The following is a 72,089-nucleotide window of genomic DNA, read 5'->3' as shown; positions in this document are numbered from 1 at the left end:
CACGTGCGAGAGGCTCCACAGCAAGCTTTCGCAGCTCGCGGCAGCAGAAAGGGGAGGGTTCAAAGCTGGACTCTGCCAGGCAGGAAGTCCCTAAAAATCCTCTCCAGCCCCTCCTTCCGCAGGGCGTGGGAGTGAAAGGCCAGATCCCTCGGGAGGGGGTGGGGTAAAGGGAGGGAGGGAGGCTGGGGCGGGAGTGGACGGGGGAGGGGCTGCGGAAAGGCGCGGGGGTTGGGAGGGTTGTCCTTTATCATCTTGGCCTCGCAGGAGGAGCCTCATCTAGTCAGTCACGCAGAAGTTTCTCTTTCGCTCTCGGCGCCACACACACAGATTGGCTTCCTGCGCGCCGGCCGGGGGGCGAAGGAGCGGGGCGACTGGAGTCCCAGAAGGGCTGCCCCGCGTTTGCAGACACCCTAGATCCCCTCCCCCACCTCACACAAAGCCCCCGCTCCGGGTCCAGGATACTTTACCTGCCCGCCGCTCCCGGCCCCTCGGTCACCGCATCCCCCGCTGGCTGCGCCTGGTGTGCGTCCCGCTCCCCTGGACGCGCAAAGTGGCTGCCCCCGACCGGCTAAATCCCCCCCCTCTCTCACCAAGTTGGGGGGAAGACAGGGGAAACGGGGTAAGTGGGAGCGAAGGCTGGGTCAAAGGGAACTCACTGATAAAATTTGAAAAATAAAATAAAAGCAGCTGGCAGGGGCCGGCCCCGGCCTGGGGCAGAAAAGGCCGGTCACCTCGGGCGGGAGGGAGGGGTTCGGGGAGCGGCCACCGGGCCCCGGCCCCCGGCCCCCGGCGGCGGCAGCAGCTGCACACACAGAAGCCCATTGTCAACAGCCCCCGGCGCGCAGCCCCGCGGACTCGGCCCCGCGGCCAAACGCGTCAGCGGCCCCGTCAGCCCGGCCGGGCTCCGTGACGCGCGCGCAGCCCGCTCTATAAATAACCCTCCGCCGGGTGGCTCGGGCGGCTTTCCAGTGACGCCGCGGCAAGGCGCGGGTGGAGGAGGGCAAAGGAAACAATAAAACCGCCCGCCGGCCGCCCCAGTCTCCCTGCGTACTCCCGCGGCCGCTCTGACCCGGCCCCGCCCGCCCGCCCCGCGCGGAGCCGCACGCGAGTGGGATGCACCGAGGCTAGCGGGCGTCCTCCTGTCCTGGTGGGACACCCAAGAGTCGGGGCTGAGCGGGGATTACTACCACCCTGGAGAACGGGAGGGCAGGGGGCTTGGCCACGAGTTGGGGAGAGGGTGGAATCTGTACTTAAGGGTGACTTAGACCTCTATCTGCTTCCTATGCTCTCCCACGCGCCTTCTACTACAGGCTGTCTTGGGGCGGGGGGTGGCAGTAAATCTTCAATTCAAAACAAAAAACTTGCATCTTAACTGTCCTGATGGAGCATATTTCAAAGTGTATGCGTGTGTTTGCATCTCATGGCGTTCAGCTGTATCTGGACCCTCTCTTTCCTTTCCTCAAACGCCACCTGATTTGTCTAGGTTTTTGCGGGCCAGAAACACGTTGCTCCCTTAATTCGGGCAGTTGTGCAAAGGGCGCCCCCGTGGATACGGGTTCCAGAACTCATGCTGTCACTCCCAGACCATTTTGCAAGTCTCTGTTCGCCTTAGTGTGGCCTTGAACATTAGCACATTAGCATTTCCCGAAAGTCTACACATTTTCAACGGGTTCTAGACTTTCATCAAGGTTGCTATTTAAAAGGGGCTGTCTCAGTAGGTAAATTTTTTAATGGGGGCTTGCTGTTCTAGCTTCCATCCTTCAGCAGTTCTGCCCCACACGCTGACAATTTTGCCCCGTAAGGTGCCCATATACAACCAGAGGTAGCTGTCTTGGGACCGTCAGTTAATAGACGATCAAGATAATCTCTCCTCCTGAGCAAAATGTCCCAGATATACAAACTCCAAATTTTCTGGGTTGCTGATACGTACTTTGCCGGTGCAAGCAGAGTTTCGAAGTGATCTGGCATAGATAGAGTGCGTTAACGGCCTGGTGAAATGGTTCACGGAGACAAAATGGTGTAGGAAAGGATTCAGTACTAGGCTGGGAGTTGGAAGACTACAGAATTTGGGTTTTAATTATATTCATTGTTCCTCTCTGTGCCACCTTGCCGAAATCACAGCCTCTCTGCCTCAGTTTCCTCATTTGCAAATGAAGGACTGATGATTTCTAAGTTCCTTTGAACACTAACATCCTAGGATGCCATAGGACATAATTGTGTTTGGGTATGAAATTACTAAATAAGCACCCAGTGTCTCATGGGAAAAGGATAACCAAATGTAGAATGACTCAGATCCCAACAAATTACTACTTTGTAAAATTTACCAAAAGAAAATATATTAGGGCTAATTCAGAAAAAAATGAATTTCAACGGTACCATTAAAGCTATATGCTTCATCTACATGACAGCAGATAATAATGACAGTCTGCTGGTGTCTTAGGCCCTTTCCAACACCATGTTCTTTTATTCGAGTGAATGAATTATGTGGTAGCAAAATGTACTAGGACCACTTTCTCCAATTTTGCCTCCATTCTGGCTTGTATGGTCTTTAGGAGAAATTTTTTTGTTGAAAGACAGTAAAGGTTTGCCAGCGAGTGGTATTTGTGGGACAGGTAAGAGTCTTCTTTTGATTGAACCTCACCAGAGAGTCAGAATCTGCTATAGTCTTCTGTCTCCAGGTTGGTAAAGGCTGAAAACATAAAAGTGGCAGAAACACATTTAGAGCCAAAACATTTGCTTCGCATAGACACTATCAAAGTGTGATCACAACTAAAAGTTAACCAGTATTTTCCCGGTTCCAAAAGCACATCTGTCTCCCCTTTCCATAAAATGTTTGGTACCTTTAACTTAATTTCATCGTCAAGTTCCTTCTCTGCAGCTTAAAAAGAGATATTTTTCTTCCACTGCTACTTTCCTGACACTTCCAGCTTCTCACATGGTTTTAAATCAAAACTCTTTGTCTTACTTTTTATCCCTTTTTAACATGGTCAGTTTCAATCACCATTATCCTTACCTTTAAAAGTTTAACAGAATGAAAATTACAGTATACATGCTAAAATTGAAACATTCCCAATTTTAGGGGGCAGAAATAAAGCTTGGCTCAAAGACCAGTAGAAATCTAGTGAAGAGACCAATTTCTTAAAAACAACAAAAAAACCCATCATGCTAAAATTTGTGAAATAACAGACTGAAAATATGGAAAATGTTTTATTTCGGGCTCTTTGATAGCATAATGCTTATTACAATTTTTCAAACATAGTGAAGGTTTTAGAATGTGGACATTTCTCAATATTTTCAGTTTCTGTCTACCTGAGGTTAAATCCTTTAAAAAGACTCCTCTACAGTAACAGTATTGAGAAATTTATTAAAGAAACTACTGTGCACTCTTGCCTTATTACTCAGTTAATCCTGATCTATATTTAGAGAGTGATGCCAGCCAGGTTGAGGTTTCAAAGGAATGAGCACAAATATTTGCCATGTCCTGTGTAGTATAGTTTTGGTGATAAAAAATTCATTTTGGAAAATATCATTGAAGTTAGAGTATAAGCAAATCTCAACCTTCAAATGAATAAATAGAAGGTTAACAAGAAAAGTGATGAGGCAGGCTGTGTTCTTACTAAAATTTAAAAGAAAATTTAAAGGAAAATAAATTCAGCAAAATTAACAAGGCTCCCAACATCAGTTCAAAATATGGAGATATGAGCTCTGTCTGGAAAAATTCAAGCCATTGTTAATATAACAAGAGCTGCTTGCTCCGCATCAATGTAACCTGGCAGGCAAGGAGAGTGGACTGGAATGCACATGTGTGAACAATGACGACTTCACTGTACTTGTCAGTGGGGGCAGTAGACACCATTGAGTGAGCATGTGTATTGTGTGGCTGTTGCATTCGAAGTGACTGAGTAGAGCAACAAATCTGTATCAGATTTTGTGTTAAGCTTGAACATTCCTACGTGGAAACTATTGGGATGATTCAGAAGGCTGCAGCTATTGGGCAACTGGTGATTGGCAGTTTCATCATGACATTATGCTTGCTCATGCATCACATTTTGTGCAGAGTTTTCTGGCAAAATGTTGAATCACCAAGGTTGACTCAGCCCCAATACAGCCCATATTTGGCACCCTGTGATTTCTGGCTTTTCCCAAAATTAAAATCACTTTTGAAAGGGAAGAGATTTCAGCCCTGGCTGATGTGGTGCAGTGGATTGAGCGCTGGCCTGCAAACCAAAGGGTGACTGATTCAATTTCCACTCAGGGCACAAGCCTGGGTTGTGGGCCAGGTCCCCAGTAGGGGGTGCTTGAGAGGCAACCACACATTGATGTGTCCTCTTTCTCCTTTCCCCTCTCTAAAAATAAATCAATAAAATCTTTTAAAAAAGAAATGGAAGAGATATCAAACCACTGATTCAGGAAAATGGGGCAGCTGATGGCAGTTGGGAGAACTGTGTGAGGTCCCAACATGTCTCTGAAGGCATCATTATCCTATATACAATGTTTCTTGTATCTTCTTCAATAAATGTCTCTATTTTTCCATAGTATCTGGCTGGATACTTTCTGGACAGACCTTGGTACGTACCTAACTGTTCCTTCCGATAAGATTGTCTTGATTTTAATGGTTCATCCCCCAAACTGCACATACGAATAACTCACTGATGGGATCTATTGCAAACAACTTTGATCTTGAAATATAAATTATAACATTAAACCAGGACGTGTTAATAGTGATTTTTAAAAGATTTTCTTCATTTATTTTTAGAGAGGGAAGGGAGGGAGAAAGAGAGAGAGAGAAACATCAATGTGCGGTTGCTGGGGGTTATGGCCTGCAACCCAGGCATGAACCCTGGCTGGGAATCGAACCTGAGACACTTTGGTTCGCAGCCCGCGCTCAATCCACTGAGCTACGCCAGCCAGGGATTTTTTTTGTTTGTTTGTTTTTTAAATTTAAGTTAATAGTGAATTTTAAAAAATTCTTTGTGAGGTTTCAAAGTCCTAGGCCTATTTGCCCTCTGATCTGTTCCTGGTTCTTCTTTCCCCTTCTCTGGTCTTTCACAAGGAGCTGATTCTGCAAGTAGCATTTCCTTATATGCCTTAGGAGCTGGCTGCCAGCTGGTTGTGACTCATGCAAAGAAACAGTGGGAGAGTAGAGAGCTGGAGGGTGGGAAGTGCAGTGTATTCCCCGCTCTTTGCCCCCACACTTCTGCCAAATGCCCAACAACTTCTGACCCTGCACTCCGGTAACTTTGTCTTTTCCCTTTATTTCTTCAGTTTAGTGGCTTTATCTTCTTGAAAATCACTGTTTCTCAGGCTTTCGGTTACCTGCTTTACAAATTACAATGCATGAATTAAATTCTCCTTGTGTTGAATACTTAGAGCTGTTTCTGTTTTCCTAGTTGGAGCCTGACTCCATGCATCTTATTGAAAGACATTATTGGATGATATACATGGAAAACTCTATTGTTTCTTTATTTCCTTTTGCTAGACATTCTTTTTAAAAATGTGTATTTACAGAGACATATGGAGATGTGCTCAGCATCACTAGCCATCAGAGAGATGCAAATTAAAACCACAGTGAGATATCACTTCACACCCGTGACAATGGCCATCATAAACAAATCAATAAACAACAAGTGTTGGAGAGGATGTGAAGTAAAGGGAACCCTAGTGCACTCACTGTTGGTGGGAATGCAGACCAGTGCAGCCACTGTGGAAAACAGTATGGAATTGCCTCAGAAAACTAAAAATTTAACTGCCTTTTGGCCAGCAATTCCATTGCTGGGATTATACCCTAAGAACCCTGAAACACCAATTGAAAAGAACCTATGCACCCCAATGTTCATAGCAGTACAATTCACAATAGCCAAAGGCTGGAAGCAAATTAAGTGCCCATCAGTAAATGCATGGACCAAAAAAAGCGGTACATTTACACAATGGAATACTACACAGCAGAAAGAAAGAAGGAGCTCCTACCCTTTGTGACAGTGCAGATAGAACGGGAGAGGATTATGCTAAGTGAAATAAGCCAGGTGGTGAAATACAAATACCATATGATCTCACCTATAAGTGGAACCTAATCCACAAAACAAACAGGCAAGCAGAATATAACCAGAGACATTGAAATTAAGAACAAACAGACAGTAACCAGAAGGGAAATGGGAGGGGATAATGGTGGGGGGGAGAAGAGAGAAGGGTTTGTAGGAACATCTACAAAGGACACATGGACAAAACCAAAGGGGGGTAGGATTGAGGGTAGGAGGGGGATGGCTGGAGTCGGGGGAGGGGAATGGAGACAACTACTTGAACAACAATTAAAAAATGTGTATTTAAAAATGTTAATAAAGAGTTCAGTCCCCGGAAAATTGAAAGAAACTCAACATATTTTCCATAGATATAATATTCAAAACTGTAAACCAAAAATATTATACGCTTTACTGTTCATTAGCCAGAATAGAGCTCATACTTAGCAGAGACTGATACATAAATTCCTTGCTAAAAGTAAGGGGGCAGAGATACAATGTCAAGGCTTAATTTTCATCACACACTGTCTGCAAGGCCCACTCATTTACCAGCTTATTGCCAGTGGTTTCTCTTCTTCTTCATATCTTAGAAAAGAGAAGAAAAAAATTTTAAATATTTGTATATTACTAATTTGGAAGAGTGTGTATGTGAATTCTTGGTATAATATTTTGAAATCTAAATTGTGCCTACACTGTTTTTCCCTTTGCATTATTTGCTATTGCTTCTCTACTCCCTCCCCATGCCAATAAGCAAGTCTCCTGCTAGATTTATTTATTATCTCAAGAAGAGATCAAAAGAAGGGGTAGGGGCAAACAAAAGTGTTCTGTGAGTATATCTGGCTTTGTTTTTATTTTCATTTTTTGACAATTTTATTTGTTTATTGTATTTTTCCAATACCATTTAACCCCCTTATACTCCCCTCCCGCTGTAATCACCACACTGTTGTCCGTGTCCCTGAGTCCTTTTTCCTTTCTGCTCTATCTGTCCACCTCCTAACTGTCCCCACAGCTGTTACCCTGCTCTCTATCTTTGAGTCTGTCTCTATTTTGTTTATTCAGTTTGTTCATTAGATTCCACATATACGTGAAATTACATGATATTTGTCTTTCTCTGACTGGCTTATTTCCTTTAACATAATGTTCTTCAGGTCCATCCATGCGGTTGCAAAGGGTAAAATTTTCTTTTCTATGGCTGAGTACTATCCCATTATGTTAATGCCTCATAGTTGTTTTATCCACTCATCTATTGATGGACACTGGCTTTGTTTTATGAAGTCCTAAATTCTTGGAGGGAAGGGTTACAGGACATAGCCTAAGTATTTGAAGAATCTTCAGAGGTTAAAAAAAAAGGATTTTCCCTGAAAGTGGAAAGAGGATCCCCACTGGATACATAGAAGGGGAGAGAGAAACAGAGAATGAACAAGGTGCTGGGACCTGATACTGGAGAACAGACCCAGAGTAGACTTGGCAAAGGAGTCCTGTTTGGTCTTGGTTCTTGCATCCAGATGTGTCATGAAAGATGAATCATCACATAAATACTACCTAGACTTTACTCATTTGTATCAGGAACTGCACTAGTTCTTCCTTCCATTGACCAATCAGCACCCCAGGTAGCCACAGTGATTGGTCAGGACTTTTGTGGGAGCCACCAGGAAGCATCTCTTCCATATTTTCTTCTCTGCACTTGAGCAAAGAAAGATATAAATGCCAACACAGGCAAGAGTGTGCTAGAGAGTATAGCCACTACAGAACAAGAGGATCCATAGGATGAGAAAAGAGAAATTGGGTATTGAAGATATTTGAGCCTGCATCAAGCTGTTCTTGGAAATAGACCTATCACTTGGCTCTCAAATTTTCTGAGTAAAGCAGTTCTCTTTTAAAGTCATTTGTGATTTGCCTTGGCTGGTGGGGCTCAGTGGGTTGAGTGCCAATCTGTAAATTGATAGGTCACTGGTTCAGTTTCTGGTCTGAGCATACAAGAGGATACCCATCCATGTTTCTCTTGCACATCAATGTTTCACTCGCTCTCTTTCTCCCTTCCCCTCTCTCTAAAAAATAACAAAAAAATAAAATCTTTTTAAAAAGTCAATTGGGACTGAATTTTCTCTCATTTGCATTAGAAAGAGTCCTAACTGATACACTTGTACCTAATATCTGTTCAAGGTCTTTGTGTTAGGGCATAATAAGTGCAAAATTTACATGATGACTCATGGATGCATACATATAGGATATAGGATTTATTATGCTACTGATACTGGACAGGTGAGAGGATTTACATGATCACATATGAAGTGGCCTGTTAAAACCAAATGGGAGAGCCTATTTTTGGTTAAACCTCCAGGGAGGATGAGACTTTTCTTGCCATGGAGATATTATATCCTTCTATCACTACAAGAGAAAATTCAGCAATCAAAGCTGGAGAGAAATTTGGCTTCCCTTCTCTCTTTTAAGTTTAAGACATTCTTTCTTTTCCCCTTAAGCATTTTTTTCTTATGTATGTCTGTTTGTTTCCCAGACCTACAAAGTATACATAATATTATGTGTACTATGTATGTCTGGTATTTTACTATAGACAAGAACCAAAACATTAGCTCAAATAGCAAATAAATTCAGAATCTCAAAAGAACCAAGCTAATTATAACTGGAAAAATAGCCCTCCACCCACTTTACACACACATTCACATCTATACTCTTTAATAATTCCATGATTTCAACATCTTGTGTTGGAAGGGAGTTGCTGTCACTTGAAAAGGTTACTGCAATGCATCCTGTTTCTTATAAACCTATAGAAATCTGGGCATGGTTAGAAGCAGGAGAATGAACAAATTGGGAATCAACATAGCTCTGCATAAAAATGTACCCAGTTATCTTTATTTGGGCTAGACTCAGTGCAGATTATGTTGTATTTGGGTAAATATTTCTATTCCTTAATGTGAATGTCCTTGATAATTATTATTTGCTCTTGTGAGGTATGTATGTATAGAATTCAATGGATAATCAAGAAGAATAAGGTGGTAAATCTTCACTGCTACCAATAGGCAAAAATTGAAATGCAAACTAACAGGGACTGTGCAGTTAGAGATCTTCTGTAGTATTATTTTAGACGACCTAACTCAGACTTTGGGAAAGGTATTACTACAAAGAATATCTCATGGGTTGCACTAACAGGGAAAGGGGGATGGATGCTCCATAAGATCATACTGTGGCGAATAGGGCATAAAATATTGAAGATATATGTACTGCAGAGGTATGAAGAAAGGTGCTTTCCAAGAAGAAAGTAAGTAATGGTCAATCCTGAGGCAGGACTTAAGACAAGGAAGCAAGGCTAAGAATTGAGTCTGTTTCTTAATGATCTCTGTATGAATATTAGGTTTTTTGTTGTTCTTTTCCTTTGAACTGTATAGTTTCTTTAGTGAACAGTTTTTTTGTCTTTCCTGTATGCTAAAATTCCCTTCATTTGTTTCTAACCTTCAGTTGTTATGAACACTTGCACAGACTTCTGTGGTGGGGGTATGGGACAATCAAGGAAAAGTACAACATAGAGAACTGTAGCCTGCATATCATAGCTCTCCAAGGCTAGTGTTGTGGTCCTGGGGCAAGATAGAAAGAAGCTAGAAAAAGTCCTTAGCAAGTGGAATGCAGAAACTGAGACAGACACGCTGATTCAAATTGGCCCCATCCAGCACCCTGAATCATCTGCCTCCTTCTCCCCTGCATGACCATCCCCTTAAGCATGAAGTCCTCAGGACAATGAGGTTCTGATCAGCATTGAACATCTTAGGAATGAAGCCTCCAGTTTCCTGACCTCAGAGACAAAGTTTTGGTCAAACTAGAGATAACAACTAAGCCTCAGCTGTGTTTCAGCTCCAGGCCCAGAAAAGCAGCAAAACCAGATGAAACAATGCCATGGCTGGCAGGGCTAGATGCAGTGACAAATGATTCCCTGCCCTAGCACTGACGGATTAGTAGAGACCATATCCCTGAAAGGAAACACCTGGAAAGCTGATGAATATTCTATTGAGATCTTCTTCTAAAATTCCCACCTTTAGGAAAGAGGTAAAAACCCTTTAGATAAAGAACCCAGTACATGGGCAATCCAGCTCTCTCTCTCTGTCTCTCTCTGTCTCTCTCTCTCCCCCTTTCTTTCTCTCCCCCTTTCTTTCTTTCCCTCCCTCCTTCCCTCTCTCCCTCCCTCCCTCCCTCTATCCCTCCCTCCAGAGCACACCTGCACCTTCCCACCCTTTCTTTCCTAAGGCATGTATCTTTGCTTCCTTTCCCCAAAGTTCCTCTGTAACTTGGTTCCTGAGTCCATACAGCCCAGCTGGCTCACTTCTGTCTCTGCAACTTTCTTTCTAAAAAGTTAAACAAACTTTTTGCACTAGAGTTTTGGCTCTCAATTCTTTCTTTGCTGAACTCAAGGACCAACATCTAACACCACTGCTCACAGTCCCAGCTTCCAGCAAATATCAGGGAAATGAGTGGTGGCCGGAGAAGAAGCATGGAAGAGAGCAAAGACCCTGAGAGGTCTGTGGACAAGCAGACAACCTGGAGGCAGACAAGAGAGTGGGGGGATGAGGAGTGAAACCTTTTCTAAGAGTATCAGAGCCACCTGTCAATTGTACCTTTGAGCCCTGAATCCTTGTATCCCCACTTTCCTCCCTCTAAAAAACCTGGCTATTTCTTCCCCCTTCCTAAAACTCTCATCATTTTTTCCCCTGGATTTTCGGCAACGGCCATCTATGTTGTCTCCTTTCACCAGTGGCTTTCTTGCTGTGTTCCAGTTCTACACCACACCATCAACATGGCTGTCTTTCTAAAGACTGTTGGCTGTGAACCTCCCCTGCCAATACTTCCAGTAAAACACTTCTTTCTGCTGATTATTGTTTTTAGGATTTCTACTGAAAGTTGCACCTTTCACTTAGGTATTTAGGTATTTAAATAAGTGCCATTAAAGTTATTTGCCATGCTAATAGAATTCCATTTCAAGATTTACCCATTTAAAGATTTCCCAAGTTTTCAGTATTCAGACAGATGCCACCACAGTACAGACAGCAATGTCCTCAAAAATCTGTCAAATTTAGGAAAGTAGATGTTCCTACACAGTGATCAAAAGGCTTATGGAATGTGTTTCTCTAATAAATCTGTAATTCCATCAAATATCTCTCATCCTAAATGAATCTAGATGCAGAGAGATGGCAATATGGAATATGATAGACAGCATGGTGGGTTTGTGAACATAAATTTTGGATACAAATGGACTAACATTGGGGCAAGGCTCTTCCCCTCTGCACCTCATCTTTATCATGTTGTGTCAGGGGCTTTCCCACTTAATTTCCTGAAATTAAACATTATATAGCATTTTCAAAAATCTTCTATGAAGTTAAGTTTATGCCCAAATTTGTAATATGCATAATAGCTTATGAACACATTGAAGAGAAAGGAAGAACTAGAAACTATGCACCTCTATCCATCCCAGTAAGTCACACCATTGAAAAGGGACCTCAACACATCTTTGAAACCCATTACCCTCTCTATTTTCACATCTCTGGTGTACCTTGATTGGATAGTATAGAGCTGATATATAGGGTCTTATCCTCTTGTGTGTCAGGGAAGAACATCACTGATATCTTCGTAACTGTCATTAATATAAGATTTCTCCTATATCAACAAGGATGTTATAATACTATTCAACTTTGGTATTTAGTTTACATGTCTTAAATTCAAAAGCTCTTCACCCACTGCTACCCACATACGCTGAAAACTGTTCTGATCCCAGCAGGAGTAACAGATTTTATTTCTTAAGCATTGCAGAAGTACAACCAGAATGTTATTATTAGATGAAAGAGCGCATACTGGCTTTGCGATAAAGAAGAAAGAATCAAGATGAAAATAATCTAGGCTATTTTAAAATGCCCCACATTTTCAATATTGTAATTCAATTTAGTGTTCAAAGGTAACTTATTCAAATGGCTCAAAATTCAAAAAAAGTACCATATAGTATATAGAGAATAATTTCTGTCATTTTCTTGTTCTCCTGCCATTCAGTTCTTTCCATGCTCAACCATTGTTATAAAATATTTGTGATTTCTCCCAGAGATAGTTTATGCACATATAAGCAAATATAAGCACAAATGTATGTTTGAAGATGTATATTTTTTATTTTTCCTTAACAATTTACTTTGGAGATAGTTTGTATCAGTACACAGGAATTTCAAATTGCTTTTTTCCTGGTTGCATATTATTCCATTGAAAGAGTATTCATAATTCATTTCACCAGTATCAAGGGAATGGACATTTAACTTGTTTCCAATCTTTTACTAACACAGATATCCCCATACCTACAGATACTTCTTTAGTATAAACTGCCAGAAGTTGAATTATTTGGTTAAAACTGTGTTACAAATTTTTAAGGAATGTATTCATTTTGAAGGAATTTATTCATTTTTTAAATTGTGATAAAAGTTCAAAAGGAAAAAAGGATACATTTTAAAAAGTATGTTTTCCTCATGCTTCTTTGCCTAACCACACACTTCCTTTTCCCATTTTTAAGGCTGGATAATATTCCATTGTATGTATTGTATATACCAAATTTTGTTTATTCCTTCTTCTGTCAGTGGATGTTTGCTGTGTTTTCATATTTTTGTTATTGTGAGTAATGCTACTATAAACATTGGTGTATCATGCTTTTAATTTATACTGTTACATATTTTATTTTTCAAGAGTTCTCTGAATGTTCCATTTGTATAGTATTTTCTGTTTTCAAGGCTATAAAATCTTAAGACTCTGACGATGTAAACTAGAAATATATATGTAGGTATATTTGTATGACTATATGTAATGTATATAAATTTATTTTTTCCTGCATCATGGTACCCATTTCCTCCAAGTTCAATTTGATTGTTTGTTTATTTTGGTCTCTCTTTTCCATGTGAAAAGTTTTTTCAGATGTTTTATAATCCTTGATTTCTGCTCTTGATCAAGAATGAAAAACTGGAGCCACCGTGGCTCTCTAACGCCAGCACCTCCTCCAGCTCGGCTGAGCTCCAGCTGAAGGAGAAGGGGGGTAAGTAAAGAGGTCCCTATAACATGGCTCGTACAAAGCAGACTGCTCGCAAATGGACCGGTGGTAAAACACCGAGGAAGCAACTAGCTACCAAAGCCGCTCCCAAGAGTGTGCCCTCTCTTGGAGGGGTGAAGAAACCTCATCGTTACAGGCCTGGTACTGTGGCACTTTGTGAAATTAGACGTTATCAGAAGTCCACTAAACTTCTGATTCGCAAACTTCCCTTCCAGCGTCTGGTGCGAGAAATTGGTCAGGACTTCAAAACAGATCTGCGCTTCCAGAGTGCAGCTATTGGTGCTTTGCAGGAGTCAAGTGAAGCCTATCTGGTTGGACTTTTTGAAGATACCAACCTGTGTGCTATGCATGCCAAACATGTAACAGTTATGACGAAAGACATCCAGCTAGCACGACGCATACGTGGAGAACGTGGTTAAGAATCCACTATGATGGGAAACATTTCATTCTTTAAAAAAAAATTCTCTTCTTCCTGTTATTGGTAGTTCTCAACGTTAGATTTTTTTCCCATGGGGTCAAAAAGGTCCCTTAGTATATGATTGCAAGTGGAAAATAGGGGACAGAAATCAAGTATTGGCCGTTTTTCCACTTTCATTTGTGTGTGAAATTTTTTAATGTAAATGTAGGGACATAAAGCATTAATGCAAGTCAAGGTGTTTCAGTGAACAAGTTTCAAGCAGTTCAACTTTATAACAATATAAATAAACCTGTTAAATTTTTCTGGACAATGCCAGCATTTGGATTTTTTTTAAACAAGTAAATTTCTTATTGATGGCAAAAGAAAAAGAAAAACTGAAAGCCAATTGGGCACTCTGAAAGTCTGATGCATTTGGGGCTCCCTGACTTTGAGCTTTGTTGCAGGGTGATCGGGAAGGGTGTTTGTTGGGTGTCCCTCCTTGCTGGGAGTACATTTAGGTCTTTCCAGTTGGGATGGTCAGGTTACCAGAAAAAAAGACCACCTACATCCTTCCTGAAAGGCTGAGATCCAGCTGCCAGTGTCCTGGGAACAAGGGTAGGAAATGTTTTGAGGAGGTGTTCTCAATAGAATGTTCAGATCTTCAACTGTGCCAGGCCTCTCTCAGTCCAAAATAAAACCACAGGCCTAGTGCATGGTGGGGAGATCCATTTTCCCGATGGGATGGAGTTGGGAAGGAGATGAAAGGAGGTAATTCCTTTTCTTTCAGCTTTCACCAAATCCTTTTTTAGCACTGACTTTCTCTCCTGCACTTTCAGTTCCAGAATTACTCAGTGCTACCATTTCTTGAACCTCTTGAGGACTCTGTTGTATTAATGGGGATGATTCTCAACTTTCTCCATGATCAGCTCAGTTTCCACTAAGGTCTGCTAAGTCAGTCTGGTTTCACCTACCTATTTTTTCAATTTTTAAAAGTATGTTGAGATTTAATTCCTCTCTTCTTCCCCATCTGTTCCTGTCTTAAAAAATTTTTTAAAAAGTCTTTGTTTTCACCGGGTTTCCTGAAGTGGTGACAGTTGATGTCTGGGTGTATTCAGTTTTTACCTTACTTCCACATTGACACAGCATATTTAATGGAAAGAAGGATAAGGATCTCCTTGATTCACCAAAATTCCAATAGCTTTAAGGATTTAGAATTTGGTTTTATGCCATTATAATAACGTTGTTTTGTTGAAATTCTTTTATTTCCTCATTTTGAGGTAATATTTAGAAATTGATTTATCTCTCCACAACTAAAGCATTAAAATTGAGCTTAAATCATAAGAATGCCCATTCTGAAAAGGCTGTTGACGTGTCAGCAAATAAATATATTTTTAGAAGTACAATTTGCCTGTAGACACATTATTAAAAGGAATACTCATTGAAAAATTATATTGACTTATGGTGGATTTTAAGTTATACGTGATTTGTTATTTGGTCCCCACTTGCCAAAAAAGTGCTCTTTTTGAAGAAGTTTCACATATCTTTTCAAGGTCATTGTGATTGGTCAAAGTACTATTACAGTAATTGAGGTGAATTTGCAAGAAAAAAAATAAACTTAAAAATAAAAATGGCACCGGTTTATTACTCAGATATATCTGTTCCCTCTGCTTCATTTTAGTCATAGCTGTTTAATTTCCTGAAACAAAAAACAAACAGATTTTCACTAATGTCAGTACTGCAGAGCTAGCATAGGACAGAAGAGCCAGCTGTACTCGAGTTCATCTTATGCATCATCAACAAAATTGGCAGCTAAGTTCTGATTTCAGAGCCTTTATGGTTAATGATGATGTACAAGCTGTGCTTGATTTTCAGATACAAGACTGATCTTTGCTGACAGAAAAAAATCTATTTTTGATTTGTAAATTGAGCAAATCTGAGGCAAAATTCAAATGCAGATCATGAAGATATCATTTTTAGACTCACATTTCTAACCCTAAAACTATTTCAGGTTATTATTATTGTAAACATCATTATCCTTATAATTATTAGCATTATGATGATAGTAGCTAAGTATTTAACTGAAATTGCAGTTGTTTTTTGAATGAGTCATATATCAACAAGTCTTATATTTAAAAATATATCGATAAAAAGGAACAACAAAATTAATTAGCAGTCAATTCTGTTAGCATCCCTGTCCTGGGTATGATGCAAATTAGAATCATATGTTGCAAGCAAGCATGGATAAAAGTCTTCTGATGTTATGTAAAGAATGGTGGAACAAACAGGTGTGAAAAGGGGGAAAAATGCTTCCTTAATTATAAGCTCTTTGACAACAGGAATTGTTTTTCAGTCATTGCTTAGTGTACTATTGGAAATTTTTTTAGAAGCAGCAAAAATTACCTTGTGTAAAATTATGTAGCTATGAAATACCGTCTTAGATATTCTTCCATTTTGTCCCATTTAGGAACCCCCACCACACATACTCAGTTCTTTGATGCTACCTGCTTTCTGGAGGTAGTATTCCCTATTCCTTTCCCCAGCTTTGTCTTGCCCTTTTCTTATTCCATACCTATCACTCCTTAACCTTATGAAAACTTATCTGTCCTTTGTCCCATTGCTTTAATATTTCATAAAGACATACATATTAAGAACTTGAAAATATTTACTTTTTAAAAATGTTATCTTTCTAGGAGTGCAAATTTGCATTTTTAAAAGGAACTCTTAAAGACCTATTGCAAGCAGTTTGAAATGTCACATTTTTTGAGACTCCTGGTCAAGATGGCAGTGTAGGTAAATAAGGCTCTCCTCCTCCAACTACATCATAACTGCACCTAAACTATAGAACAATCATCATTCAGAACTACCAGAAATTGAGCTGAATAGAAGTCCTACAGCTACAGAATTAAAGAAGAAACCATGTCAAAAATGGTGGGAAGGGTGGAGATGTGGAATGGGATGGTCCCACACCTATGTGTGGGGGATAAAAATCAAGAGGGATATCTGAGCTTTGTAGGACCCCCCTCTGAGGCACAGGATTCCAGCCCCACACAAGGACCCCTTGCCCAGGGTTCCAGGGCCAGAAAGAGAAGTCTCCATAACTTCTGGTAGTAAAAACCAGGAGGGATTGAGGCTGAGGAAGACAAACTTCTGGAGTCCCAGGAAGTTCCTCTGTAAGGGCCCATACATGGACTTACTTGTACTCACTCCCTCTCAGCTCCAGCACTGGAGCAGTAGATTGAAAGGCACTAGAGACATATGGAAGGGACTGAATTGTCTGGCATCAGGGTGAGGGTTGGAAGGGTAGTTTTCTCCCAACAGAAGTGCTGGAAGAGTCCATTGTTTCTCTCCCGAGACCTACCACCCACACACACACAACAGAGCCAGCAGGTGGGTGCCATATCTGAGACTCCATCAATGTGGCTTGTGCTGTTTGCCCCACCCTGGTGATTCCCAAAGCCCTACCCATCCAACTTTCAGGTCCATCCAAGCTGTTTCCAGTGACTTTTCCATATAAATGGCTTGTCTTGGCCCATGCATCACATTTTCCTGAATTCTCTCAAATAAGCAGCATCTGGTCTCAGTGAGCCCTGTAAGTCTTGCTAAGAGGCCCCAGGCCTGGAAGTAGCAGTAGCCAGCCTTGGTTCATAGTTTGGCCTTGCCTGGGCACCTCTAAGCAAAGTACAAGTAGCAGCTATCTGAAGATTGCTTTGTAACTTACGCCAGATGGCCCCATGCAGGACAGAAGCTGACTTTGGCCTGCCCCTCCCATGAGGCCCCAGAGCCAGTGTACCCAGTGGATGGCTTCAGGCCACATCCAAGAACTACCACCCAATGACCTCCACAAACAACACATTCAAGGGGTGGACTCAGTGATCACTAAAGCTCTGCTGGAAGAAGTCCTTCTCTGGAGTGGGCCCCTGCACAGCTGATTCTCCTACGTGGTTGGAGGATGGTGATCAGTCATCACAGCCAGTGGTTGCAGCTCATCAGCCTGGATGAATCCCTTCCACTGATGTGCCAACAGTGATCCAGGGTCAATTACAAAAGGAGGGTGTACAGCCCACATAGCGGGTGCATCTCTCAGCTTGGATAATAGCAGAGGCTGTGCCATTGGACTCTGCAAGAGTCCAATGTAGTGGCACACCTACTACATGAGGCACACCTACTACATGAGGATACTCTACCAAGCCTGAGAGACATAAAAGCTCTACTTAATACATAGGAAAAAACACAGGGAGGCTGCAAAAATGAGGAGATAAACATGTCATTGATTAAAATATGTATTTGTAATAAGGAGGAAATAGTTTAAATACAGAAAAAAAGGATTTTCATACCAATGGACTTTAATTGAATCAAACCATTTTTTCTGTATTTTTTTTCAGTAAGATCAAACAAAGCATTCTCTTAAAAGACAGGTCCATCTTTTTGTCATCATATAACAGAAACCTCACAAGTTATAAGTGATAAACCAGTATCCCAGGTCCTAATTCACTATCAAGAAGCACATTAAATGCCTTCAGATTACTAGCAAAATAAACAAATTACTCTCCTGGGGTCTTAGATAATTAATGCCTCCCTATAAAATGCTACCTGGTTTATTATCATGGAATAATTTAAACACTTGGGGAATATTTTAATAATACCAACAAAACAACAATAGCACCAATGAAGTCCAGTTCTGTAGGGTAAATTAGAGCTGTGAGGTAAAAATCTTTTAGAAATGAGGGTGAAAACCTCTTGTTCGGGATTCATTAAAAATGAGCATCTAAGAGACCATTTCTGGGTACAGAGTTTACTTAGAATTTGCAATGAACTCAACCCAGGGATCTTTTAAAATTATTTCTATATATTGAGCTCAAGTTGCTCACATAATGAGTGACTGGTGAATGACTCTAAATGAGCCTGATATAAGACACCAAGGCCTCAAATACACAATTTGATGTTTACCAAAATCTAAAAGGCTGCTTGATTGGAAAGTGTTGAATCTTTTTTAAACATTGGAGATACCTGATGTGACTGAATCTTGGGATGTATACATGAGTAGAGTAAGAAAACCTTGCCCATTCCCATATTTACCAGTGCTTGTGTCTTCTTTCTTTAGAATCTCAGTGTGTTTCCATTTATATGAAGTATTCTCCCCACCTCCCTGCCACCATTTCTTCTTGAATTGGAGTCAACTCAATGAGATCAACAACACTGAGCATCCTGGAAAAGAGGTAGTCCCAAGCCTGTAGGCCCGGGGAAATGAGAGCCATTTGCATTCTGTATTACATTGCAGACACTCAAAGGCAGATGTTCTCACCAAAATGATTCTCCTTGCCCCATCACAGTAGTTTTATATCAAGGTCTTCTCTCATTCCTGGCTGCCACATCTGGGAGCTGCAGGAGCCAATAGACACTTGGGAGCATGACATCTTCTGTGGTAAACTGATTCTCCCCCTTCTCCTAGAAACTATCAAACACTCATTCACCCACATTTCTGTGTCTTACCTTACTCATCGTCAGAAGCTCAAGCTCATTTTGTTACCTTTTTTATTACCCATAAGCCAAATCCAGCTCACTGCCTATTTTTGTAAGTATAGTTTTATGGAAACACAATCATACCCATTTTTATACTTGTTGTCTATAGCTGTTTTCACATTAAAACAGCAAAACTGAGTAGTTGTGACCAACAGCATTTGGACTGTCAAACTTAAAATATTTACTATATGGCTCTTTATAGAAAATTTTGCTGACCCATAGCTAGACATTCATCCTCATACTGACTGCACATCCACTCAGCTGACCTGTCCTTTCCCTTCTGCTGCCATTCTGATCCCTTGCTCTCTACTACCTGAAGCTAACAGTTCATCAGCAGCACACATGTCTGCATCCTTAACTTCATCTCTGCATGTTCCTTTTGCTCTCTTACTCTGAGTAAAACTTGAATGTATCCTCTTGAAATAATTTCTCTTATGTCATAGTCAGTATATGCTTTTTTTCTTTAACATTCTACCTAACGACAGGTCTGAGCCTGGAGTGGCTGTTCTCCTTGCTGTCCACAGCCGCTTCCAAATCTATTCTCCTCCCTCATCCTTCCAAATTCCCAGCTCTTTGAAGTTCGTGATGCTAGACTTTGTCATCTCCTCCTCCTCTTTGTTGTTGCCATCCAGATAACTCAGTTACCTTCTTATTCGATGATGTTATTCCCTGACTTATTACCTTTTTTATTATGCTGCCATTATTCTCACAGACTTCTTTCTTACTGACTTAAAAACCTGCATGAATGATACATCTAGTACCTTAGACTCTAAGTTTCTGGACCTCCCCACCTTACAATAAAATAATATGTTTCTTCACCCACCTTTAGCCACCTTCTCATACCATACTTTTGACCTTGGGATCATCAATGAATCCGTCATCTTCAAATCCTGAGTTCAAGAATGCCACTCTGACTCATGTCACCTAATAGCTCACTAAATCAGATACATGTACACAAGCAACATTTTGACTTTATTAAGACTTTCCAATCTGTTGAGTTTGTGATTGTATCATTGTCAGTCTGCCCTCCTCAGGTCCTGTCTTCCCTCTATACCCACCTTTGATTCTGTGATACATTATTAGACACTCTTTGACAACACCCTTTATTCCTTTCTCTCTGCCACCTCATTTACCTGGCTGAGCTACAACCCTGGTTATAATCAGTAATTCCCATGCACCAAAACAAACAAAGATTGATGAAGATGCAATAACTATGCTGGCCAGAAGCACTTTAAATTTTGCTCTACATCTCAAATCGGTAGTTGTGTTGGTCAGAACTTTTCAGAGAAACGGACCAATAGGTGAGAGATAGATGATAGATGATAGATAGATAGATAGATAGATAGATAAATTTATTATAATGAATTAGCTCATGCAGTTATGGAGTCTGAGAAATCTCACATCTGCAGTCACCAAGCTGCAGACCCAGGAGAGCAAATGATATAGTTTCAGTCCATGCCCAGAGGGCTATGAACCAAGAAAGCCAATGGTATAAGTTTTAGTATGGGTCCGAGTCTGAAGGCAGAAGAAGACCCTTGTCCCAGCTCCATGACAGTCAGGCAAAGAGGGAATTTTTCCTTCTTCAACCTTTTTGTTCTACTCAGGCCTTCAAAGGATTGGGTGAGCCCAACTACACTGGGGAGGACAGTCTGCTTCGCTCAGCCTACAGATTCAAATGCTTTCCTTATCCAAAAACACCCTCACAGACACACCCAGGATAACGTTTAACCAAATAGCTGGGCATCCAGTCAAGTTGACATAAAATTAACCATCACAGAGGCCAAGAGCAATCTTATTACTTCTGTTGGACTTTTGCATTCCCATTTTCCAAAATGATATTTCACATCTTGTCTTTACTCCTTATATCCCCTAACTGCTTTCACTCTCTGCTTATAATGTTGTTTCATAAATCATTGAGAAAATGGAAGTCATAAAATAAGAATTCCCTCACCCTTCCAACCTAAAATTGTCCACTAACCTCACTCTATACCTGTTCTCTGACTGCCTAGTTTTATCCTAGAGCAAGTGTCTCTGTTGCCATCAGCGACATACCCCTCTAGTTTTGCTCTGGATTCCATTCTCCCTCACCTTCTCATGGACTTGGTTTCTCAATTACCTCCTCACCCTCTCCTAAATCATCATTTCTCTGCTCAGTTACTCCCTTTGTCATGAACCCCTCTAGTAACTCTTAAACACACACCAACAACTACAACTGCAACAATAACAACAGCATCAACAGCAGGAAAAGACTCTCACCTCACCTTACATCCTCTTCCAATGGCCTCATGGATCTCCACTGAAATGTTTTCTCAGAGGAGTCTTTCCCACCGCTCATTTAAAAATGTCACACAATTACTCTTTATCATATCATTCTATTTGAAGTCTCTGCATTGCATGTGTCACTCTGTTATATGTATATATATTGATGGTATCTGTTTACTGTTCCCCCCAATATTGCATTAGCTCTATGAAAGCAGGTAACTTCTTTGTCTTTTCATCTCTTTATTATCATCACATGTGACAGACACAGAGTGCCTTAATATGATTTTTTAAATAATTGAATGAATGAACTATTTTCTGTTTTTTTTCTGGCTACTACTAGACCATAGGATTCTCAAGGGAAAGGACTTTGTTTTTGTATCTTATCTGTCTGTGTAGTTGGTTTCATAAAGACTTTGAATGAATGAGTGAATCACTGACATAAATGAGCAATAACCTAAAGATAAAAGTTATTAACTAACATGATGTTCTACTTTTAAAATTTGCATTGGCATTTTTACTTAAAAAAATCAGAATGATTTCTTTCAGGGTTATACTAATTCCTCTAAAACTAGTGCTAATTTGTATGACTTATACATATGCATCTAAATTAATTTTTCTAACTTTAACTAAGGCTTATAAATAAATAAGTATACATATATGTATGTAGATGGATGGCTATATATACACCTACCCACACATATATAAAACATATGTTAGTCCTGTTCTAAGAATCTGCCAAAGTTTCTTGGTAAGACTTGCCAATTGCAATCATGTGACAGGATGACAGTTCTCTTCTCTGGGAGAAGTCCAGACTTCCAGTGTCTGGGACAGAAATAATATAGACCAAGAAACATATATAGCTGATGATAGATGATTTTTGGCTCCTATAATGTGAGGTTTGTTCTTCTTATTGGGAGACTTTGAAAATCATTAGACCAAGAATTTTTTTATTTCTTCTGAGCCCCAAATTTTCCTTCTTGTATTTCTGCATTCAGGCACACTGTAAGGACAATTTGTCTGGTCAATATTAATCTATGCCACCCATTGACAGCATGAGATCTTATGGCCAGGGTAGCTGCCTTACTTTTAACAGCATAGTAAGTATGCATCCAAACATACCCAATTATAGATGCTTTCCTGTTATCAATAATATAGTACTGCTTAAAGAGTGAAGACGTTTTCACTCTCAGGTAGAAATTATTCTGAGGAGATGACAGGGACACTTCCACAATTGCATTTATTCACACAGAGGAGGTAACAGGAATGCTTTCAGCTGCAAGCAACAAAATAATCAACTAACAGTGGTTTCAACAGAGTTGGGTTCAGTGGCTCAGTGACATTTGGGCTGCTGCCTGGGCAATTCTGCTGGCCTTCCCCTCATAGTCAAGTGATAACTGCCACACAGAAATGTTCTGGCACACTTATCCTAGCCAAAAAAAAAAGTATCCAAAAAGTAGGCAAAAAGTAGGTGATATGGGTAAGGGAGTTTCTGCTGGTATACTGTCCTCTTATTAAGGAGAGAAAACTCTTCCTTGAAACCCTTTGATAGACTTCTCCATACATCTTACTGGCTACAAAGTTGGTCCCATGACAGTGCTTAGACCAGTTATTGGAGCCACCTTTCCTAAGAACTTGGGATTTTTGTTTGATTTCTGAACAAATTATGGGCTTCATTTGGGCCAAAAGGGGGAATGGCTTTGCATGGCAAGGAATAGTGCCTCCCACAGAAGTCTACCAAGAACTCTCATGAGGTTTCATGTGGGAGATCCTGCTTATTTTGAATCTTGAATTCAAGTAGAAGATGGCCAGGAGAAGAAAGTCAGGAAAGGATGAGAGGCAGTGAGAGCTGCTCTGCAAGTATATGGAAAAATCAGAGAACCACAGTACTGGAGCTGGGCATTCTGTACGTGTACAATAGTGAGAGAAGTCACTGCAAAGGCTGATAGGGACCATGTCATGAAGGCAGTGTGGAAGCAGGAAATCAAGTCCTCTCATTCTGGGATTGTTAAAGTAGCCAACAAATGCCAGACTAGGCTTTTCCTCCATAAGTGTTTCAGAAAATCTAAACATTTCAAGGACAATACTGTCATCTCTCTATTTTTGAGAACAGTCCTTACCTAGGATATCTTTCTCTCTCTCTCTTCCTAGCTAAATCTTGCTTGGGGATCTTTCAGCCATTTGCTAAACCAGATTGTACTCAATGGGGTATGGAGTCTCAGAGGACTTGCCAGCTCTACTTCCTCTGCTAAAACCTCTGGAGGAAAGAAGTTGAGTGGTTGGAATGAAAGCAGTCCTCCTACCTCGATCACTATTTGTTAGAGCAGGTGACGAGTACCTGAGCCAAAAACTGCCCAATAGGAATGCAGCTTACTGGGTATTGACAGACCAACATAACCAATGTTTTTCACTTTGGAAACATTAGCAGAGTCAGGGATGGGTGGATGCCAGAAGTGTCCATGGTAGAAACAAGGTGCAGAGGAGAGAGAGAAACAGAGAGTAAATAAGAGAAAGAGGGAAATTAAGCAATAGCCGAGCTCTAGCAATCAACACAGTGAATCTTTGATCCTGGAAAATGGGAGAAGAAACATAGAAAGTGGCAACTATTGTACAGTTATTTAGGGAGCTGGATCATATTATCATCATCATTATCCTCAGACTATAGGAATCTAATCTATTTTCAAATTGTAGTTTAATCTTTTTTCCCCAAAGAATATAATATAGCCAGATAAAATTATTGAGGAAAGTTGCAATTGTAAGTTGATTTAAATCAGGATGAATTACTGCTCACCTTCTAGAGTAAGTATCTGAGGTGAGAGGTCTTTGGGAATAGTCATGTCAGTGTTTCCTTTCTGTGAACTTGTGATGAATGACTCATAGAGAAGTGCTTCTTTCTTCTCTGGGATGTTCTGAATAAGAAAGCAGTAGTCAAAATGGAGCCAGGTAATCAGTGAAGCAACAAGAGAAAGAGAAATAATGTTATTAGAACCGAGGGCCAGAATAGACATGATTCATGCCTAGCAGAGGAGTATAGACTGAAGGGCAAATAGAAGCAGGTTGGAGAACAGGAAAGAAATCTGGGGGAAAAGCAGGCAACAGGGACCTGTTCCACTTGAAACATATCTGTGCCTCCCAGAAGAGTAGTTCTCCATTGTGGTAACTCAGAATTACCTGGAGTACTTTGCAAAACCCTGTTTCCAGATGTTACTCAAGTCCTGCTGAATCAGAATATAACTTTTGACCTAGCTGGCCCAATACACACCCATGATGGAGCTTTGACCCATCCACATGAAAAATCCTAATGTTACAATGGCAACATCCTTCCTTGAGAGGGACTGGCTTTTGTTCTCAGACCACGGCCATCTGAAGCATTTACTAGAATGTTATTCCTTTTATGAAACCATTGTGACAAAGCATGGTACTTTTAAAAAATGTCCTTAGCAAAATAAAAATTAGTAAAATTATTGCTGGGTTTTGACATAGGGTCATTTACCAACATCACTATCACTAGTTTTCTGACTTTATTGGGGTTTTTTTGCTACCAAACATATTTTTTTATATTTTATTTTTTTATTGTTGTTTAAGCACAACTGTCTCCACTTCCCTCGCCCCACCCCCACCTCCCACCCTCAATCCTAACGCTCTTTGGCTTTGTCCATGGGTCCTTTATACATGGTCCTTGACAACTCTTTCCCTTCTTTCCCCCATTAACTTTCTGACTTTAAAATAAGAGTAATAAAATGTAGCAGCATTGTTTTGAGCGGACTAAATGAAATAACATGTATAATATGCCTAACACATAAGAAACACTCTTGTTTGCAAAGTTTAACTCCTTCTGCTTAGACAATAAAGGTGATCTATTGTTTCAGATAAGTGAAAAGTCTATATGTGTGGTGGCCATCAAGTACTGTTTAATCATGACTATGGCTCAGTAATTCTTTCTGTTCTCCCCTCTGTGTTTTGGTTTTGCCTCTGGGCTAGTATCTCAAGATGGCTGGCAGGATCCACATAATGTGAGAGAATGCTGTTCCTGAAACCAGAAACAAAATTCCATCCCTAAGGAGACTGGACCACCCATAAACTAATGACTACAGCCAGGGAATGCAAAGCGTTGGCTGGGTCAGCCCTGAGTTAGTGTGTTCCTAAACCAATGCCGAGCTAAAGGAAATGGGATCACCCTAATCAATTTAACACACCGGGACCAGTGCTCCATGCTGGAGATGCTATAAATCCCATCAAAACCAAAAGTATGCCACACAGTGGGTAAGAGAATTAAAGCTGTAGAAATTACCACAATTCCCCTTATAGCCTATTTGCTGTTGGCTGCCTGTATACAGAAGCCCCCTTCACAGATCCATACTGCCAGGGGGTTAAAGCAGTTTGGGTAAAATAAAAGAAGCTATATACTAACAATGTTTTTAAGGGAAATGTTATTTACTTAATACTTAGAAGCACTAAAATATTGTTACTGAAGTGTGCAAAATAGAGAAAGTTAGAAGGGAGAAAAAAGGTTCTTATCCCACCAGAGAAGATAACCATCATTAAAATTAAGTGTATTATCATTGTCATGCACTTGTGTGTGTATATTATACATATATGTATAATGTTATACAATGTTATATACAAAATTTTGTATTTTTATATTTTATTTTAAATTTAGCCTTAAACTATGTGTATTTTTTATTTTAAGAGAAATAATCAAGTTTTTAAAATGGAAAAATACAGAAGTGTACAATAAAAAGGAATGGGAAAGGTGAAGGAAGAAAGGAATGAGCAAATAAACAAATGAAGAGAAAAATAGAAATCTCATTGAGATGCCATTTCTATTTTTCTGTATACATCAAATGTTTGTTTTATATAGTTGAGGTAAATATATTTATACTTGTGTTTTAAGCATAATTAACAAAGAAATACTCATTTGTCTTAGATGACAGATAATATTTACTACTGGATGGTTTATTAGTCTTTCCCAATTAAAAAAATGACTCAGGTAATCAATATGAGTTTTAAAGATGGAGAAAATCATAACTCAAGCTTCCTAGCAATAAAAATGACCACCATTGCTATATGTAGTTCTATTTTATGGAAGAGAAAAACAGGGCTTACATATAATAATTCTTTTAGTGTGATTTGCAACTTAATAAATAACATAGCTATTTTTATTTTAATTTTGTCAATGTATTATAGTATATGCATATAATTTAAGAAGACAAATATGAAACAGAAGTCTTCTGCTCTACTTCTCCTAGTGGATCCACTCCTCTTAGTCCATCTTGCCAGAGATGACCATATTTAATTCTTTTAACCTTTGATTTCTAGGCACTACTGTCATGTTTCTTAATGCTTTTACTGACATTTATCATTATTAATTTAGGACAATGCTTATTACCTCACGACTCTAGAAGATGAGTATTTAGTACTCTTCTACTTCCCCTCCCACCCTCCAAATATTAGTTTATCTCAATTTTTGGTGAAATCAACATAAGTTACTTATACTGCCATGTCCATATAAATATTTTTGTAGATAAATATGTAACTTAGTGTGATTGCACTCCCTTTCTTCTATAACTTTGCTTTCCAGAGTTAATTATTGTCTGCTTTTGTTGTTGTTGTGTTTACTTTCTGTAAATCTAATTTTATTTACCCCTCAAAATCTTAATATTAATTAAAAAAATAAATTGCCCCACTGAGGTGAAAAGCATCAAACATATGACATTTCTCTTTCTTGCTTGCTTGCTTCTCTTTTGCATGCCACCCCCTCACCCCGTCTTTCCTCCTGTTACACCTTTCTAGACACCTGCTGCACTCCTGAGCCTTCCCAGTGTTCACCCATCTGCTTTCCTGCTTCCAAACTTGTTTACCCTCTCTCTCCAATCATTTCTTCTCACATTATTTTTCTTCCTGTGGGGTTATACCATATTTTATTCCTTTATTGTTATTTTAATGAGATTTGTGCAAGGTTCAGAGATAAACAAATATAATCATTAACCAGAAGTTTTTATCCATTATAAAGAAGTGGTAAAACTACAGAACAACAGATATTACTATATGTTGTCACTAAATATGGAGAGAGGTTTTACATAAATTTGAAGGTACAGATTTGCAAATAAACATTCATGTTCAACTAACTGGAAAAGAGAAGTAGAAATGAGTAAAAGAGAAAAGAGCAGATTAGGGAAACATTGCACATTAAGATTTTTCCAAAACTGTAGAATTCATCTGATAACACATTTTCAACTGGATTATTGAGAGGAGTCCAGACTAAGTAAGGAAAACTATTCAAGTTCTTTTATATCACTACTTTAGTATTTTTGATAATTTTAAGTCACCTCCTAGTTAATCAGATTATAACTTCAGGACAAGATATTTTCTGAGGCAATGCATATCAAAAGAGCTCTTCCTTTGCCCTCTTGCCTGAGAGATAGCTTGTTTAAGTATAAAAGTTTGTAGTTGTTTTTCCTTTAAATCTATTTAGATGTTTGTTTCTCCATTGTCTTTCAAAAAGTGGTATATTGCAGCCATGTGAAGATGGCTTTTTGTTCCTTTCTACACAACTTGCCTAGCTGCTTCTGTGACTTGTTTGTTTTTTTTGGTTATTGAAATCATAAATGCAGACAAATTTGGTTTATATGCTATTGATAGCCTAAACATAATAAATAGCAAGTTACCTTAACATTCATATTGACACATTTCTGAGATTAGGGTGAAATATGGAACAATGGTATAATCAAGCGTTCTTAGAATCAAATACAGATGGTCCTGCTTAATGATCTGTCCTAATTAAAAGCTATCTTAATTTTAAAATCAGCTTTTCCATAATTCACAAGTGGGATTATAAATTAAAGGGCTGTAAAAAGCTGTATCACTTAATTATCTGGAAATTTTTTACTTTAAAATCTGTGTAAATCTATGTAACTACTTTCACCCTCCATATTTCAGAATGTCAAAGCCATAAAGGCTAGTGTTTACCCTTTTTGTAGGAGCTGACATACATGGAACTTTAGCTGTTGGTACAGAGAATAGACATTGTCACAGTCCTGCTTGGTCAGTTTACAGCCCCACACTCACCCCCCTCAAAAAAAAAGGGGGGGGAATACTTTAGCTGATTTTATTATCATTTCAATTTTTCACTTCTTTTTCCATTTGGAGAAGTTTTCTGTTGAAATCGCAAGTGCTGTTTGATTCCTCCTAACCCTGTTTTTTCAGAGTACCATTTTCATGGGCTGTACTGTCTTTAGAAGTAGGTCAAGCATCGTCAATTTCTATACTTACAGGGCCTAGCCCAACAGTTGGCAGAGTGTGGGTATACTGTGGCTTGTGCGAATTTATACCAGAGTACATTTAAGCTAGGAGTCAACGGCCTTCTTCCCATCACTGTACGTTCCTCTGTGCCTCTGAAAGCAGATGTTTTGACTTCTGGCTTTTGTTGTGAACCTCTCATCTAGAAGCATGGTCTGTAATTGAATGGACACAGGATATCTGTCTTTGGGAGGGCCATTGTCCATGCCACCCAGGGCACTGCAAACAGCATATTTGACAATATGATTAGATTTGAGGTCAGGGCTAAGGTCCTTGTTGTGAAGAAGCTATAGTATAGTTGAATCAATGCCTGATAGAGTATACAGGGGGATGAGAAGGAAATGCAAGCCCAGAAACCTGCTCAGGAAGGTGAGATTTACCTAGATGTGAGGACTAGAGCAAACAAGGAATTACTAAATTCCTTGGTGAAGAATGTAAGGAACTGGAATTTATATAGCCTGAGAGAGTGTTCCTCATTATTTAGACACTGAAGTTTTAAGGACATCACTATTTTCTTCACATCCTTGGGCACATATACCTCTACAGTAAAGTGCACTATATTTTATCCCCATTGAAGAGCATAATCCACGTAATCTCCATTGTCCAATGGTGAAGTTTTAAATCATGTTCTCTGACCACTTCTTTATGAGCAAGTAAAGTCTTGAGTAGCTTGAGTATTTCAACAACTGTCTTGTAAGCAGGAACTACTGGTATAATGGCTGGGCCATTGCCTTTACCCAACCAAAACAAGGTAAATCAAAAATTAAACATCCTAAATTATACTTAAAAATGTTTGTTTCAGCTTCTGGTCTTGCCGTGAGTCTGTGAGAGATCTGGTTAAGTTATGAACAGCCTTCTTCATGGATGAGAACAAGCAAACCTCCCACCCTCTTTCAAATTGCTCTCCTGCAGACTTCTCTAGGTTTCTCTGATACCTTTGTTAAGGAAGAATTCCAGGATCATGATATCTTGAATTAGTCAAAATCATTTAGAAAAAGTTTCATTCAAACCCCAGCCCCATCAGGAAATGGATATCAAAACTAAATAAAATCACAAATAACAGCCATAGAAAACTTCTTAAATACCTCCTATTATAGGATTATTTTTCTACAATGCAAGATGAAATTCAAGGCAATACATAAGGAAAGTAATAATTCAGAACAATAAGGAACTCAAATTCCTCCCAGAATTACCCTATTTATGTATACTGGGGATTTGAAATTCTTTGCCTTCAAACTCTACAGAAACTGTATACCTGGTAACTCATCTATATATTTTATTGTATGTAATGCAATTATAGAGAAATAGCTAACATTTATTGTTTCTGTGTGGCACAGTTCTAAGTGCTTCACATATGTTTGCTGCTTAATTTCCATTTAGCCTTTGGTATTCCCACTTAGAAACTGAGGCACACAAAGGATAGTAACTTTCTTCAAGCTGCACAGGTAGGAAATAGCAAAACTAAAATCCAGTCCCAGGTAATCTGATTCCAGCATCAAAATGCTTAATCACATACAGTAATGCCTCTCTAAAATTCTTAATTTGCTACAAATATTTATTAAATCCTATGATTTTTAAATAGAGTTTCCTGCCTTGGCTGGAGCATCATCTCATGAACCAAAGGGCTGTGGGTTTGATTCCTGGTCAGTGCACATACCTGGGTTGTGGGTTTGATGCAGGAGGCAACCAATCTTTTCTCTCTCCCCCTCCCTCCCTCTGTAGGATCAGTGGATAAATTCTTGAGTAAAGATTAAATGGAAGGGAGGGAGGGAGGGAGGAGGGAAGAGGAGAGAGGGATTTTCCTGAGTGGAAGGAAGAAGCAAAGAGACCTGTTCAAAAATATTGGGATCAAACGTTACACTACTGTGTTCATTTTTTAAAAATACCTTTCACTGCCCCAGTGAGTACAAAGAATGTGTCCCCATCCAGATTCAACACCAAATTTAGTGCTACATAAATGGATACAAACTCAGAATCTTTAATGATTAAAGCAACATGGGAGAACCTAATCTAAACAAATTGATTTGAGCTAAACACAAAACTCAAATTAATGGCACCACCTAGAAATGCTCTCTGAAAGGCTAAATCTTTGGATTTTTATGCTATTTGGAAGAGGAGTGGTTCCTGCTAATAGGACAGACTTCGTGCAACATATGTTAAGAAAAATTTTGGAAGCACTTAAAAAATACAAGTTGGAAGCTCACTCTTGCAAAAAAGAAAAAAAAAGTCCTTAAAATATTTTGGAGCTTTTAGGAGAAAGTCAATAATAAAATTAGTATGAACATAGAGAAAGGGCTTTATGAGTCAAGTAGCTGTTGTTTTTCTAAATGTCAGCATGGAAACCCAAACAAAGAGGTGAGTTGAGTCCCTGGAAAGACTGACTGGGAAAGCTGAGTGTTAAGTTTGTGACGCGGTTGATGGCAACCAAAAATTGTCAAGTGCATGATGACAGAGTATTTCCTGGAACTAGGGGCTGCTTCAAGACATATAAACAAGGGTAATGTTGTGGGGGCCTGTGCTTTAAACCGAGATAGGAACTATATGTAGCAGTATTAGCAGTGGCTTGAACAATGTTTCCCGACAGAGGTATCTGGAACTTGAAAACCACTCACAGTCTGAGCTGAGCTTTATACTGAACTGACCATCTTCGTACACAGCAGAGGAAAATAACCAACTTGAAAGCACAGCTTGCTCTCTGTTTTTATTTTGACATCATGAAAAATAACCAATTTTAACACGTAACTTGTACTTCACTTTCATTTTAATAGCATGATCTTGAAAATATAGTACTCGGCTATTGATAGAGTCTAGGACTTCATTACAAATTTTAGGGCTTTACCCTGAAAATCATATTTAATTGAGTTCTTAACTTTAATTCAACATTACTTCCTCTAAAGTTGTGATTATCTACTCTAAGGAAGGCAGAAAATTGTGTTCTGTTTCAAAGTTACCAAATCTCTCTAAGCCTTGGTTTTCTCAGCTATATAAAAAGAGAAAGGTTTGGTCTAAATTCTCTATAAGAGTTTGTGGGGTTTTTTTGCTCATCCTCATAATTAAACTCAGATGTTGTTGATATGACCTCCCTAGAGTGATATTAGCTCCAACAGAAGAAGCAAGGCCTGTGCGTATGTCATATGTGTGTATGTCATATATATATATATGTGACACAGAAAAAGTCCAACCATTGTTAATACAACAAGAATGGTTTGCACAACATCCATGTAACTTGGCAGCCAAAGAGAGGAGACTGGAATGCATATGTGTGAACAATGATTTCTTCACTGTACTAGTCAGTAGGAGCGGTATTACTGAGTAAGCATGTGTACTGTGTCACAGTCGCGTTAAAAATTACTGAGTGAGTAGAGCAACGAGTCTGCATCAAATTTTGCATTAAGCTTTAACCTTCCTCCACGGAAACTATTCAGATGATTCAGAAGGCCACAGCTATGGGCAACTGGTGATTGGCAGTTTCATCATGATGATGTGTCTGCTCATGCATCACATATATTTCATGCAGTGTTTTTTGGCAAAACATCAAATCACCCAGGTATCTCAGTCTCCCTACAGCCCAGATTTGGTGCCCTGTGACTTCTGGCTTTTCCCAAAACTAAAATCTCCTTTGAAAGGGAGAGATTTCAGACCATCGATGAGATTCAGGAAAATATGACCAGGCAGCTGATGGCAATTGGGAGAACTGTGTGAGGTTCCAAGATGCCTACTTTTTAAGGGGACTGAGGCATCATTGTCTTATGTACACTGTTTCTTGTATCTTGTGTCTTCTTCTGTATATATCTCTATTTTTCTGTAGTATGTGGCTGGATACTTTCTGGACATACCTCGTTGTATATGATACGATAATACTCATCAGTGAAATATGATGCTCAGGAAAGTTACCACACTATAAACTTAATAAGAAAGCCTCTGTGAAAACCAGAAAACCTGCCTAGCTTCCCCAATATGATGCTCCAGAGCATTTTTTTTTCTTACAGAGTAAGAAAATTCCTTTGCAAAATATCTAAAAATCAGTTTAAATAGACTTGTGACTACTTCTAAAGTCTTGGGTGTTTTAGGCTCACACCCTACCATTTACGTTACCATTCATGTTACCATTTATGGGAACAATGAAGTGTTTTTGTTTAAAAGTCTTTCCTCTCCAATTTAACAGAGATGGTACTGAGTCAACAATGGAGTTCTAGGAAGCAGACAAACTGAAAATGTCAATAAGCTATTAAAGCCATGCTCTCTCTAAATATCTCTCTAAAGATATTAGGAAGTTGCATTGATCCTGAATTCTTAAGAAGAGAAAAAGACCTTTAGATAGAACACAGGACTGAAGAGTAGCTGGGGAACACTAGCATAACCATGATTCTTTTTCCTTACAAATTCTTTCTGATCCACAGTCTGGGAAAACAAGGCCAAGGCTTACAAATTTTCAAGGAGAAGGAAAATCCCATGTTCATTTGGCCATTCAGCAATTGCATTCCCTATAGTATTTCCTAATACTTTTGTAAAACAGAGGAAATTTTTTTAGCAGAAAGTGCCCAGTGCTCAGAAGCAGACTAGTCTGGTGGCATACAATGATTTTGTCTTTCATTTATTTTTATACTCAGAGTTGGGATGAGATTCTATATACAATGACCAGAGAGCATTCTCAACCTCTATAAAACGTTCACATAACTGAACAGAGCTCAAATTTTATAGTGATGGCTGCATAACTTTGGGAATATGCCAACAACAAATAAGTGGTATATTTTAAATGGGTGAGTTATATGGTATATAAATTCTATCTCAACAAAGTGGTTATAAAAATTTTTAGTGTGTGGAGTCAAATAGGATACAGTTTCTTGAGTCTCAGCCCAAAGGGCAGAATTTCTAGATACTAAGTCCAGGCAACTGTATTTTAAACAAACATCTCAAGTGACTCCAGTGAAATGATACAAGGCTGACACTTTTAAGAAAATTTAAAAAGGTGATATATTTTGGTACTTCCTCTAAATAACAAAAAAAACCCCCACAAATATTCACAATAATCCATCATCAATAAAAGAGTAACAGTTCTTCAGAAATCATAAATTTGGTCCAATTCTTAATTCCCCATTATGAATGTGAGTATTATCAGTATTTTAGGAACCATGATAAATATTTGCTGAAACTATGACAGGAGTCCCCTTAGATAACTTGTATGAGCATTGAATGAGACACAAAAGAATTTTTCTTACTGTATATTTTCTTTTTATTTAGTTTTAAAATATATTTTATTGATTATGCTATTACAGTTCTCCAAAAATTTTCCCTTTTGCCTCCATCAGCCTGGTACCCCCTTCCCTCCAGCAATCCCTCACTTTAGATCAAGTCTATGGGTCATGCATATAAGTTCTTTGGCTTCTCCATTTTCTGTACTATTCTTGACACCCCCCTGTCTATTTTGTACCTACCAATTATGCTTTTTAACCCCTGCATCCTTCCCCCATTCTCGCCCTTCCCATTCCTAGCTGATAACCCTCCAAATGATCTACATATCTATGATTCTGTTCCTGTTCTGGTTGTTTGCTTAGTTTGGTACTTTTTTTAGATTCAATTGTTGATAGTTGTGAATTTGTTGCCCTTTCAATGTTTATAGTTTGGTTCTTTTTCTTAAATAAGTTCCTTTAACATTTCATATAAAAGGGCTTTGTGGTGATAAACTCCTTTAGCTTTACCTTATTTGGGAAGCACTTTATCTGCCCTTCTATTGTAAATGATACCTGTGCTAGATAGAGTAATCTTAGATGTAGGGCCTTGCTTTTCACCACTTTGAATACTTCTTTCTAGTCCCTTCTTCCCTGCAAAATTTCTTTTGAGAAATCAGCTGACAGTCTTATGGGAACTCCTTTGTAGGTAACTGTCTTCTTTTCTTTTGGTGCTTTTAATATCCTCTCTTTATCTTTAAACTTTGGCCTTTTAATTATGATGTGTCTTGGTGTGGCCCTCTTTGGGTCTGACTTGTTTGGGACTCTCTGAGCTTCCTGGACTTGTATGTCTATTTCCTTCACTAAATTAGGGAAGTTTTCTTTCATTATTTTTTCAAATAAGTTTTCAGTTTCTTTCTCTTCCTCTTCTTGTTGTAGCATCTGTATAATTTGGATATTGGTATGTTTAAAGTTGTCCCAGTCGTTCCTAAGCTTATCCTCATTTTTTTGAAATCTTTTTTCTTCCTGTTGTTCTGATTGAATGCTTTTTTCTTTCTTGTGTTCCAAATTGCCGATTTGATTCTCAGCTTCACCCTCTCCATTGGTGGTTCCCTATAGATTTTTCTTTATTTCACTTAGTGTAACCTTCATTTCTTCCCTGATTTTTTTTGCCATACTCAATGAGTTTTCTGAGCATCCTGATCACCAGTGTTTTGAACTCTGCATCTCATAGGCCAGTTATCTCTATTTTGCTTTCTTTTTCTGGGGTTTTATTCTGTTCTTTCATTTGGACCATATTTCTTTGCCTACTCAATTTGGCCTCCTCCCTGTGTTTGTTTTGTGTATTAGGTAAAGATGCTTCGACTCCCTGTCTTAGAAAAGGCACCTGTAAATTGTGTGGGGCAGAGCCTTTGGTACAAACCAGAGTGGGGCACACCGCTTCACTGCTTTGTGGTTCTGTGTTGGGGGAGGGCTCAAAGAGGGGACAATGCCACTGCCTGGCTTCTGGAGGTTTGCCTGACACTTGCCCCATTTCCAGTCATTTTACTCACTTTGAATATGTGACTGGCACCCTTCCAATTGTTGCCTTGCTGGTGAATATCAGAGTAGGTGGGTTTGTGTATGTTCTAAGTCCATGTGAACCCTTTAAATGGACTCTCCTGAAAATCCAGCAGTCTCCTTTGCCACCCCAACCCCCACTGGCATTCCCTTCCAGTTTTTATCCACCACACGTGGGTGTAGAACCACCTGTTGCTGCTGTCACCTCTCCACACCATACTGTATCTCTGCTCATCTCCATGACTTGACCCCTCCCACCCATCTGAATGAATGTGGCTTCTTTAAATCCTTGGTTGTCAGACTTCCAAACAGCTTAATTTTCTGACAGTTCTGGTTGTGTTATTTGTTTTGAGATATAGTTGTAATTCTTTCTGTGGTTGCACAAGGAGGCAAAGCATGTCTACCTATACCTCCATTTTTGCCAGAAGTCCCCTGTATATTTTCTTACTGAGTTCTCACAAAGACCCTATTGAGTTATAGGAACTGTAAAAGTCACCTGTCTTCTATAGGTAGAGATTCAGCAAGGTTAAATGTCATGCCTAAAACATCCAACTGATAACTCACTAATCTGCTTGGATACTAAGTTTTCTGACTCCTAGTTCAGCACTCTTTTCACCATAAATATCTGTCTTTAAAAATGCTTCCTCAGCATGTACCAACATGGCTTGCCCCTAACCTTTAGAAGCTATTGTTTGAGCACATTTATGAAGTTTCTATTGTTAATGATGCTAAGAAACTGTACATCTTTTTTCTTCCTACACCACAGAAAGAAAGTGTACAATTTAACACATTTCCCCCAATTCCCTGTAACAGTTTTTGTCTAAAGAAACTGGATTAATGTATATCAGCCTTGGAGAGCATATGCAAGTGTATGGAGTGTGTGTGTGTGTGTGTGTGTGTGTTGAGAAAGTGTGTCTCCATGTGTTTGTGGAAAAAAGGATAAACATTATTCTAATGTGAAATTATGATCATTTACTAATTTGCATGTGAACTGTTAAAAGAACTGATATTTATTAGATATTTACTATGTTATGTCTTTGTATACTCCTCCAGTCACAAATCCTGTCCCACGTCCATTGCTTAAAGACATGTATCTGGCTGCTCCACTCAGATCCCACTATCTCCCTAAGGTGGATTAATATCCCCATGAACTTCTCAAGCCGATGAATCCCTTGATCTTCTCACTTTTATTAACCTTCACCTCCATTCTACTTTAGTTATCCACTTCCAGGGCAATGTCATCACTCTAATATTCCCTGTCTTCAAAATGTTTATTCTAAAGATCCCACTGATCACAGTTGTCTCATTTGAAGTCAAAGAATTCTTTAATCATGATCAACCTTTTCCTCTTTAGTTCCTTTCAGGAAAATCTTGGATTCTATGTTCATTTCTTTAGTCAGACCTTTGTGAATTCCCAAACTTTCTGGCCCCATTGCCCTTTTGCCACAGACACCCCTTTCTCTGGCCTTCTGCTGGACCAGTGACTTTCTCCATTTCCCTCTCCAACTTCATCTGGGCTTCAGTGCAGCCTGGAAATTCTTCCAACTTCTTTTCAGTTTTTCCACTTTTATCAAATCTTTAAACATAATAACTTGACTAAGAGATCAACTAGATGAACTTTCTTCTTTGCAGAGAAAAATAGGATTTTTCACAGGAAAACCTTCAATTACTATCACCAAATCTATAAAATTACCTGCATTCCACAACTCATCTTTTCCTTCTTTCCTTTTGCTTCAGTAGGGTAGGTGTGTCTCCTTTGCACTAAGGGAAGACCATTCAGTAACTTTTCACATATCTTTATTGTCTCCCTCTGTTATGACTCCCTTATATTTTCATTCAGACATACCAAATCTTCTATCTTAAAATACAAACAAAACAAAAAAAATGCCTTTCTTACCCTGAGGAGCTCTTCAATCTACCATTTTTTTTCTTACACTTAGTTGCTCAAGTCAGAAGCATCTTTTATCCCTTCCTTGTCTTTGTCCCCTATATCCAATTGAAATGCATTTCTGTCAAATCTATTTCCTCAGTATCTCTTTATTCATTAAGTTTTCTTTATTTCCAATGCAAAGGCTCTAAATCAGTGTTGTCCAGTAGAAAAATAATGTGAATCATGTGTAAATGTTAAAATTTTTTAGTAGCCACAAAAAGTAAGAACAATGAAATTAATTTTAACAATCTATTTTTTTAACCCAATATATTCAGAAATGTTATTTCAATATATAATCATGATAAAAATATTAATGGGATACTTACCTTCTACATTTGGATTAACTACATCTAAATATACAGTTGCTAGTGGCTACCATATTGAACAGTGCAGCCCTAGATGGTCATCTCTTGCCTGATTCCATCAATTCTTTGCTGAATGTCCAGAAGAAGCTTCCAGTGTTTTTCTTGTCTCCTGCTGGGGCCCCCTCCCATGTGTTCTGTACACCACAAAGAGAATAATTTTTCTAAAGACAAAATTTCATGTTGTTCTTCTCCATAGGAGTCTATGTGCTTTCTCACAGATCTATAAGCTTGACCACTTTCCAGCTTCAATTCTTCCTTCTTTGACTCCATAATATAGCACATAATGCCCATTAAATGTAATTTTGGCCTTTAAAGCCACTTTGATCTTCTTGGGTTCTGTTTCTTTTGCTTAGAATGCTCTTCTTCGCTCTCCATGTCCTCATTCATCCTCAATAGGCTAACTGCTACTCATATTTTGAGTCTCCTCAGGAACCTTCCTTAATCACCTAGGTTTGGATTATGTGTTCCTCCTGTGTACTCACATGCAACTATTAGTTTCTTCTACCATAGCCTTTATTGTACTATTGATACTTTCTTTTTTTTTTTAATTTATTTTTATTTTTAGAGAGGGAAGGGAGGGAGAAAGAGAGAGAGAAACATCAATGTGCAGTCACTGGGGGTCATGGCCTGCAACCCAGGCATGTGCCCTGACTGGGAATCGAACCTGCGATGCTTTGGTTCGCAGCCCGCGCTCAATCCACTGAGCTACGCCAGCCAGGGCAATACTTTCTTTATATTTAGCTATCTTCCCCTTTTGACCTTAACTGCAGTCAAAGCATGGACAACACTATATAATGTTCGTTGAGTAAGTGAATGAGTAAATGAACAAATGTAATTTTTTTTAGTATTGAGAGAGAGAGAGGCCTTTCCTATTTGCAAATTCTGTGATTTAAAAGTATTTTTTTCTCTTGTTCTTTCTTCATTCCTTGGATCTCATTAATTTCCAGATGAATTTGTTTCAAAAGAAATCATTTCTTTAAGGTATGTATTAAAAGGTAAAGAGCATGAAATAGCTCTTTCACTGGAAGAAAAGACAGAAAAACTCCCACAGAGAATAAGTGAAAATTGCATAGCATGTGTTAGAAGAATTAACATTTGATTTTGTAGTGAAATAACTATTATTAAAGTTAACAATGCCTCCATGTCACTAAAACTAATGGACTTTTAAATCTTGGATATCTGACCTGATTTCTCAGGTGCCAGTCTTTTAAAACTCATCTCCCCTTTGAAACATTCTTTTCCCACTGGCATCCCTGGAACCTTATTCTTCTGGTTTTCTTCCTGTCTCCCTTACTGTTCCTTTTCATTCTCCTCTCTCTCAGCATTTAAATGTTAAGGTGCCTCAAAACTAGACTTTTCGTTCTTTCTAGTCTCATTCTCTGCTCTCTCCCTAAATAGTCCCACCAGTTTATGACTTTATTTTCTCTATACCAATGTTTCTTAAATATGTTGTTCAATGCCAAACCTGCCTTCTTGTCCTTACATCTATCATCTAAGTATCAATTTAAGATCTCCTATTGCAGAGATAAATGACCTCAAATTGAACAAAATATAGAATTAATGACCACCTGTAAAGTTCACTCTCTCCAGTGTTTTCTATTTCACTGAAAGACACCACCCTGCATGTACTTACTCAAGCCAGAATACTGGAAATCATCTTACACACCTCCTTCTCTTCTAATCTGTATTTCCAATCAATATTTAGTGAATATTTATCCAATCAAAATTGCTGAATTAATATTATAAATTTTTGCACAAATAAAGTGTATAGAGTTCTTAAAGCATATATGTATATGTGTTATATATTTTCACCATATATATTTACATAGCTATGGAATTTTGGGGGGGCCTCACACAACATTTATCTAAATGTTATTATCCTTTCTGCCTTTTTGTACATCCATGGGAAACTCTTTATTTTCCTGACTAAGTGAGGATAGTATCATAGTTGGCGTCATTTTTGTTAGTCAAGAGGGACAAGAAATATGAGCATTTGGGATACCAGTTAACATTTATATCTATCTCACGCTTTTTTAAGGAGTTTGTAACATAATAGCAAAAGCTTAGAATTGGAGAGGAACGGCATGTACAATCTTTGGGAGCTAAACCTCTGAATCCAGGGAAAACCTATGCTGCCTTTTTCCTCTTAATTTGCCTCTAATTAGTTAAGGATAGTTAAAATATAGAGGAACTATTGAGAAAGAGTATCTCCTAGGTGCAATTACCGTTATTTTCCTTTCTCTTTTGGTGATAAATAAGCAAGAAAGTTCTATATCCTTTCTTTACCTAGAATTGGTGAACAGGACAATCACAGGCTGCCATCTGCCCTGTCAGAGCCCAGCCTAATTGGCAGTGCTGAGAGAGCCTTAGCCTTGTGCTATAAAACTGACAATACTGGGAACTTTCCAGAACACTTGGTGAGAAGTGGATGAGCGGTGACTTTCTGAGCTGTGCAGCAACATTCTCTTTCCTGTCCCTCCACACCTGCCTCAGCCTGTTCACCAGCTGTCAAAAATGGTGAAAGCAACCAATTATTATCATGCTTTGGCGGTCAAACCCAATGCCACCCAGGAAGAATTGAACAAGGCTTACAGGAAGTGGGCCTTGAAGTAGCACCTTGATAAGAATCCAAATGAAAGAGAGAAGTTTAAACAGATTTCTCAAGCTTACAAAGTCTCAAGCTTTGCTCTCTGATGCAAAGACAAGGGCATTATTTGATAAGGGAGGAGAACAGGCAATTAAAGAAGGTGGAACAGGTGGTGACTTTAGTTGCCCCATGGACATCTTTGATGTTTTTTGGAGGATGAGGAAGGATGCAGAGGGAGAAAAGAGGTAAAAATAGTGTGCATCAGCTCTCAATAACCTTAGAAGATTTATGCAATGGTGCAGTAAGAAAACTAGCTCTGCAAAGGAATGTGATTTGTGACAAATGTGAATGCTGAGGTAGTAGAAAGGAGCAGTAGACTGCTGTCCCAATTGCCAAGGTACTGGTATACAAATAATAATTCATCAGATAGGACCAAGAATGTTTCTGCACATTCAGTCTGTGTGCATGGGGTGCCAGGGTCTTTGGAGAATGGATCAGTCCTAAAAATAGATGCAAAAGCTGCAATGGAAGGAAGATAGTTTCAGAGAAGATTCTAGAAGTTCAAATTGACAAAGTCATGAAAGATAGCCAGAAGATAACATTCTGTGGTGAAGGAGACCAACAACCATGACTAGAGCCAAGAGATATTATCATTGTTTTAGGTCCATCAGAAGAACCATATCATTTTCATTCAATGAGAAGACCTTTTTATGTGTATGGGCATACAGCTGGTTGAAGCATTGTGTGTCCTCTAAAAGCCAATAGATACCCTTGGCAACCAAACCATAGTCATCACCTCTCATTCAGGTCAGATTGTCAAGCATGGAGACATCAAGTGTGTGTGCTAAATGAAGACATGCCAATTTATCATAGACCTTATGAAAATGGTTTTCTGATCATTGAATTTAACGTAAACTTTCCTGAGAAAGGCTTTCTGTCTCCTGATAAACTCACTTCTACCTGAAAGGAAGGAGGTAGAAAAGACTGATGAAATGGACCAGGTAGAACTGGTGGACTTTGATCCAAATCAAGAAAGACAGTGCCGTTACAATAGAGAAGCATATGAGGATGATGAACATCATCCTAGGAGTGGTGTTCAGGGTCAGATCTCTTAATGGGGCCAGTGAATGATACTCACTGCTGGCATTTTATATACCGTAGTGAATGAGTGAAGGACTATAATCATAATATGCTCACTACTTGCTATTGTTTTTGTTTTAATATTCAATTATGCTAGTGTTTTAAAAGTTAATTGAAGAATAAACTCAAAATATAAAAGCTCAAGGAAAAAAAAAACTGACAATACTGTTTCTCATCAAAGTATGTCTGTTTGGACCACATGGGCAACATGACATCTGCATGTTTACCTTTGTCCTAAGAATAATAATTCTTTTTATTAATTAGAAGTTAGGTTCTGTTGTGGAAAAGAGAGATTCTAAATAAAGTGGCTTAATCATAAAGAGAGTTGATTTCTTTCTCATAAAATCCAAATGCAGACAGTTTAAGGCCAGCATGGTGGCTCCACTGCTGACTTGGAGCAGAGCACCTTAATGACTGTCCAATGACAAGGCTTTTTTTTTTTTACCTTCTGTATACCCAGTTTTTGAAATTTTGGCTTTCTGCTCTGGCATTGGGCCTGCTGACCATTTCATTTATGAGGGTTGCCCTGCTGCCACTAAGGGAGTGGAAATTCTAGGCCTTTATTGTGCTACCTGTTGAGGTCAACCTTATCCGTGGTGGTTGGAAGTGACTTTGACCCAGCTTCCCTGACACCAAATCTCTCCCATGTTCTTTCCATTAGGATGTCTGAGGCTTCTACCACCTAGCCTTCTCTCGTGTGGGATGATATCAGTTTAAATAGCATGCGGAAGAGCCAAACACACCTCATCTAACTGTAATGGAAATTAGCTCAGGGATTTACCTAGCAGGCAAACAACTGGAGAGAAGTTGTTTCCGAGAAAGAAGGCACAGTTCACTGCTTCATCTGGGGCTAAGAGTACGATTAGTGGTCAAGGAGGTTTCACAGGACATTAAAGGTGTTCAATGACTTACATTACTACCGTATCAATCGGCCAGGAGCGTCCAAGATGTAAACATTAAACAGAAAAATATTTCTTGATCCGGTCCCCTGCCCTGACTTTATCGCCATTTATGTATAATTAAACTACAAAGAGAGTGGCTGTATCATTTTCTTTCTTTCAGTGTGGGCTCCATGAAAAAGAAGAGCATGTTGCGAAATCATTTGCATCTCCAAAAGTTGGCTACCATATCTACATACCCCAATTTGGTGGGGATTTGGCGTGAACACGTCCTTTTTCGGGGATGAGGGTTTATTTCGGGGATGGGGGTTGTACAGATAAACCTATAAAGTTTTCAGGTGCGTACCGAAGGTCTCCACCACCCTGCTTCAGGAGCAGGTCTCCTGGAACACCAGTGCGGTGCTTGCGGCGCGTCCAGCAAGCTAAGTCTCAGGAAGGCCTCGGAGTTGCAAAGTCAGGGGAAGCTGGTACCTAGACCCCCAGACTCTCTTGCGCCTGCGCCGTTAACTCCACCTCAAGGAGTCAGGCTCAGGCGGAGGGCGCTACGTGCACCTAGGTCCCGGACCCGCCGTGGCGGGTTTAGGTGCCAGATTTCTTCTTACCCGAACTCCAAACACCAGGCAGGAGAGCTTAGAGGCTGGTTTGTACTCGCTGCATCCCAGACTGCTGGCTGCGCTGGGTCCACATGCACCACGGTAAACAGCTACTGAAAGAGGTAGGGAAGGTAAAAATGAATAGCATAAGCACTCAGTAAAGTAAAAACTTTGAAATTAATGTAGAAATTTGACTCGTGCTAAATAAATTGGATGAAAGCGAATACCAGAAGTAGAGACTTTGGCTGGGGGATGTAGCTCAGTGGTAGAGCGCGCGCTTCGCATGTGTGAGGTCCCGGGTTCAATCCCCGGCATCTCCAACCAGCCGCTGTGGTTTTTTTTTCCCGCTTTTACCGTACGACACAATATATTCTAATTATCATACATAATTTTTGTTTACATACTCTAGGTCTCCCCAAAACAATCTGGGAGGCTGAAAAGCAATATTGAGGCCTAGAAACTCAGAACTTTTGGTTGCACAAAGTAAAAGTAAAACAGGAATTTGCCTTGATTCATATTCATCTGCATAAAGCAAACATTTCCTTGTCTTTATGACCCTGTTTTCAACACTCAGGATGTGCAAGTGCAAAAAGACTCACACTGCATTGGCCGGGAATCGAACCCGGGCCTCCCGCGTGGCAGGCGAGAATTCTACCACTGAACCACCAATGCACCCTGTGTGTGTATACTTTCTGCATACTACAAAAGGGGATATTTTCATATAAGTAGTTCTGTTTTTGTAATTTCATAGTATTTATATGTTCAATTTTAGAGAAAGTAATGTAATACTTATTAAACAATTATCCAAAATATTGAGAAAACATTAACATTTACAGAAAACCTCATATTAATTTTATGTTGAACTATATGAGGAGATTCTCCTGAAGCTCTCCTTGGTGAAGAAGGCAAATTAAAATTTTGTTATGTATGTACAGGACTACACAATTACTTAGCTGTATCTTAGACATTTAGATAATTTATAACAATGCTTTTTTCCCCACCCCACCCCTTTATTTTTTATCATTTTAGCTATTAAGACAAATACACGATGATATTTGTCAGGAATGGGGATTAGGGACAAAGGAGCAGTGAAGGGGAACTGGGACACCTTGAACCAAATTATAAGGGTATATTGGAACTCTGTAATTCAAACAGGGAACTTCGAAGTGTTGGTGATTCTAAGCAAGTGACAAAATTCTCTAAACTGCCCCTTCTTTCATTGTGAATGACTTTTCAGTGTAAAACAGTATGAGTCTGGTTCCTCAATGCTTAGTTTCTGTGGAAAGTAAAATTGAAAACCATACAAGGATAGATGAAGGGGAGAAGGTAGGTGAGAAGGAAGCATTTATGGAAATAAGTATAAACATAAGATAAAGTTTCTGGATTTAGCCCTTTATCTCTGGGAAGGAAATTTCCAACAATTTTCAGGATCATTGAAAACCAAAGAGGATTTAGGGGGAAAGTATGAGAAAATAACAGCAAACACATAGCAGGGTCCATGTGCTGGGCTGTGTTAGTATTATCACACATGAACTTCAACCCAATGAGGTATTTTAACTACTCCCACTTAGTAAATGAGGAAACTGAGCCTCGTGGGAAGATTGGAAAACATGTAATTGTCATAGTTAACATCTATATGCTTAGCCACCTCTCTGCCTACAACAGAATAAATCACTGTGTACTTGCACCAGAAATACTGCACTTAGCTCAGGACATTATGTATCAGGAATAGTAGAATGGAGTTAGAAAAAGATCATAAAAGGGTACTGAAGTAATGTAAGAATTTCTGTTAAAATTTGTTTTAAGAAATTTTTAGTATGTGGATGCAGAAAAAAATTGAAATCAAATATATCATAGGGTTATAAATATATAAATGATATAAAGAGATTAGGGAAGCTGAAAATCTAGACTGCAATTCTAAGTGACCTGTGGAAAAACAAAGTCAAATCATTTTACCTCTCTGAACCCCAGTTCTTTAAAATAAGAAAACAAGGGGGAGATGTGGTTTTTCAAATTGCATTCCGAAGGGGTCTAGCTTTCTCGAAGGGCTTCAGGGCCATTGCCTGGTAAGGCTCCACCTTCTCCGGGTGGAGAGGTGTCACTTCCACCAGCTCATTTTTAAACTCTCCCATTTATTTACATTTGTTTGATGGGTTAAAATCTGACATGGAAAATAACTTCGAAAAGCCCTGAACTAAATGACCCAAGTTTCTTTGAACTCGGAAATATTATGATTCAAAATAAAATAACAATCTAAAAAAATAATAAACACAACCCTCAGTATAAGAAACACTACCAAAAGTTTAAAACAGGTGGAAGGAATCAAATTAAAAATATGATGTGATGGTAAACATTATTAGTTGCCTATCCAAGGCCATTTTACTTTCTTTCTCAATGAAAGTTGGTACCAATCTACCTAGCCCCTGGGACAAATGTAGCACCCTAGGCCAGTTATTCTATTTTCCTTCCTAAAATTTTATCTGGGATGGGATTCTGACAGTCACTAACAATGAGAAGGAAGTATGTATTCAGCTAGGGGCTTCTGGGAAAAGATGGGACATCTCTTCTGCCTTTTCTTCTCTGCTTGTAACACTGTGGTATGAGGCATGATGCTTGGAGTTCCCAGACATCTTGTGACTTGAAGAATGACTAAGGAGGACCTAGCAGAAAGATGAAAAGAGACACTGCACCATCCTTGGATGTTCTCCTTTCAGGCTTTTGTTTAAGTAAGATAATAAAAGATCTTTACTGTCTAATCCCCATTTAAGTTGGGCATTTTGTTATATGCAGCCAAAATCAAGGTGTGTGTGAGTGTATGTGTGTCCAGCAGTTCACACACTTTCTGATACAAGTCTGGGAGAAATTTTTTGTTATGAAGAGAACCTTGAGATTTGGGCAAGGCTAACTTTCCCCCAAATCTGTTTCTATCACAATGGTAGAACTATGAAACAGGTCTAGCCAAATATTTCCCTCGCCATTGTGCTGAATGTACAGATGGATATGTGATCATGCCAGGGACAATTCTTACCAACATTTTTTTTGCCAGAGATATAAGCAAGAAAATAAGCACCTTTCACATAGGGTGAGCAAACTGGTTGAATTTATAGCTGAGATTATTGATGCCAACTTGCTTGTCCAAGAAAGAGAGAGACAGACAGACAGACAAGCATCTCTAATATAACATTGAGCCTTTAGAAGCAGCCATGCCTGGATTTTAGGTTATATGAATCAGTAAGTTGTCTTTAGACAATAAGTTGTCTTTTTTTTTAAGTTAATTTAGCAGCATTTATTTTGCTTGCCTCTGAACAACACAAACTGAGAAACTATTTTACCACAAACAAAGTAAATTTAGAGAACTCCCTGAATGTGATATAAGTTAAAAATATGAAAGGGTAAGAAAGGTTTAAAGAAACTCATCAGTGGTAGAATTACAAAGGGACAGCAAAATGCATGAGAAATGTTTGAAGGACTCATCCCTAATTTCTCGGAATAATGTAAATTCTATAGCAAGGGAAGCCACTGAAGATTTTTTTCAGCAGGAGGAACAGAGCATTTGAAGGGGTGACGTGGAAGAGAAGTGCAAGTTAAAAGTAGAGAAATTCACCCAAGAGGTTTTAGTGGGAGTGGAGAGGCAATGGGATCCTGAACCAGGGTGAGGACTCTAGCGTGAGGTTCATGGCAAGGCAGAATGAGAAAGAAAAATCAATGTAGGAATCCAACCTTAAGTGACTGGGAGAAGAGTGATATAATGTTGGGAAGTCTGGAGGAGAAAGGACTGAAAGGAACAAGGTGCAGTGAACTGTTTCCTTTTGGAAATAAGGACACAAGTAGGGAAGACGCCTACTGAGCAGTTGACATTTAGATCTGGAGAAATTAAGGCTGCAGAGGTAGAGTTTGGAGTCAACTGCACAGAAGTCAAAGTCAAAAATGTAGACATGGAGAAAATCACAGAAAAAGAAGAGTGCTGAGGGCAGAGCCTTGGGAAGCTCCGTTTTAGGGAGTACAAACAGTTAGGGAGCCAAAAGTAGAGAAACAGAGAAGTAGGGTGTCATGGAATCTGTAGAAACAAGCCTTCTTCAGGCAGGCAGAGCCTGCTCCCCTTTTCTCATTCTCAGCAGCACATCATGACAAATACACATATTATTATACATCATAGATGTACTCTGTATTAATTCTGTTTCACATCTTAGATGCTGTGGCAGACAGTGATTTTGTTATCAGTATGGTCAAGCATGGAAAAAACACAAGATGGCCAAGAGTGCCTTCTGGGTCGCACACACAAACACTTTCCCTAGTCCGCTATGATCCCATGCCCTGATGAGCGGCCCCCACTGAGGCTGGCAGAAGGAAGAAGGCAGGGAGTTCCATGACATGTTATACTGTCATCTCTTTTGGGAAACCTGGTCACTGTGACAGCCCAAAGGGCAGGCAAGGAATGTAAATTGCATCAGAGCATCTTGGAACACTTGTTCAAGGCACCTAGTCCCCAGTTGGCATTGGCTCACTGTGGAAATGTGACCAAATTGATGTCACCTAAAGAAAGCAAACCATTAAAAAACAGAGATAGTTCATATGATACACAGCCACCAAAGCAATGACATTTAAAAAAAAAAAAACTTGTGAGTGATTGTATTGATTTAATACACACAGCTTATTTCTGTCCCAGGTTACAAACTAGCCCTGGGGAAATGGAGAAGCCAGTTATTTGGATTGCCCTTTACTGGCTGGGAATTAAATCATTACTTATTCCATTTTAGAATCACAAGTAGTACCCTAAGGCCTACTTTCGTAAGGATTAAAACCAAGGCATGGAAATGAAGAGTCCAGGTATAATTCTCAGATGCATGCAGATGTTGAGAAGGCAGCGATTTCTCCTGGAAAGCTGTCACTGCAAACTCACCCTGTTCACAATATGCTCATTCCCAGTCCTCCAACATGTCCCGACTAGCCAACAAGGCTGATCTTCCCCTTTTCAACTGGCATTGTAGCTTGCTGTTACTCCTCATGCCTGTCCCTCTTACCTAGTGCAGAGCCTTTCCTGCTCACTCCCTGGGCTGCCTCAGAGACCTCTGATTTATTTTCTTTGCCATCTTACATGCAGCTACCAGTCAGATTTTCTTCCTCTCTCCTTTTCTTTCTCTCCCTCCCTTTCTCTCTCTGTTTCTTATTTCCTTAATTTTTGAAAAGGCAATCATTTCTTTATTGCTGGTTCAAGAATTGACTTACTGATCATTTCAAATCCATACAAAGTCCTCTGTGTGAGGAAATGTGGGTGTAAATTTTCTTTTTCCCTTTCTTTATGCCCATCGCTGTGTATGGCATTTATTTAAATACTTGAGCTCCTACTCTTGGCTACCTACCATCTAACTGCAGAAACGTCCTTCCCTTTTCCTAAGAAGGGCTTTCTCTTCTTCCTCACAAGTCATTTGGTTTCTTAAAAAATACTTGTTTTCATAAGTAACCCGTGCATATGGTGCAAAATTCAAAAGGTTTAGGAGTGTGTGTTAAAATTTTGATGGTTGCAAGATAGGAGGGTGGTTGGGGAGATCAATGAAAAATGAAATGGGATTAAGAAGTACAAATTGGTAGTTACAAAATAGTCATGGGAATGTAAAATACAGCACAGACAATACAGTCAATAATATTATAATAACTATGTAGAGTGTCAGATGAGTACTAGAATTATTGGGTGCATAGTTTCATAAATTATATAAATGTCTAATCATTTTGTTATACACCTGAAACTAATATAATATTGTATGTCAGTCATAATTTAAAAATTTAAAAGGGCGTATTCAGTTTGTTTGTTTTTTAAAGAGTATGCGTTAAAAAGTATGTCTTAATCCCACCCACCCTGTTCCTGGATTCTTTTTCTTGGAGAAAACTATTGTCATCAGTTTCTTGGGTTTCCCGCCACAGATAGTCTACATAAATACAAATATTTCATTTTACTTTTATGCACAAGTGGTACTTACCATACATGCTGTTGTGCTCATTGACTTTTCTTTCCTCTTTTTTTTTTAGAAAAATAGATCTCAGAAAATTTTTCTTCTAAGTACACTCAGAGTTAACTCTTTTTAATGGCTCTGTGCTAAATTGTAACTTCCCTTTACTGACTAGGAATTAAAACATTATTTATTTCACCTCAGAATCATAAATAGTGCCCTATGGCCGAGTTTTCTAAGAATTTTGAATCAAGGCATAGAGACAAAGAATCCAGCTATAATGCTAAGATGTCTGAAGATGGTGAGAATGTGCACGGCACCAAGCTATCATAATTACCTTAACCAGCTACTTAGCAGGGGACATTTAGTTTGTTTCTGATCTTTTGCTAATACAACCAACACAATAGTGAATACCTTTGAATAAATGCCATTTTGCTCGTGTGTGAAAATATCTGCAGGATAAATTCCTGAAGTGTAACTGCTAAGTCAAAGGGTGAGTGCATTTTAAATGTTTTTTTTAAAATATATTTTATTGATTATGCTATTGCAGTTGTCTCATTGTTTTCTCCCCTTTTTCTCCCTTAGCCCGGTACACTGCCTGCCACCAGCATTCCTCGCCTCCTCCCATTAGTTCATGCCCATGGGTCACACATATAAGTTCCTTGACTTCTCCATTTCCTATATGATTCTTAACCTCCCCCCGTCTATTTTGTACATACCATTTATGCTTCATATTACCTATGCCTTTTCCCCCATTATCCACCCCCTCCACCCCACTGATAACCCTCCATGTGATCTCCATTTCTGTGGTTCTGTTCTTGTTCTAGTTGTTTGCTTAGTTTGTTTTTCTTTCTGTTTTTGCTTTTTAGGTTTGGTTGTTAATAGTTGTCATTTTACTATTCATAGTTTTTTATCATCTTCTTTTCCTTAGATTAATCCCTTTAATATTTCATATAATAAGTTCTTGGGGATGATGAACTCTTTAACTTGACCTTATCTGGGAAGCACTTTATCTGCCCTTCCATTCCAAATAATAGCTTTGCTGTATAGAGTAATCTTGAATGTAGGTCCTTGCCTTTCATGACTTGGAATACTTCTTTCCAACCCCTTCTTGCCTGCAAGGCCTCTTTTGAGAAATCAGCTGACATTCTGATGGGAACTCCTTTGTAGGTAACTCTCTCCTTTTCTCTTGTTGCTTTTAAGATTCTCTCATCTTTAATCTTGGGTAATGTAATTAAGATGTGCCTTGGTGCGTACTTCCTTGGGTCCAACTTCTATAGGACTCTCTGAGTTTCCTGGACTTCCTGGACATCTATTTCCTTTGCCAAATTGAGGAAGTTCTCCTTCATTATGTTTTCAAATAAGTTTTCAATTTCTTGCTCTTCCTCTTTTCCTTCAAGTAACCTGTGATTTGGATGTTGGAACTTTTAAAGTTGTCATAGATGTTCCTAAGCCTCTCCTAATTTTTTTGAATTCTTGTTTCTTCACTGTGTTCCAGTGAATGTTTATTTCTTCCTTGTGGTTCAAATCATTGATTTGAGTCCCAGTTTTCTTCACTTCAGTATTGGTTCCTTTTGTATTTTTATTTCACTTTGCATAACCTTCACTTTTTCCTCTATTTTGTGACCATACTCAACCAATTCTGTGAGCATCCTGATTACCAGTGTTTTGAACTCTGCATCTGATAGGTTGGCTATATCTTCATTGCTTAATTCTATTTTTCACTTACCCAACACAAGTTTGGGTAAGTGAAAACACACAGCTGGATCCTAAAAGAAGCCATAGCAGAGTGAAAGGAAAGATATAAATAAACATTTTCTCATTATATTTCTTAAGTTATCAAAGAAATTCAAGCAAAAAAAGGAGATATCATTTTATACCTACTAGACCTGACATTATTAAACTTTATCTGAGTGTGAACAGTGACATGGGAGCATGTAACCCTGATGCAAACCATGGTGTACCATTTGTGGGCATGTGGATGGGTACGGCCATTTGGGAGAGGAGCTGGTACCACTTGGGCAAATTAGGTTTACATGTAAACTATGACCTAGCATTTCCACTTGGATGTTTATTGCAAAGAAATTCTTATGTACTGTACAAGGATATTCACTGTAGCATAACTTGTGAAAGCAACCCAAGTGTTCTCCAGGAAAGTGGACCAGTAAACCATGATGGTGCATGCTTATAGGCAGGAAGTAGGAGGAGCAAATTAGATGCATCACAGAGCAGCACAGATGCTCTCGAAATCATGGTCCCTAGTGAGTAATGTAAGTTACAAAATGAGCTATAACCATATAAATTTCATAAGTTTAAAATTATGCACTGAAAACAATACATGTTTTGTAAAGTTACATGTAAACAAAAAGATGTATGTTAAACATAATATATTGATGGTGTATAGGAAGGCAAAGGAATAGAATATGAATATTTGAATAAAATATGTATGTATTATACATGGATCCAGCAGAAGTAACCTCTGCTTGAGTGTGGTTGGTAGAGTAATAATATGCATGTAATAATTTATAGTTTTAATTTGAACATTTCATCTAAAATTTCATATGATATACTTGAGTGTGATATTGTTATGTTATAGAATTACATGCTTATGATTTTGTAATAAAAGATTTTGTAATAAGAAAGGGACATTATTTGCATTGGACCGTGTGTGTGTGTGTGTGTGTGTGTGTATGCACACACACATATACATGTGAGTATAGACACAAAACAACAAAGAGATGTGGTCAAATGATAATAATATATTATGAACAGAGAAATATGATTAGCTCAACTCCAGACAAATGAGATCCCTCAATTCAAAAAAAATGCTCAAAATAAAGGATATACATTATTAAAATGCAAGCGGCAAAGAAAGGTATAAAGTATAATTCATACTTTCTAGTATCTTGCTCTTGTCTGTTTTCTGAACCCAGTTTTTAATGTTTGCAGCTCATTAATAATTTTTGTCTAGCCTCTCTCTGTGTTCATTTCAGCACAGGAAGATCTGCACTTGCTATAATAATGGTAATGTACTCCATGGTAGAGTGATATAGCATAATTTAATCAATTTTCTGTTGATGAACCCTGTTTACTAGAGTGTTTCCCATTTTCTTATTGATTTTTCAGAGTGTTCATATATTAATAAAGCTCATTTGAATTTTCCTTTTCTGAGCTCTTGCAATATTTTCAGTCACTATCAAAATTTAGCTCTTAAGTATTTACTATGTGTGTATTTTACTATTGCTCATATTTCCCTAACACATTGCACTTGTAGTCAAATAAACTTTTATATACTTTTTTGTTTGTTTGTGTGATTGCTTTTCAGTAACCCCTAATGCAATATTAGATATAAAGTCTGTGTTCACATATTCTGAATGACATTGGGAATTGTATATGCAAAGGAACTTATCAATGTTCCTCAATATATATATTAATATTAATCAATAGGTTTTGGTAGAAAATTTCAATTTAGGCTGGACATATTTTTTTAAAGATTTTATTTACTTACTTTTAGAGAGAGGGAAAAGGAGAGAGAAAGGGAGGAAGAGAAACATCAATTTGTAAGAGATTGATTGGTAGCCTCTCATACACTCCCAACCGAGGACCTAGCCTGAAACCCAGGTATGTGCCCTGACTGGGAATCGACTCAGCAGCCCTTCAGTTCTCAGGCTGGCACTCAATACACTGAGTCATGCCAACCAGGGCTTGACATATTTTTTTTTAAATGTCAACAATCTCTCTCTTTCTCTCTCTCTCTCTCTCTCTCTCTCTCTCTCTCGTGCACACATTCACGCTATCTCTTTCACATCCTGGAACTACAGCACTTATATCATCATCATATCATATTCAAATGTTGAAAAATTACCCCCCAAAAAGTAGTAGAAAATTTTGGTACAATTTATTTATCAGATGTTATGTGTTGAATTCTGTCCCTCCAAAAATTCGTGTGTTGAAGTTCTAACCCTAGTACCTGTGAATCTGTTTTTTACAAAAATTTTGAAATTGAATCTTTGGAGATAATTAAGATGAGGTTGTATGGTGGACCTTAATCCAATATAAATTTGAACTTATGAAAAGGAAGACTCTGGACACAGAAATAGACACATGCAAGGGAGAACTCCATGTGAAGATGAAGAAAAAGATTGGAGCAATGTTTCTACAAACCAAGAAACAAAAAAACTGCCAGCAACCCATCAGGAGTCAGGAGAGAGGCATGCAACAGATTGTCCCTATCAACTCTTGAAAGCATTGACCCTGACAATACTTTTATCTTAGAATTCTGGCCTCCAGGACTCTGAGACAATGAATTTCTGTCTTTCAGGCCACATATTTTGGGTACTTTGTATGGCAGCCCTAGAAAACTTGTCAAGTTATCAGGAAAAAGACACTCAGCAATTAGAATATTTCAGTCTTAAACTTTTGACTTGGTAGAGACCAATATATTTATTGATTACTAATATTAACTTCATCCTTGACCTGAATTCTTACCCTAATTAGTTCCTATAATTTAAGCAGACCCAATAGTAAACTGATATCAGAAAGTAAAGAAATTATTCAATGTGAATATATAGAAAAGAGACCTGAATTCCACAAATAAACTCATCTCCAAAAGTATTATCCTTGTTAGCAGAAATATAATTTAAGGAAGCTTAGTAAAAATATTTAAATGATTTCATAGCAAACTTGTTCTTTAAACAAATTACAGTGTAGTTTCTTAAGAAAGCAGATAAATAATAAAATAATCAACTACCACTCTTTTAAAAAATAGCTTTTTGCTTTGGATAACATTTTAGAATGATTTATAATATGAACATGTATTATTCTATTGTTATGATTATTCTATTTTTCTATATTTAATGTTAGATGCATTAAATATAATTAATGCTCATGAAGGGAAGCAGAGATGGGTATAATGCAAAAGTAGACGGACACAGAACTTCAGGGAGGTAATGATATATTTTTATTTTCACTCTCAATTATGCAAATATCATTGCAAAATCTATACATTTGTTTTGTCAAATATCTTAATCATCCAAGCTTTGTAAATTTTCTGATTTTCAAAAAATCTCCAGAAGCCACACAGCAGCATTGTCCCTTTTCTGAGCATGCCCCCTACACAGAACCACAAGGCATTGAAGACTGTTGCCCCACCCTGGTGATTACCTAAGGCTCTGCCCCACACAATATACAGGTGCCTTTTCTAAGACAGGGAGTCAAAGCAGCTGTATCTAATACACAGAAACAAACACATGGAATCTACCGAATTGAAGAGACAAAGAAATATGACCCAAATGAAAGAATGAAACTCCAGAAAAAGAACTAAACAAAATGGAAATAACCAATCTTTCAGATGCAGAGTTCAAAACACTGGTGATCAGGATGCTCAAAGAACTCACTGAATCCGACAAAAATGTAAGGGAAGAAATGAAGGTTACACTAAGTGAAATAAAGAAAAACCTATAGGGAACCAACAGTGGAGAGGATGAAGCCGAGAATCAAATCAACAATCTGGAAAACAAGAAAGAAAAAAGCATTCAATCAGAGCAACAGGAAGAAAAAAGAATAAAAAAAATGAGGAAAGGCTTAGAAACATCCAGGACAACTTTAAACATACCAACATTTGAATTATAGGGGTGCCAGACAGAGAAGAGGAAGGACAAGAAATTGAAAATTTCTTTGAAAGAAATAATGAAAGAGAACTTTCCTAATTTGGTGAAGGAAATAGACATACAAGTTCAGGAAGCACAGAGGGTCTCAAACAAGGTGGACCCAAAGAGAACCACACCAAGACACAATAATTAAAATAGTAAAGGTTAAAGATAAAGAAAATCTTAAAAGGAGAGAGTTACCTACAAAGGAGTTCCCATAAGATTGCCAGCTAATTTCTCAAAAGAAACTTTGCGAGCAAGAAGGGACTGGCAAGAAGCAACTGGCAAGAAGCATTCAAAGTGATGTAAAGCAAGACTTACAACCTAGATTACTCTATCCAGCATAGGTATCATTTAGGACTTCCGGCCAAGATGGAGGCATAGGTGGTCGCACTGTACCTCCTCAAGCAACCAAAACAGAGAGAAATGAACTAAATGGAAGTCTGACTACCATACATCCAGACTGGTAAGGAGGGGCGGAGTCGGAAGCCTACAGGGAGGGGTCTAGGGGTCCCAGCAGGAAAAATCGGTGGCTGGCAGATGGGGGTGCACAGGGCGCAGACAGCAGTTGGCGGACCCCAGAAGCGCAGGGGCAGCTGACGGACCAGTGGCAGACCCTGGGCACAGGAGGCCACAAGCAGACCCAGTGAGGCGTGCAAGGCAGCTGGCTGTCTGCAGCCACACATTCACACACAAACTAAGCGAAAACGGGCAGTGACACAGACCACGCAACCCAGGGACCCAGCGCCAGGAAACAAAGCCTAAAGGCACCCACTGAAAACACCTGTGGAAGTTGAGGCTGGGAGATTCTCTCAGCCTCACAGGAGGCTCCTTGGGGAAACCCACCGGCCAGGGAGCCAACACCAGAAGGGCCCAATTTGCTTGTGGGAAGAGGCAAAGGGGACTGGAGTCCTAGAAAGAGCAGAGCGGGTGCCATTGTTCCCTCTCGGACCCCACCCCCACATACAACAACATCACAACCCAGCAACTGAGGTGCCCCGCCCTGGTGAACACCTAAGGCTCCGCCCCTCATACATAACAGGTACGACCAGACCAAAGGAAAAAAATAAAATTAAATTAAAAAGATGGCTCAAACAGAGTTAAAAGCCCCAGAGCCAGTTTTTTTAAGCGCCTGAGAAATAGCCAACCTATCAGATGCACAGTTCAAAGCACTGGTGATCAGGATACTCACAGAATTGGTGGACTTTGGTCATAAATTAGATGAACAAATGCAGACTACAATAAGAGAAATGAAGGAAAATGCACAGGGAACCAATAGTGATGGAAAGAAAACTGGGTTTCAAACCAATGGAAGGGACCAGAAGGAGGAAAGGAACAACCAAACAGAAAGGAATGAAGAAACAAGAATTCAAAAAAATGAGGAGAGGCTTAGGGACCTCCAGGACATCTTTAAACATTCCAACATCGGAATTATAGGGGTACCAGAAGGGGAACAGGAGAAACAAAAAGTGGAAAAGTTATTTGAACAAATAATAAAGGAGAACTTCCCCAATATGGCAAGGGAAATAGACTTCTAGGAAGTCCAGGAATCTCAGAGAGTCCCAAAGAGGTTGGACCCAAGGAGGAACACGCCAAGGCACATCATAATTACATTACCCAAGATAAAAATGAAGGAGAGAATTCTAGAAGCAGCAAGAGATAAGGGGACAGTTACCTACAAAGGAGTTCCCATCAGAATGTCAGCTGATTTCTCAAAAGAGACGTTGCAGGCAAGAAGGGGCTGGAAAGAAGTATTCCAAGTCATGAAAGGCAAGGACCTAGATCCAAGATTGCTCTATCCAGCAAAGCTTTCATTTAGAATGGAAGGGGAGATAAAGTGCTCCTCAGATTAAAGGCCAAGTTAAAGGAGTTCATCATCACCAAGTCCTTATTATATAAAATGTTAAAGGGACTTATCTAAGAAAAAGAAGATAAAAAATATGAAAAGTTATAAAAGACATCAAGCTCACAGTTAGTAACAACCATACCTAAAACAAAAGCAAACTAAGCAAACAAATAGAACAAGAGCGGAACCACAGAAATGGAGATCACATGAAGGGTTAGCAACAGGGGAGTGGGAGGAGGAGAGGGGGGAAAAGATATAGAGAATAAGTAGCATGGACAATAGATAGAAAATAGACAGGGGGAGGGCAGGAATAGTGTGGGAAATGTAGAAGCTAAAGAACTGATGACACATGGACATGAACTAAAGGGGGGGAATGTGGGTGGGAGGGGGTGGGCAGGGTGGAGGGGAGTGAAGGGGGAAAACGGGACAACTGTAATTGCATAATCAATAAAATATATTTTTTTTAAAAAAGGTGTCATTTAGAATGAAAAGACAGATAAAATGCTTCCTGTACAAGGTAAAGCTAAAGGAGTCCATCATCACAAAGCCTTTGTTGCATTAAATGTTAAAGGAAATTGTTTAAGAAAAAGAAGAACAAAACTATTAATATTAAAAGGGCAACAAATTCACAACTATCAACAACTGAATCTAAAAAAGAAAATACTGGCCTGGCTGGCGTAGCTCAGTGGATTGAGCGCGGGCTGCGAACCAAAGTGTCGCAGGTTCGATTCCCAGCCAGGGCACATGCCTGGGTTGCAGGCCATAACCCCCAGCAACCGCACACTGATGCTTCTCTCCCTCTCTCTCTCTCTCTCTGTCTCCCTCCCTTCCCTTTCTAAAAAATAAATAAATAAATCTTAAAAAAAAAAGATTCTTCATCTTTTAAATAAATAAATAAATAAAATAAAAAATAAAAATAAAAAAGAAAATACTAAACTCAGCAAACAACCAGAGCAGGAACAGAATCATAGATATGTAGATCATTTGGAGGGTTATCAGTTGGGGGGAAGGGAGAGAATGGAGGAAAGGTGCAGGAAATAAGAAGCATAAATGGCAGGTACAAAATAGACAGGGGGGTGTCAAGAATAGTATAGGAAATGGAGAATCTGAAGAACTTTTATGTTCATGCCCCATGCACATAAACTAAGTGGGAAATGGCTGGAGGGAAGGGGGATACTGGGTGGAGGAGGACAAAGGGGAAAAAACAAGAAATGAGACACTGTAATAGCATAATCAATAAAATATACTTAATTTTTTAAAAAATTTAAAAATAATTAGGCTACATGATTTCCAGGAGTGTTCACCATAAAGCTTTTTCTTGGTTACTTTCCCATAGCTCAGGGTCTAGTCTTCAACTTTGTAAGTTTAGAAACTTCATTCGTTGGAACGATTAAAATTCGAACATCTCTCTGAGTCAAATGCACATAAAACAAGAAAGGCAATTATTTGATTTCCAGTTCAAACTATTGTGTTTTTACTGATCATTATTATCATTTATATGTGGTGAGAACATTTTTGTTTTTATGATCCAAGTATAAAGTGAGATTGTAATTTGATGGATGTTGGTAAACATAGAATTACAACATAGGAAAATTATTGTAAATTCAAATGCTCGGTGACATCAGTTTATAAAATACTTAATATTTTCATCTTCACAGTGGGTATATATCCCTGTCATAGAAATTGAATAGACTCCATGGACCAGACCCTGCACAGCCTTGGATGAGCTGCAGATATGTAAAGTGTACCTCTCTATTTTAAGCTAAGGATTTCAAGCCCTTCACAGAAACAGAGAGCTATATTAATAGCATTGATAAAGTTACAGCCAGTTCTAGCACTTCTGCTTCTTACTTAGGAGATATTTTTACTGTCTGTAACACACATTCCTTATTATTGAAATCCATTGGATGGCCAGACCACTGTTTCTAGGTAAGATTGAGAATGTACAGAGAGAATAGTTAAGCAATAAGCAAGGCCTCTCTCACCAAGGGTGAAGTCTCTTGCAAACATATCTATTTATTCACAACTAGAGAGTGCTGATGAAAAATTATAGTATAGTAGGTCATATAAAGAGCAATTTCTTTGTGTTCAAACCTGCCCACTCAGTGCCTCCTCTGCTGGTGCTGGCACTCTATAGCATCTATGCTCCTAAATTCTGGCTTTTTAGGGGTGTGTATTCTGTGGTTCCCTCTTCCCTAGTTCCCTAGACTTATTCTTGCAAATGATTGTCAACTTCCTTGCTTCATGGTACTCCCACTCTTGGGCATTTATCTCCTTTAACCCAATGCTCCCTAGGTTCAGTTCAGCTCACTTTTGAGGATCCCAACTAGAAGACTCTGGCCTAGAGAGTAGGGCTAGGGCAATGCTTTATACAACTTTCTGCCCCCTCTGCATTTTGCACAAATTTAGTTTTCTGTCTACTTTAATATAATGGGAAAATCCATCTTTTGAGTTGTTTGTAAATGCTGTGAGCTTTTCCCATCCAGGATTGACTTATTCTAGAAGTGAAGTTGTGGAAGTAAGATATCTCAATAGATGCACATAGATTTAACTTGGGTTGAACACTAAGAACCATTAACACACATTTTATTTTTTATTTACACTCATTTATTGCAAGGGGCTGCACTACAAAGTCATATGCTATTTGATTCTGTTTTGCTCCTTAGCACTCATGTCCATCTTATCTTCACTTATGCTTAAAAGGTTAATACTGCTATTAGTTACTTAGAGACCTCTTCACTCTTCCCCTTTCCTCTATTATATATATATATATATATATATATATATATATATATATATATATATACAATATTTACCCAAAAAGGATATTGTGCTGGTGAAAGGAATATTCCATTTGGTCAATTAACTGAATGTCTAACACAGACTGATTATTTCCAATTTAATGTGATTTATTTTCCCCCTTCTAGGACTAATTCTATGGAGTGGAAGCAAAATAATAGGACTGGTGAAAATAAGTAAAACTGCATATACTATTTCTAAGAAGCCATTCTTTGTTCAGCTTGAACTAACAGCAAAATAATTACTCCAATCTAGAACACTTTTAGTTAACAGATGGAAAAACTAGGGCTTAAGTAAATTGTTTAAGATCTTTCAAAACTTAAGTGGAGGATTGGTATTCTGACTCCAGAGGTTTATACTCTTGAAGACTGGTCTATACATCATAACTGATTTACTCTGATTTATACAACATTCTAGTCATATTAAGTTTTATATATTAAACAGTGAAGTGGTGGACATTTTCAGCAGTTTTTCCTTTAGTTCCAAGTAGCTAGAAGACATGGAGCTAATAAGATGTCTTCTACTATGACCTTAAGTGTCGTCAAAATTGAAGTTGTTCTTCAGAAAGGTTAAGGAATTCCAAATATATTGTCATATTCTTTCTCTATGATCTTATACAATAGAACCAGGACATATAAATACAGTATTTAATATTTAAATCATTGATAAGAATTTTCCCCATGGAACCCTTCAGGAGCTTCAGGGATATTATGCCTAGCCAGGAAAATTCATTTGCTGAAGAGCCAAGCCCACTCAGATATGAAGTAGTTTTCTTGGCTCAATTTACCATTCTGAGTGAAAGTGCTTGCCCAAGTCAGTTTTTGGGCCTCTCAAAAATTCTACTCAAAGATTCTACTAGCAGTACTGAGTAATAAAGACACAGGCTTTATCAGTCTACCCAGGAAAACATTGCAGACAGTAGTATGAACCCCTTGTGGCATGGTTAAAAGTATAGGATATGGATAGGCTGCCGAAGTTTAAATCCCATTTCTATCTCTAGCTCTGTAAATTCAGGCAAAGCATTTACCTCTCTGTCTCAACTTCTTCTTTGGTAAAATGGGTGGACAACTGTACTTATCTCAAAGACTTGTTGTGAGAAGTGAAAGGGCTAAAGTATACAAAGATCTTCCACAGTGTCCAACACACAATTAGCTTCACTCAATAAGTATTAGCTATTAATAATAATAAATGAGAATCAATGTTATAAAACCTGCTTATAATCAGTAAAAAATTAACAACATAGTTATAAGGACAAGTAAATGTAAAGCTGAGGGAAGGAACTACATAGTAGCCAAAATATATTTTTACTAAGTTAGCAAAAATGGCAGTCCTTTATTTCATCAATATTTCATAATCTTTGCTTATACTCTTTAGGGTTATTTTGGTAGGTGATGTCAAAATTAACAATCATATGGCCCTTTATATTTATAGTATAATTACAATCATGAAGGACTGTTATAGGCATTTGGCTTTGCAAAAACTGTGTGATAGTAACTTTTCCTTGTTTCACTACTGCGGAAACTGAGGGTTAGTCAAATAAGGCTACTATGTTAAAGAGGCAGAACTGGGACTGAAACACAGTTTTGTTTTTATTCTAAATTCTTCCACAGAAGTATGGAGAATGTAAATATTTGATGCAAATGTGCAAATCACTGGAGAAAAAGTTTGATTTTCCTTATAATTGAAGGTTAGGATCTTTATGTTATTCTTACTGTCACTTAAATTAAAAAATTATAATACAGTTACAGAGAATATATTAATCTATTCTAATCTTAGTGTTCTAAATAAAACTGCTCTCAGAATTCATGTTTTAAAGCACACTAATAGTTATTGAGCATAAACAACATGCAGTTTACTACTTACTTATATTTTTATTCTTCAGATTATATATAAATTGAAAGTTAAAGCCAACAATTCTGTAATAATTGATGCTGAAGCAGCAGAGAGAATCAATGTGAGGCCAAACATTCACATTAAAATTTAAAGCATAGGTCTACTACCTGAAAATGTCCGTAATGCTTCTTATAAACATATCTAAGTGTGTTTCCACCCTAAGAAATATGTGGGTCCTGAATAGCTTAGATATTCACATGCTTTGTGGAAAAGGTGTTAACCAAATGATCTCAGGTTACCTTCTAGCTCTGTGGCTCTATGACTTTTCAGTGGTTTTAGTGGCATCATATTACTGTTGAACTTTATTTAAAAAGAGATCAACTTTTGACATTCAAAGTGAATGAGATCTGAAAACTTTTTCAAAGGTAATTACAATACTATCATGATTTTAATGAGTACTTATTTTTTATTTTTCTTATTTTTTTATTTTTTGTATTTTTTGTTTATTTATTTTTAGCCAAAAGGGAAGGGAAAGACCAAGAGAGGGGGAGAAACATCATTGTGTGGTTGCCTCTCACATGCCTCTTACTGGGGACTTGGCCAGCAACCAAGGTATGTGCCCTGACTGGGAATCAAACTGGCAACCCTTTAGTTCATAGGCCAGCTCAATCCACTGAGACACACCAGCCAGAGCTGAGTACTTATTTTTCAAGTGACTGTAATTCCAATGACATTTGCAATAAATGGGGAATGTCATCAATTATTCTACATATATTCTAAATAATAGTGACAGTCCTAAAAAAGGATCAATAGATTCTTCATATATGTTGTTAAATAAGGGCATAAAGATATCACATAGTATCTACCTAGATTCAGTAGATATACCATTATGATGATGAGTGTTCCTATTTTCTCCATCTTTTAGACACCATGAGACATGCTATTATGCAACTGTGAAAGGGTAGAATAAGAAGAAAGTCTAATCCAAACTTATTACTTTTCATTAAAAACTTTAGTTGTTCAAGAATAGAGAGACCAGAAGTAAACCAAGTCTCTATGGCCAATTAATATTCAACAAAGGGGTTAGGACCATTAAATAGAGTGAAAATAGCCTCTTTAACAAATGGTGCTGGGAGATCTGGAGAGCTACATGAAAAAAAAATCAAACTTGATCACCAATTTATAACATACACAAAAATAAATTCAAGGTGGATAAAAGACTTAAATATAACTCACAACACCATAAAAGTCCTAGAGGAGAACATAGGCAGGAAAATCTCAGATATCCCATGCAGCAATGTTTTCACCGATATATCCCCTAGAGCAAGGGACATAAAGGAAAGAATAAACAAAGAGGATCTCATCAAAACAAAAAGCTGCACTGCTAAAGAAAACATCAGTAAAATGAAAAGGAGACCAACTATATGGGAAAATATACTTGGAAATGATACCTTGGACAAGGGTTTGATCTCCAAAATATATAAAGAACTCATATATATCCACTTGACAAAGACAACAACCCAATTAAAAAATGGGCAAAGGACTTGAACAGAAGCTTCTCCAAGGAGGACATACAGAGGGCCCAGAGACAGACGAAAAGATGCTCAGCATCACTAGCCATCAGAGAGATGCAAATTAAAACCACAATGAAATATCATCTCACACCGGTGAGAATGGCCATTGTAAACAAATCAACAAACAAGTGTTGGAGAGGATGTGGAGTAAAGTAAAAAGAACCCTAGTGCACTGTTGGTGGGGGTGCAGATTGGTGCAGCCACTATGGAGAACAGTATGGAATTTCCTCAGAAAACTAAAAATGGAACTGCCTTTTGACCCAGCAATTCCACTGCTGGCATCATATCCTAAGAACCCTGAAACACTAATCCAAAAGAACCTATGCACCCCAATATTCATAGCAGCACAATTTTCAATAGCCAAGTGCTGGAAGCAACCTAAGTGCCCATCAGTAAACAAGTGGATCAAAAAGCTATGGTACATTTACACAATGGAATACTACACAGCAGAAAGAAAGAAGGAGGCCCTACCCTTTTTGACAGCATGGGTGGAACTAGAGAATATTAGGCTAAGTGAAGTAAGCCAGTCAGTAAAAGACAAATACCATATGATCTCACTTCTAAGTGGAACCTAATCAATGAAACAAACAAGCAAGCAAAATACAAACAGAGACATTGAAATAAAGAACAAACTTATAGCAACCAGAGGGGAGCGGGGGAGGGATAATGGGGGTAAATAGGGAAAGGGCTATCAAAGAACACATATAAAAGACACATGGACAAAGCCAAAGGGGGTAGGTTCGAGGGTGGGAAGGGAGGATGAGTGAGCAGGGGGCACGTGGGGGCATGAAAATGGAGACAACTATACATGAACAACAATAAAAAAATATAAATAAATAAGTAAATAAAAAATAAGTTCAGTTGTTCATTACAGTTTTTTGAGGGCATTTATTTGTCAGACATTCTTTGAGCCACATGAACAAGACAGACAAAAACCCTGCACTGTGGCACTAACCATTTCATATGGGGAGATCAACAAGACACAAAAAAATAAGTCAAAATAGTACTATAAATGGTGATAGTGTTGTGGAGAAAAATAAACCACAGAAAGAGTGGAAAGTGCTGTTTTTTAAAAGTATATTTTATTGACTATGCTATTAAAATTGTCCTGTTTTTTTTCTCACCTTTATCCTCCTTTGGCCTGCACTCCCTCTCCCACCAGCGTTCTTGCACCCCCTTGGTTCACGTCCAGGGGTCATACATGTAAGTTCTTTGGCTCCTCCATTTCCCATACCATTCTTAACCTCTCCCTGTCTATTTTGTACCTATTATTTAGGTATCTTATTTCCTGTACCTTTTCCCCCAGTCTTCCCCTTCCTTCTCCCTGCTGATAACCCTTCATGTGATCTCCATTTCTCTGGTTCTGTTCCTGTTCTAGTTGTTTGTTTAGTTTTGGTTTTTGTTTTTTTAGGTTTAGTTGTTGATAGTTATGAGTTTGTTTTCATTTTACTGTTCATAGTTTTGACCTTCTTCTTTTTCTTAGGTAAGTCCCTTCAACATTTCATATAGTAATGGCTTGGTGATGATGAACTCCTTTAACTTTACTTTATCTGGGAAGCACTTTAATCTGCCCTTTCATTCAAAATGCTGTTTGCTGTATAGAGTAAGAAACAGCAGAGGTCCTTTGGTTGGAATGGAATGAGGGAGGGTAGGTGATGGTGATGAGATTAGGGAGATAAGTGGGTAGGTGATATCAAGGGGAAGGATCAAGACTGGCTGTGAATGATAATGGAAGGTAGTAACAGGAATGACAGGACTTTACTTAACAATTAGGCTGGGCACTGAGTTGAGAAAATAGTGAATGGGGCAAGAAAGAACACAATGAGTAAAATTAAAAAGTTATTTCAATAACCTATGCAAAAGATGGTGGTGGCTGGAACCAAGATGGCAGCAGTGATGGTGCTGAGAAGTTGTTAGACTGTGAATATGTTTTGCAACTAGAATCAGAAGTTGGATACCACCAGAGCTGAGGAAAATTCAGGCCCAGATATGCTGTCGTCTGATGAAGAACAAGTGGCCTATTAGTAACAGAGCTGGCATGGGATCATGAGGCTTTCTGCCTCATCTTATGGTTTTCCCCAAACCTCACTTGTGTAAGAATTGAAATGACTCATCCTTTGAAATCACACTGGAAAAAAAAAGATATATTACTTAAACAAATGTGTCAGAATTCATGGTTTAAAGTTAAATGAAAATATTTCAGTATCTCCCCATGTTTCATATCATTTTATACTAACTTTCTAACTCATTTGCCTGACATACTGGACAAGTTAGATCTGGACTGATTATTTTTTCTGTTGATCCATGCAGTTAACTTCTGATTCTATTCCTTTACTTATGCATGTGTTTTTAAAATGATTCTTGATCCCTGGCTGGTGTAGCTGAGTGGATTGAGTGCTGGCGCATGAACCAAAGGGTTGCCAGTTTGATTCCCTGTCAGGGAACATGCCTGAGTTGCGGGCCAGGCTCCTAGTAGGCAACCTGTGAGAAGAAACCACACACTGATGTTTCTCCCCCTCTCTTTCTCTCTCCCTTCTCCTCTGTCTAAAAATAAATAAGTAAAATCTTTAAAAACTGATTCTTGAGTGACTTAGCTACAACCTGTATCCACTGACACCTCACCTTGTCTATCCTCTGGCACTGCTGGCCCCTCACCCGTTTGTACTCCAGTGACACTTAACATATGTCTCTCTTGAACTGTGTATCACCGTGAATTCCATTTATCTGTATAACTGCCTGGTTTCTTCATAATATTTTAAGCAATTTGAGTTCAGGATTAAGTTTACTTATCTTTGCATTTTCTGAAACTAGCATAATGTCACACACATAGTACATATTTATTCATGAGTAAATTAATCATATTTACTCAGAAGAGTTCGGTCTTGGACCACTTCCTGTTTTTTCTTTGATCTCATTCTTTGCAAGGTGAAAGATAAACAAAAAAGGATCACTGAAAAGTTACAAAACATTATCAGTATTTGATTAATACAAATAATTAAGGAAAATCTGAGGCTGCATAAAATTAAACATATGCCATTCAAGAAAATTATAGTTGATTTGATAATTTGGGGCGAAGTCTTAATAAACAGGTAAAGATTTTCTGTTTGTATCTTGAGTACTCAAGTACCTAAACAAGAGCTAAAAAGAAGTCAGGATTTACTCCTTTAATTTACCAAATATTTATTGAGCACCTATTATATCAAGATTTGTGAAATACTGTAGGTTTATGAGATGCTTTTAGGTTGCATATAGACACTTAAAAGTATAGGTTTATTTTAATTCCTTTTATCGCTGTTTAATTTATGGAAACTATTTCTTAGGAAACAGCAAATTGCTTAAAAAGTAAGATAGATTAAAAAGTAAATTGATTTGGAGAAAAATGTTAATAACAAATAAATCAAAAACAGTGAGATGGTGCTGTCTTTTAACCCCTGGCATTTGTCTGGTTTTTTCTTTTATAATGCAAATATAAATTAAGCTTTACTGGTCCATTTCAAAGAGTCATCTACTTCCTTCAAAGATGGTTATCTGGATTAAACAAATTGCCAGGCTCTGACTAAGTAAAAAGTCCGGTCACCTTTACCCCCACCCCCAGGCTCCTTTATTTTGGAAATTTTGACTGATGTCAAGCATTGACCAGGTGGATTACCTCTTTGTATTCTTTTCCTGCGCTTTAAATCCCCGGTGTGTTTTAAATTCATCAATAAAGAGTGAGCCCATGAAACCTCAGCCTCCCTACCTCTGCCCCAGTAAATGCAAACCCCAGGCCATGTGCATGTTCTCTTTGTGTGGCCCCAGGTGGTCTGTACAATGTTCAGGTCCTGTAAGTAGTAAACATTTACCTTTTCAGAGTTTTCTAATGGTTATTGCTGAAGGGGGTCTTGCAATCATAATAACCACAAGGGCTGGTCTAGCCACAACATTGGTTACTCACAGGCTGAGGTCAGTACAAGACATATACAAATATTAGAAGTTTTAGAAATATTATACTATGAATCATAAAATGGCAAGCAAGAAATTTCCAGAGACTTCTTTTTAAAATCTTCACCTGAGGATATGTTTACCAATTTTAGAGAGAGGAAGGGAGAGAGAGTGTCAGAGAGAAACATCTATGCAAGGGAGACATATTGATCAGTTGTCCCCCACATGCACCCAACCTGGGAATCAAACCTGCGACACCCTGGTGTACTGGATGACCCTCCAACCAACTGTGTCATCCAGCCAGGGTTCCAGAGGGCCCTTTTTCTCCTACTAGCCCAATGGACCATGAACTATTACAGCTAATAATAAAGCTCAGTTTCATGAATAAATAGCATTTATTTCCAGTTTTAAGGAGGAGAGTTAGCATCCCCAACCTTTTTCATGTTACTTTTGCATTAAATTTACACATCTGAGTGACCTAAATCTTCCATACCGATTGGTCTTATCTGGTGGATCTCTTCTACTTGCCAAAAGTTCCCTTCTGCTTTTCTCTTTGTCTTGACCTTTATTTTATTGTCTTTTATCATCATTATCTGCCATATCACCTATAAGAACCAGTTTGAAGAGACAGAATGTGGTTAAATTGGTATTACCTGAGAGGAAGATTGGTGTCCTACCATATTCTTAAATATTGCCTAAGTATTTTTATAGTGAAACTGTTACTGTATGCAGTAAGCCAGTTATTAAGAAGGGGTAGCAAAGGGAATTAGGCATTGAGCTTAATAAACTGGGAAGCATGAGCCTGTTTGCTTCACCAGGAAGCTACAGCTTCATACCCTAGGGAATTACAGCCTTACTCAACTAAGGGGATTAGCACTCCTCCCTTCCTGCCTCAGGTACCAGATTGTTGGGGGATGCTGGGGAGGGTCTGGACCATAGGGGCCTGTCAGTCTAACTAGGGTGTGGACCTCTCAAAAACCCACAAAAACTCTGTAAGTTCACTGGCCAATTTGAAAAAGCATATGGTCCATCCTAAACCCAAACTACTATAATCCCAAGGAAACAAAGAAGCTCTCTCTCTCTCTCTGTCTGTCTCTCTCTCACTCGGGAACCCACATTCGCCCTATGTGCTCACATGTTGTCTGTCCATAGCCAGCAGGCCTTAGCAGCCACATGATTGGCACCCATGTGCACTCCACTGCTGGAGCTGTCAGGAACAAGTTGAGCTACCTGGATTGGGACTGAGACCACTTAGCAGCTGCCTGCTGGCTTCAAAAGTCTAAGCTTTAATATCAAGTAGAAACTCTGGACCTTGGCTTTTGTTCTGACCTTGTTGAGGACATGACTGGATATTTCCCATGGCGGGATGGACAGAGAGGGGACATGGGGGCATATTTCTACACACATAAACCATCTTGCCACATCACAATCTCCTGTGTGGGGGCCCTTGGACTGCTCCCCCTCCCCCAAAGAGCCTAATTTCCACCAACAACAAAGTATCAATGAATACCAATCAAAAACTTGGAAGTGCTCTATGGCTATTTCTGTGTCTTTGTTGTTGTTAATGAAAATCAACCATTGTCTTTTCTAAAATAAAAACTTAGAGGATGAGGACATCTAAAGTTACTTTGCATTTGTAAGGTCTAACACATTTTGAAATTTTTGTGTAAGTATATATGAAACATAAGGAATTGTTACCATAAGTATTTAACTCATTACTAATAAGGAAGAGAGCAAAGAGAATTAGATATTGAGTTTAATAAACTGGGGAGCATGGGCCTCTTTCTTAGCCAGGAAACTGTTGCATTTACAGACTCATTCACACACTCCAGGGGACTGCTGCCCAGGAGAATTAATCCTCAGAGCACAGGAATTTCCCCCCAGAGTAGGGGTCTCATCCTCCAGCACCCAGATTGGTGGGGGGCACACAGGGAGGTAAATTCATGCACAATAGAAGCCAAAATCTCACAGGGGTAGGTTCTTGACCATAGAAGCTGGTCAGCCTATCCTGGGAAGGAGTTATTGGCTAAGGGGTGTATACATCATAAGCTCACAAAGGTTTGGGAAGTTGACGGGTTATTTTGGAAAAACTTCTGGTTATAACCCCAGAGGAACAAAGAAGCTCTCACTTGGTGACCTGCACTCACCCTGTTCATTTGTACGTTCTCTCTCTCGCCCCATTTATTCATTCATTCTTTCTCTTGCTGAGACTACAGGTAACCACGTGCGTCTAGAAGTAACCAAGGCCCACAACAGACCACACAGGCTCCCAAGACTAAATTTTAATATGAAACAGAAATTTTGGACACTGGTCTTTGTTTTGACCTCACAGAAAACACAGCTGGACTTTTTCTGTGGCATGTTGAACAGAAGTAGGAAACCCAGGGACAGATTTCTACCTGCAGAAACTTTGTCACATCACAATCTCCTACATGTGGGTCTGTGGAATGCTTTTCTTGTGATCCTGTGGAAGAGCCTGATTTCCACTGACAACAGAATTGTGGGATACAAAATTGTTACTTGATTCAACATGTATTTTTCCCTTTCTGTTTATTGCAAATCCTACCATAACAATCAGAAATAATTATTTAACTATTTAATTAAACATGACAGCTTAACAAATGTTTAGATTGGATTACAAGATGGTTATCTTTAGCAAGATTTCTAAAGAGACTAACACAATGAAATTTGTAACTCAATAAAATGTGTTTCTACTAAGTTTGCACCTCTTAAAATAAAATATCCACTAGTAATGGGAAATAAAAAGCTTCATCATTGCCCCTATTTGCTTTTAGTTCTAGCTGCATAATTTTACAATTTACAAGGTTGGTCAATAGAAACTGACAAGAGAAATAAAACCAAAACCAATTTTATTTCATTTAGCATCTATTGATCATACTTCAAGCTGTTTAAGTCTTTTGTTGCAACTACCCATAAAGTCATTTATACTTAGAAAAGAGTTAGAAATTGATATGTAAGCAGAAAGGGATAGCTAGGGAACTATTAGTAGACCATTTAGATCTCATTTTTTCTCATTACTTTTCCTGGAATGTTTGTAAAGTTGTCTTATATGCCACAGGTTTATCCTTCTGGGAATCATTGTTTCCCCTAAATGACTCAATTGATGCTGGAAAGAATTTGAGATACAAGGCTTCTTGCTGCATCTTCCTAGTATTCACTATTATCTGAATTCTTGGTCCCCCTAAAACAAATGGGTGGAACTTCTACTTTTCATGGGAATTTTTTTGTGTTGGATCAACTCCCAGATTATTTATTAGCAGTTATCCTACAGAACAGGGTTTATCAAAATTGAATGTATAGAATAGGGTTTATCAAAATTTAATGTACATGCAGGAAACTTATTAAAGCTCAATTTCTGTATTGAAGGTTCCGGGTAAGGTCTGAGATTCTGCATTTCTAACAAGCACCCATGTGATGCTTTTGCTGTTTATACAGGAAGAGCTCTCCGAGTAGCAAAGGTCTACAGCAGACTTGTTCAACATGGTGCAGTCTGTTCAACACCGTATACGGTCTGAGGACTACCTGCATTCAAATTAGTTGAGGATGCTCATTAGAATGCAGATCCTTCATCCCCAACCTGTTTTTACAGAGACAAAAATCTACGTAAAGTACTCTTTACTCCTAGAAATAGACATTTTAAAGCCAGTTTTCTAGATTATTTTTTACATACATTTATTATAAAACAAAAACAACAACTTTGCATCTCATTCTATACTTTCCATGAGAGCAGAGAGAGGTTGAGTAGGTATTGGCAGAGTGGGCTAAGAGGTAGCAGTGGTTTGCCCTTCTTGAAAATTCTGTCTGATGTTGTAGATCATGGAAATACATCACTGGCATTTCAGAACTACTCTAACTGCTTAAAATATGCTTGAGAGTTGAAAGAAAAACCCCAACTCTTCTTTATATCCTTTACCTTAGATTATCACAAAATTCTTTATTTAAAATTATTTGGTTCTTATAATCTTGTTTAGCCCCAAAGACACCTTGCTTTAGAAAAGAGATCTTCAACTGGTGTGCTACAAGAATTTTTAAAACATGCAATACCTGACTATTTGGTCAGTCGTCCTGATCTCTTTTCCCTTAGATTGTCAAATAAAAATATGACAACAGCCAACACAATTATAGTCATCTGGTGTGAATGAATCAAAAATATACCTAATTTTTTGTCAGATTGGCAAAAATATATTTTTTGGTGTGCCACAGAATTTTAGTAATTAGTTTATGTGTACCTTGTGATGAAAAAGGTTCAAAATTGTGCTTTAGAGTATAACCTCACCCCTGAACAACTTTAAGATAACAAACTCTTTCCTGTTCGTGTTTTCCTATCATTCCCCACTAAATTCCCCAATATTGAAAAGAGCCAGGTGGCTTTGGCTAAAAATAAATAACAAAGATTTATTCGAGGGTCTTAGGATTTTCGAATTAAAAACACAACTGGGCAGTGCCCAAAGTGTTACAAAGGAGAAAAAAAGTTTGAGGGTGTTTCCAGTTTTCAAAAAAACACATGTTTGAAAAAGTCAGTTCTGTATTCTCCACCTAGAGATTGGCTCAGGAATATGATCTTCCTGGTCTGGGTATTGGGTTCCAGGTGGTTTGATAACTACTTTTTCTTAAGCATGACAAGTGGTTATCTATAAGAGATGTACAGGGTGGGCAAAAGTCAGCTTACAGTTGTTTGTGTGGAAAATATAATAATTAATACATAATAATGCAAAAATAAACTCTGTGTTTCACATATTCACAACTGTAAACCTAGTTATGCCCCCCCCCCCCAACCCCGTACACATCTCCAGCACATGAACATTGTTTCTGAAGTCCTTCAGAGGATTATCTGTGGAATTTAGATACATCCAGGCACTGGTGCACAACTGAATGTTCAAAAGTGTAAGTTCCAGGCTAGTTAAAACAATAAAATTGTTCCCTCATGACTCAGTCTACTTGACTTTAATAATTTAACCACTTGACAATAGTGATTCCTTTTATTTCTGCATTCTTTTCTGCATCCCTCTCTTCCAGTTATCCTTCAACACCTAGCTCTGGTATGCCTTCCCCTGAAAGCTTTCCTTGGGCAAGCTAGTAACAGTGTTAAAAAGTTTTTTTACATGTTCATCATCTCTGACTCAAGAATTCCACTCAAAAGATATATCCTTAAGAATCAATTGGACAAGAATACAAATACATTCAAAGCCATGTTATTTATAATGCAGACCAGAAGCCACCTTTGCAGGTCTTTTGAATAGGCAATTAGTTGGATAAACTATGGTATATCTTCCCTTTGGAATGCTGTAAAGTCAGTTAAATGTTATCAATCTATCTTTATTGTCATAAAAGGGTATTCTTGATATTAGGTTAAATGAAAAGAATTATAGAACATTATATTAATAATAACAATATTTAAAATAAATATCATGTTTAGTTCACTTGATATTGGCTAAATTCTCAGTACAAAGAGCTCTTAATAAACATTTTCTTGGATAAATGAAGCTGTTAACTACTTTATACTGCCAAGGTTTGTTCTCTAAGAATTTTACTTACATTAAATCACTTACCTTTACAACACTTCACTAAGGTAGGTATTATTACTCACATAATATACATGAAAAAACTGATGCTCAGAAAGATTAAGCAGATTCCTGGCCATAAGATAAATGGTAAGACCTGGTTTGAATAATGATCTGGTTCAAAGCTCATGT

The 72,089-nt window shown here is 38.5% G+C and overlaps 2 protein-coding genes, 1 long non-coding RNA gene, 2 other non-coding genes and 1 pseudogene across 5 annotated transcripts in view; 4 read left to right on the top strand and 2 right to left on the bottom strand.

Annotated features, from left to right (window-relative positions):
- NR4A2 (nuclear receptor subfamily 4 group A member 2) overlaps positions 1-912 on the bottom strand; it is an 18,199-nt gene extending 17,287 nt beyond the window's left edge. The window contains exon 1 of the mRNA XM_036023460.1: positions 468-912. The gene's annotated coding sequence lies outside the window, so the exon portion shown is untranslated. The remainder of the gene's footprint in view (positions 1-467) is intronic.
- Positions 913-13,085: 12,173 nt separating this feature from the next.
- LOC114494267 (histone H3.3A-like) lies at positions 13,086-13,817 on the top strand. The gene has a single exon (XM_028509262.2). The coding sequence runs from the start codon at positions 13,101-13,103 to the stop codon at positions 13,509-13,511; it is 411 nt and encodes a 136-aa protein (XP_028365063.1). The 5' UTR covers positions 13,086-13,100; the 3' UTR covers positions 13,512-13,817.
- Positions 13,818-40,095: 26,278 nt separating this feature from the next.
- LOC114495614 lies at positions 40,096-41,433 on the top strand (annotated as a pseudogene).
- A 1,624-nt stretch (positions 41,434-43,057) lies between these two features.
- TRNAA-CGC lies at positions 43,058-43,129 on the top strand. Its single transcript has one exon. It is a non-coding gene; the product is annotated as a tRNA-Ala (tRNA).
- Positions 43,130-43,410: 281 nt separating this feature from the next.
- TRNAG-GCC lies at positions 43,411-43,481 on the bottom strand. The gene has a single exon. It is a non-coding gene; the product is annotated as a tRNA-Gly (tRNA).
- LOC118500106 lies at positions 43,463-47,597 on the top strand. The gene is made up of 2 exons (XR_004902636.1): positions 43,463-45,535; positions 47,567-47,597. It is a non-coding gene; the product is annotated as an uncharacterized LOC118500106 (long non-coding RNA).
- The last annotated feature ends 24,492 nt before the right edge of the window (positions 47,598-72,089 follow it).

This window comes from Phyllostomus discolor, chromosome 4 (genome assembly GCF_004126475.2).
Source record: "Phyllostomus discolor isolate MPI-MPIP mPhyDis1 chromosome 4, mPhyDis1.pri.v3, whole genome shotgun sequence".
NCBI classification, from domain to species: domain Eukaryota; kingdom Metazoa; phylum Chordata; class Mammalia; order Chiroptera; family Phyllostomidae; genus Phyllostomus; species Phyllostomus discolor.
Note: the sequence above shows the minus strand (reverse complement) of the source record. Positions and strands in the feature narration are given on the sequence as shown.

Excerpts from the sequence above, each read along its gene's own strand:
- LOC114494267 (XM_028509262.2), top strand. The coding sequence starts at position 13,101 with ATGGCTCGTACAAAGCAGACTGCTCGCAAATGGACCGGTGGTAAAACA.